Source organism: Lissotriton vulgaris, chromosome 1_1, assembly GCF_964263255.1.
Source record: "Lissotriton vulgaris chromosome 1_1, aLisVul1.2, whole genome shotgun sequence".
Lineage (NCBI taxonomy): Eukaryota > Metazoa > Chordata > Amphibia > Caudata > Salamandridae > Lissotriton > Lissotriton vulgaris.
The window spans coordinates 239,041,712-239,113,800 of record NC_141685.1 but is presented as its reverse complement, the minus strand read 5'-3'; the positions used below and the strand labels follow the sequence as shown (position 1 = coordinate 239,113,800).

General features: G+C 45.8%; 1 protein-coding gene across 1 annotated transcript; it reads right to left on the bottom strand.

Moving 5' to 3' along the window:
- Positions 1–32,382: 32,382 nt before the first annotated feature.
- Positions 32,383–71,868, bottom strand: LOC147745330 (uncharacterized). Its single transcript, XM_086952235.1, is given in 5 exon segments — positions 32,383–32,414; positions 32,417–35,815; positions 36,082–36,126; positions 36,960–37,019; positions 71,745–71,868. Coding segments are annotated over 2 exon segments (2,094 nt in total). The 5' UTR covers positions 34,479–35,815; positions 36,082–36,126; positions 36,960–37,019; positions 71,745–71,868.
- Positions 71,869–72,089: the final 221 nt, after the last annotated feature.

The window sequence follows — 72,089 nt, the reverse complement described above, 5'->3', positions numbered from 1 at the left end:
GCGCATCAAGGGTGGCGGAGCTGTGGCGCACAATTACTGGTGCATCCCTGCCGATATGCAGGGATGCGGACCCAATCCAAACCCAGGAGAATCACTATCAAGATTCATAGCACCAACATCAATTTCCATTTCCACCTTCCTGCTTTTACCTCCTCCAGCTATTTCCTCACTCGAGAGCTGGTCCGCTGTAAAGCCAATGATGTTGTTCTCATGTCAATCCACCCCCTCTAGCCCTGAGAATAACTCATAACGATTTGACAGGGTGGGGTAAGACTCAGGCCTGCCATAGGGGTTACAGCTGTGTGGTCCCTTTATGCAGCTTTTATGGGGGTAGTTGGTTGGGCATGGTGGAGCACGAGCATAGAAATAGTTAAGACCAAGCGATTGAATTTCTCCCATCCCTCCAGTCATTGCTTCGTAACATATATGCCCAACCACCCAAGGATCTCGAAGGTTTACAATTACGCAGTCACCCTCTATGTCCTTTTGTCTGCGTCCCACCCAGCTCACCCTTCTTACATTTAGGATTTCTGCGTTTGTAGAGGCTGGGAGCATTCTGTTTCTGTTGAGCCAATAAATTACCTTATTTTTCAGCTCTCTATGAGATTCCAGCTTTTTCTCACTGATCCCGGGAACTCCAGCCAATATTACCGTATACGATATGGACTCTGGGGGGAGGTCAATACAGGGAAACCGCTTATTTCTACCCTCTTTACCCTGTGCGATTTTCCCTTGTGTCGGCCTCTCTCCTACCCGGTCATGTGTTTCAAGCTGACTTCCTACCTCCTTACCCATCCCTTTTTCACTCTCCCTATTATAGTGTGGTGATTTGTTCTGTTCGGTGCACCGCCCGGCACAGGACAAAGTGTTCTGCTTTTTGGTATTACTAATTTCATCTTGATGAAAATCCTTAGTCTTGCTCCTGGACCCGGGGACATGTCTATGGGAGGGTGTAGGGATTAAGCCCTCAATACCTTCCACTACCTTTTCCAACATACTAGAATTCCCTGTTACTATTTTTTCTAGTTTCTCCAGGTTTGCGTTTATTAATTTAGTTCTCTCCTGGAGAGGTAACATCAAGGATTTCACTAGCTGTTCGATTTGAGCTAAAAAACCATCATTAATAAATTTTGCAGCACATTGGGCTGGCAGTTGATTTAAGTGTTGGGTGTAATAGGGAGTTGTTCAATGGATGTTCGAATGGGGTTTGGTCTAGTAATTTTAGATACTTTGGCTGATCTTCCCTTGTGAGGACCACCTCCTCTCTTTCTTTTACACTGTAACTGTTGAGCCTTGGTACCTTTACTAACCGGCAATTCAGGAATTAGGTTTGAGCTAGACAAACTATGTAAAGATGGCGATTTTGATTCCATCCGCCTAATTCCTGTAGGAGGCGAACTGCCATTAGTTATGTTCGATGGAGTACAAACCACAGATCCCTCAGATCCTACCAGCATTAAACTGGTTCTCGGACTTAGGTCTACAGTGACTTCATTTACCAGTAATTGTTCCGGTGTGACCGCAGACCTGATAGTGCCCAGTGATGAACGTTTTGCAGATAGAAGATCTAGAGAGAGTCGTTTATCAGTTAAGGCAATCTCTTTTTCCAATACTACAGCCGCCCTAGTAATAAACTGGTCGAGCGTTCCAGTTACTGTCCCCCCAATAGTAAAAGACGTAACCTTTCTTTCTTTCCCAGAGCGAAGCGCCGTTAGAATAGATGCTCTGGAAACACAAAATAAGTAAGAATATTATAAACAGAAGGAGGAGGGCTACATCACATTTCTATTTAACAAGATCAGGATTTAAAACATGTATATACTCAATGACTTAAAAAAATTAACACATAAAGTCTCACTTTGCAAATCTGGGGTTTGGGGGGTAGCCCAGCCCGGCCTCGGACGACCTCAGACGGTCCCGCCCTCGTCCCGGGCTTCTCCAGCGCGTTTCACGATACGCGGATATGGGCGTAACTAAATACAGGCAGGAGTGGGCGGGAAGAGTTCCCAGCTGCAGCCGATGGTTTCACGCTCCGGCTGCTGGTCCTCGCAGTCCCGCGCTCTGTCCAAGTTCAGGTTCCCCAAAGACTTGAGAATTCAGGTAGGAAAAGCAAAAGACGTATTATTTCAAGAGCCCACAAGAAACTGCTGCGAGCGGCGCCCGCGAAGCGGGGGATGCGAGCAGTTATAGAAGAAGCAGGCAGGAGTAGGCGGGAAGAGTCCCCAGCTGCGGCCGATGATGTCACGCTCCGGCTGCTGGTCCTCGCAGTCCCGGGCTCTGTCCAAGTTCAGGTTCCCCAAAGAATCTAGAATCCAGGTAGGAAAAGCAAAAGACGTATTATTTCAAGAGCCCACAAGAAACTGTTGGAAAACTATATAATTGCAGTGAATGTGGAAGTAGTTTTGTTGAATCTTCAACTTTCATCCGCAAACGCACAAAGGAGAAGAACCATATGAGTGCAGTGAATGTGTGAAGAGCTGTAGTCGATGATCAGAGAATACACACAGGGGAAAACCGCTCAAATGCAGTGAATGTGAGAAAAGCACAGCTAAAACATCATCAGAGTTCACACACTAGGGCAAAACCATATCACTGAAGTGAATGTGGAAGTACTTTTAGGGACTCGTCTACTAAATGTGAGAAGAGCTTTAGAGAATTATCAAACCTACAAACACATCAGAGAATAAACATAGCGGAAAAACATACAGGTGTAGTAAAAGTGGGAAGAACTTTAGTACATTTTAATGCCTACAACACCATAACTAAAAATACACCCTAATTTACCACACATAGAAATGATCTTAAAGATGCAGTGAATTTGGCAAGAACTTAAGTACAACACAATAATACACCTGTTGACATACAGAGGAGCAAAAAAATGACAATTATGTGGTACATTCAAATACCAGATGATAAAAAGTAGATGATGGAAGACCCGACTAGCAGGAAATAAGAACAAGACCAGATATTTACAGCATTATAAAAATGCCTGTTCCCAGTGATTGTTCATTTCTCTACAAATACAAACACATCAGATGCCTTGGAGTAAACTGGAAGGCAAGCACAATGCGAACTAAAATAAAAGAAAAGTTGATTTTTATTTAATGAAACAGACCATGAAGAAAACTGAGACTAATCAGGGTATAAACCGAACACACTCACCTAGATTCACTAAACTGCACCCCCAAACTCACCAACTCCACAAAATCAGCTTAGGATACCTATAGACAAAAACATGGGCCAAAACGCTCACAGAACCTCTACTGCAAAAAGTGCAATATGTAACCTCAAACTCCTCAAGAAAGATAAACCAATCAAACGAAAATAAGACTTCCAGAACGTTGTACAATCCGTTTTGTCAATATTAGACTGTGGCAAAGGAACTCTTACTTGCACCCTGAAAATCCACCAAGCATCCATAAGGGTTACATTGACCAGCCTTGTAGCAGGGGAACAAATGTAACAAACACTACACCCCCAGTCTGATTAATCTGGTATGGCTTCCAATTGAAGCAAGATGCATTTTGAATGATAGCCTGCATCACACACAAAGCCGTCCACCTTGTGAAATACACTGTCAAGTTCAGGAAAGACACGTGCCGAAAGGAGCACAGACACACTACTTCTGACACTGCCTAAACTCAAGAAGGATAGACCTCTGACTCAATCTTTCTCAAGGAACACACTCCGAATCTAAAACTTCTTGCTTACTGAGATAAACACTTACATGTGCTTGATGAGTTTCAAGAAAAATGCCAATGTACTACTCCTAGATACAAAATGGAGTTACCCGCTGGTAACCGGGCAAGCGATTTTTGAGATCAGCTGCTGTTCCCCTTGAACTGTTCTCTATCCTCCCCATCCTTCTTACTTAACACCACCCTAGCTTGCTGGCAGCAGACTAGTAAGCTCGCTAAGTCTTACTCCTTTTACGCACCAGCCGTACCTCGGTTCTGCCTCCCCACGCTTACCGACTGATTGCACCCTCAAGAAATTTGCTCCTGGTCAGATTCACTGCTTTCCCTGGTTGAAGATTTATTGGAAGGTTCCATTTTACTAGATTTCGTGGACCTGGTCACGAACTATTGCTCGCCTCTGGGCCAGTTTCTCACCTATGGACGCCTTAAGCGTGAGCTGAACATATTATTTGCCACCGGTCTCTTGAACCACAGGTGCATACCTTTCTACAGGCGCGATACACTTTGGGCAATACTACTCATTTAATAAAATGGCTCTATCAAGCCTATGTACAACTGCAGGATCTGTCCTAAACCAAACTGCGCTGTGCCTGCGAGATGATATAGCAAGGCCTTTACGGGATTCTGAGTAGCAAAGAGTCCTTTTATATTCACATAAAATTTCATGTAACACGCTATTCAAACACATTTGAGTTAACAGAGTTTACCTGATGCCCCAATAACCCAATACAGAGGCACAATGCCCAAGGAGTAGCGTGATAGATGTAGATCTGGCCCATGTGTTATGGTCATGTACCTCTCTTTACTTATACTGGTTGCTGGTACTCAATATTTTCTTTTGAGTTACTGGGCATGGCATTACAAGTTTCCTGCAATTTTCCACAAAGGGCCTCTTCCCTGAACTGCAACTTGAGAAAGTGGCTAGCAGATCATTGCTCCTGGCCCTCCTTTTGTGCCAACTGGAAAAATGTCTAGCTCCTTTGGCTTCTCTCTTAGAGTACACACTTACAGGTGGACGAAAGAGCAGGTTGTCGCAAACACCACATTTCACAACTATCGGACCTCTTTCTAGACGGGTTTAAATCCTTAATCAAGGGGGATGTTTTTTCCTGATCATCCTTCCCTCTATTTGTTCCATGCAACAATGCCTTCAGTTCATGAAATTCAGTATTGTCATATAAGGGCCGCTTTGTCTGATACCTACTAATACCTGAGCTCTTCTTACTTTTGAGCTATTCGTCCCCATTTGCAATGCCTCTCTGTACCGGTATTCAGCTCTTTGACGAGTTGTATGAGTAATGTGTACTTTGGCTTCTGATGAAAGGGAGTAGGATGGGTTTGTTTTGATCTTTACATTCGCTTTGTTATTGCTATTAAAATGCATAATATCCTGCTGACATACAATGGCCCACTCTGGAACTGTTATAGCTGAGTGTAATGGCTACTGTTCTTTGCTCCTGATATGGGCCAATAAAAGCATGTTTAAAGAAAAAAGTACTACGCCTCAATAGATAGATAGATAGGCACTGATCCACCTCCCACACTCACTCTATCTTCTACATAATTATATATTATATTCTGGTAAACTGATTAGAACAACAATCATCCAACTACTATCTATTTTTTCCTCATAATCTTGTAATGAGTTTCCTGCAAAACCTACTCTCAGAGCAGGAATCCTCCATAGCTTCGCATGCACTTATTATGGGACTGCAGCATAAAGGTTGCATATATATATACCCAACCAAAACTGCAAATAGGTAACCACAAATACCAACCTGCTTATGGAAAGATCTCTGTACTCAATTTGGCCTGTTAGAGGTACATAATGTGGTTATGTTCTCAGGCTGTGTAAATACCAACTCTGGTGAGAAAATACTGATGCCCTTTGACACCCTTGGGTCAAGTTTGCTCCATTGATAACTCTCAAAATAAACAAACACACAAGCATACACTGATAAACATTCACAGCTGAATGTGGTGTTTGGTAGAGTTATGCAACTTTGATTGTTCCGTGACAGCGGCCAGAGAACAGTGTATAAAAGTATTAGAAGTGAAAGTAGGAAAATATGAACCTCTGGCCTTAACTCTCTGGGTTAAGGCCAGAGGTGTACGACATTTACCTCCCAAGCCCTGATGCAGAAGTGATACTCATTTCCATAATCACATGCATCTGTAAATGCACCCACCTTAGTGGTACTTCCCAGAGGTGTCCAATGTTGAGCTAAGTTCTCGACAGATTTGCCGGTTCACCACAGATTATGTAAATGATTCGCAGTCAGATTCATTGTATATAAATACATTTTATGAGTTTATTATTTACAGAGCATAATTGAACTAGATCCTAACCAGTGAAAGGACAGAATCAGTGTATGATGGAAGAATTATTGGTTTGAGAAAGACCTGTTGAAATGTTTAATTGTTTATCGGTTTCGGTTTCTGAAAAGTTGATTGTTGGGTAGAGGTTGAAACTTAAGCAGCAAACTTTCCAGTTCTTGGGAGCCAGAATCCAGAATTAGCAACTCTTGGCATTACATTAATGGAACCATGGAACTGGAAAAGAAATTTAGATTCAGAAGTAAAGGAACACAAATGGTATTATGCTTGTGTTTACAAGCAAAAAGGAAGCCTCATTTTATATAAACTCAATTGCTGAATACATGTTGTGAGTCCCCACTCACCTGAAAACCATCTTCTACAGGAACAGAGATAGTCCATCCTCTCACCTTGTGGCTAACACTCCATGCGGACTGGAGAACAGCTGTTAGCGGTAAGCCACCAGGGGGAAGGGGAGAAAAATGGTAAAAAGAAGGAAGGATTTCTTATGGCGGAGAATAGTCGCCTTCTCAGGGTAGAGGCTCGAAACAAGGATCCCTTACTTCAGAAAAGGGTAGTCAACTGTATCGCCATTGAAAAAAAAGAAACAACACATGAATAGGGACTAGAAACATACTGTGCTCTCATACCATTTATGATGGTTGTCTGGAAACATCATGCTCACCCAATAATCGCTCTGAACATTCACAACACACAATAGGCCAATTAGGATTAGAAGTAGCTCTCAGGAATCTGTAGGAGGGGAACCCAACATGGTTCCTATTAACATCATAGGAAAGGCATCAGGCAGGGAAAAATAATGTATTTTCTGATTGTATGGAAGGGGTTGGTATATAGGTATGAATTGAAATTAAGGAAACCCCAGAACACAAAAAATAGGAAATATATGCAAGGAATCAGCATGAAGCCCAATTGTCAAAGTCACAGAGTTGGCAACGTCCAGGGAAGAAGGGATTTCACTAATAAGGCATGGTCAATGAGAGGGTACAGTGCACTGACTAAAGAACCTGTAGGAAGGAGTTAACCACAAAAAAAATATGGAGTGGGCTTACTTGTCCTAATTGTAGGAACCAGATGGTCGTACCAAAAAGCAACAGTTTGAGGCAGACCGCAAAGAGGCTCCATATTGTAGAGAGAGATGAAGCCTATGAATAATCCAGTAAAAACAGGCATCCAGAATAAAATACACAAAAACATCACAGTTACTTGCCAAAATCGGCACAGGAAATCCAGCATAGCAAGGTAAGGCTGTGAAAAAAACCGAAGGTCTGGCGAGCTCAACATCCTCCCCCAATCCAGGAACCGGAAAACAAAACCAAGCGTCAGGATGAAGGAGGACGTTCCTGAAGTAGTCCTTGCTTTCATGTGTGATGACATTTTCTAATCACGTGTCCACTCTTTGTAACCTCCAATGTGGCCATGACACTCCTGCCACTTTGGAACGAGTTGGAGAGGGAGTGAGGATTAACAAGGACCACTTAAACACCAACACTGAGTCCCCAATTTTAGAAGGTACTAAAGAGGCCACCATGACCCATTCATCCCCAAAAAACAACACATGTCAGAAACACTCTGTTAGACCTGGCATCTTTTAGCATGTTTCCCGTGACTGTCTAGAGTTAAGTGCAAGTGCGCCTATTGTGAATTGTATTATGGATTGGTGTTTCCATGATAGGCATATTTGATTTACTGATAACTTTCTTGTAAAGTGCAGATCTGCCAAAGCTGTGTCTGTGCACAGTTTTTACTACCATGTCAACTGGGCAAGTGCACCCACTTGCCAAGCCCTAACCATCTCTTTTTAATATATGTGAGTCACCCCTACGGATGGTCTAAGGAACCCCTATGGGCAGTGTGCAGTGTATTTGAAAGGTCGGACATGTACTGGTTTGTGTGCCCTGTCCTGATAGTGAACTACAATGTAATTCCTTTTTCACTGTTGATAGGCTATCTGTCCCAAAGGATAGAATCGGGAATACTCTGTAACATTTTACGAGTATATCTTCCCATTGGGAGAAGAATGAGAAATAGAGTACAATATGCCTTAACTCAGAATGTTAAAAAAAGCATCATTTAGTAAAGATCATTTTTATGTTCTGTGTTTGAAATTACCACTTTTAGAAAGTAGGTATTTTCTTGCTTAGCCATCCTATGTGCCTCTGCTAGGTTGTGTATTGACTGTCTGGCTTTGGAGTGACAGGGGCTGGGGATGTGCATTCACTTCAGACAGCCACTGGGGGTGTTCCTGCCTTTCCTGGATCAGTCAGGGCTGGGCTGAATAAACTTGGATCGCATTAAGAGTAGTGGGAGGATATTTCCTTGCACCTGAATGGGCCTGGTCTGCCTTGGACAACGCTGTCTCTACCTCCTGTCGAAAAGCTGTGCCAGAGAGGACCAAACCTGGTTGGATTGAGCACAGATACTCTCTGCCCAAGAGAACAAAAATAAATACAATATAAATATTGGGGCCCAGACCCCATAACTTTAGAACTTGCTTGGATCTAGGAACCTGCCAAGAAGAAGAGTTGGAAGAGCTACCAGTAGGAGTACTGCCCCTCTGCTGTGTTGTTGCTTTGCTGGGTTGGGCTTCAGTTGCTGCTTCTGTCTTGGGCAGTGAAAGGACTGGACTGAACTTTCTTTACTTGTCGCTGAGTATCTCCAAAGGCTTGAAATTGAGCTTGCCTCCTGTTCACGAAGTCTCAGGAACAGCAAAGACTTCACTTACCTTTAGGTACCTCAACTATAACCGTGGGTTTCAGTTGCCACAGAGGGGTAAAGCAGCCGTCACGTCACCAACACCCCTGCAGGCTCTGTGTCCTGAAGGCACCACAGAGAGCACTGCTGCCCTTGCTCATCGCAATCCTGGTTTCACCGACGACGGCGACCGCCGTTGCCACCAAGCCGCTGCTTGCACTGTGACCTGTGGGCGCCGCACTCCGCAGCGCCTCATTTCACTCTGTTGCACCGGTCTCACGGATGACGTTGCTACCCGCTGACAGCGACCGCACCGTGGCTTGGAGGCACCGCTCATAAGTTACATGACGCACTGCCCCATCCCACATTGCAGTCTGAGCCGATCGATGTCAGCTCCCATCAACCGGCACTGTCGCTTGTACCAGGACCTGTTAGCACCACCACGAGCACAGCCTCAGTTTGCATCACAGCCCTGGTCTCAGCGCTGCTGCTGGACGACCGTCACCGAGCCGCTGCTTGCACTGCAATTAGAGGGCACTGCATGTCGCACCACTACACTGCACATCGCAACCGCAGCAGTTGCCACGACCGTACCGCACCAATGCGGTCGGCCGGAACCAAAGGTACTGTCTATGAGTCTGCTGACACTAATTCCAGTCCTCACCGATGCGATCGGCCAGAACTATTGTTTTCAGCACCCCTGTAGCATGGGATGGAGTTGCCGACTTCAAGGAACTGCATTTTAAGTCATACTTGCAAGGTGCCAATTTTTGATTACTGTATGCTGGTATTTTATCGTTTTGGGCTTGTATTTACAGATAAATATTGGTTATTTTCCATGCAAATGCTTTACACACTGCATCTGAGATAAGCGTGACTGTCCGTGCCAAGTTACAAAGGGGAAGATAATGAGTTATTTCATTAGTGTATCCCCCTTATCCTGACTAGTTGGAAGGGTCCCTATGTGGACAAAGGTGCAAACCATTGCCAACTAGAGACCCCCATTTCTAACATTGGTTGTAAGTGGTGAAGATAGGACTTGCGTTTCTAACATACTCCTACCCAAAGCCTTTGAATACCTAACTTGGGGAGTGTGTCTGTCCCTTAGTCTGGGACGTAACAATGTACACACTTAAAAAGCATTCGCCCCTTTATATATCGTATTTTACTGTATGTTTCCTGCCTGTATTATATCTCATTTATACAGCCTATTATTTATACCCATTGCAATTTCTGTTTATGCATCCCCTGTAAGGTGCTCTGAGGCCCTTGGGCCAAGATCGTGTTATATAAAACGTAAAATATATATATTTTTTTAAATGATAGGCGGTGCTTTAGAATTGTACAAAATGAAGCAAGCAAAAGGAGAACCAGTAAGTGTGTGGGAAAAGAGCTTAGAAGCTATCGAATTTTGTTCCCAACAGGAGAAGATGGTTGTTATGATGAACTTCCAGTACAGATTACTGAATCAGTATATAGGTAAAGTAGATTATATTCTGAGAATCTCTGGTTTAGTCAAAGCATTCCATACATTTTCTATCTTTTGTTTGAAAGTGATGTCAGTGCTGTTGTAGGCCATGATATGATAACAGGAACACAGTTTAAGGATATCATGGTCAGTGATTGTTGGGAAAAAGTACACAGAACAGATGAGGTTCTAGAGAGTAATTTGATGAACATCATGCCTTACCAAAGTGATACCAATGAATATTGGTCCAGTTGTCATGGTGAGGTAAAGTGTATGTTACGCAATCTAGGTGCACCTACATGGTTTGTCACTTTGAGCTGTGCAGAGTGGATGATCTTTAGGAGTTTCTCTGACAAGCTAATGCAAACATTGGGGGCATTAATTTTAACACTTCTTGAAAATATGTTCCATTGATCCTGCAAATGTTGTAAGATTCTTTAAGCACCGATTTGAAGCTCCATTGTATCTGTAACAAGAATAATTCACCACTAGATTAGGTTGTAGATTTTTTCTGGAGAAAAGAACCTCAAGCTAGAGGTGCACCACATATACATATGTTATTGTGAGTGAAAGATGCACCAAACTGTGGACAAGATACTGATGCGTCAGTGTTATCATTCATTGAGCAGAATGTAACTTGTGAGATTCCAGAAGAGTCCCAAAGCAGAACTCTTAGCCAACAAGTCTTACGGTTCCAGTCCCATAAATGTGGGAAATATTGTCGTAGGAGATACAGAGCAAAACAGAATTGCTACACTAAATGTTGTTTGGATTCCTTAGGCCTGTAATCTCCAGCGGAAGAGGGAACAGTTAAAAGTCTGCAGTCAGACACTGTTGCTGGTAAATCACCTGAAACACACACAACCTGGAAAGAAATGAAGCACCAAAACTTATCAATAATTACAAACCAGTAATCCTATCTATAGGGAATGCCAACATGGATATTCAGGGGTGTATTTACAAGCCCCTTGCGCCGCCAGTGCGTCACTTTTTATGACGCGCCGGCAGCACAGTATGCTGGTCTATATATACAAGGCCACCAGAGCCACTCTGCAAGGCTTTTGATGGCCTTGTAAATACGGCCCATTTTCATGCATCACTTTGCCTGACAGGGGTGTGGCATGGGTGTTGCTGTCATTGTTTCCACGCAACACCCATGGATTCTGCCGCATTCGTAGATTTACAACATTTTGTAAACCTGGGAATGCATCAGAATACCACGCTTCCCAGGGTAGGCATAAGGAGGCGCAACAGTGAGAAATACCTTCATTTTTCCTCATTTTTACCTCTTTCTATGCATGCTGCAGCACCCATAGAAAGAGAAAAACACCATCAATGATTGTTTTTGGGCAGGAAGGTATCCATTCGTTCACAACAGTAATCGTCCCTGCAGCACAGGAACCATTGCTCTATGGTGCAAAGGTGCCTGTGTTGGTGCGTGGCAGGCAATTGTGCACTAGTGCAGGGGAAAGCATATGATGTGTCGTATTGCAAATATGACACATCACTGGGCTTTTAAAATGACACAGCTCAGCGCAGCAAAATTGCTTCCAGCGCCACGCTGGAAGCTATTTTGGAACTGAGAGCCTCATTTGCAACATTCTTGTTGCAAATGAGGCCCTCAGTTTGTAGCAGGCAATTCTATTACTGTAGCTCAATACGTCACTTCATATCTAACAAAGTCAGAAAAGACAGAGATCAAGGATGTATGGGAAGAGACAGCAGCAGAGAAGTCTGTAACTGAAAAGATTTACAGTTTTAGTTTAAAAATGCTGCTCTCAGACAGGAAAATTAGATCCAATGAAAGTTGTGATAGACTGGGGGTCCGATTCACAGAATAAACTTAAGACACAATCCTAAACTTACTACTATTTTGGTATTCACAGAATGCACTTACTACTTTTGTATTCACAGAATGAACATACTACTTTTGGTATTCACAGAAGTTAGGATTTTGTCTTTAGTCTGTCTTAAGTCTGTCTTAAGTTTGTCTTAAGTCTGTCTTAAGTCTGTCTTAAGTTTGTCTTAAGACAAACCTAAGACAAAATCCTAACTTCTGTGAATGCCAAAAGTAGTAAGTGCATTCTGTGAATACCAAAATAATAGTACATTTAGGATTGAGTCTTAAGTTCATTCTGTGAATCGGGCCCTTAGTTCTTCCAGCTTATATGGGAAGCCCAAAACAATAATATGGACTAGTTTAGGCCCGGCATCATCACAAAATAGTTTACGGAGACCTTTTCCTGAAATTGAGTATCTTTCTCAGTTTGATCCAGAAAGCAATGAGCGTCTTATAACAATTTTGATGGACACTTATTTTCCTAACCGAATTGTCAATAAATCAGGGTTGGTAAAGTGCAACTACTCACCCGTAAAGGTCTCATGGCGCTGGGGGGAGGTGTAGGGGGCAGATCTGTTGAGCGCTGGGGTCATCTGAAGAGTCCTGTCTTGAGGTCCTTGCTGAACTGGGGCATAGGGAGCTTGCCGGAGGTGTAGGGGGAGGTCGTTCCATGCCTTGGCTGCGAGGTAGGAGAAGGACTTTACTCCTGTTCTAGTCTTGTAGATGCATGGGACTGTAGCCAAAGAGAGATTGGCTGATCGGAGGTGTCTTTTGGGTTCATGGAAGGAGAGGTGTTTTTTTTTTGGGTATGTGGGTCTGGTGTTGTGAAGGGCCTTGTATGCATGAGTAAGGAGTTTGAAGGTTATTCTTCTTTCGATTGAGATACAGTGGAGATTGCAGAGGTGTTGGGTGATGTGACAGCAACAGGGGATGTCGAGGATTAGTCTGGCTGTGGTGTTCTGGACGGTCTGGAGTTTTCAAAGCAGTTGCTTGCTGATTCCGGCATACAGGGCATTGCTGTAGTCCTGTCTGCTGCTGATGAGAACGTGCATGACAACTTTTCTGCATTTGGATTGGGTCCACCTGAAAGTCTTTCGAAGCGAGCGGAGGATGTTGAAGCAGGTCGAGGATACTGCGTTGATCTGCCAGTTCATTATGAGCGATGAGTCACGTAGGATGCAGAGGTTTCATGTGTGGTCCGTCAGGGTGGGGGGATTTCCAAGGGCGGGGGATCACCAGGAGTCATCCCATGTGGAAAGTGTGGAGCCAAGGATGAGGACTTCTGTTTTCTCAGGGTTGAGTTTCAGGCAGCTAGTCTTCATCCAGGTGGTGACGGCTTTTATCCCTTCTTGGACGTTGTTTTGTGGTGTTGGGTTCGTTGGTGAGGGAGAGGATAAGCCGGGTGTCGACGGCGTAGAAGACGATGTTGAGCCCGTGGTTCCTGATGAAAGTTGCAAGGGGGGGGGCACGTAGTCGTTGAAGAGGGTGGGGCCAAATGAGGAACCCAAGAGTACTGAGTGTTAGGGAGAGAGTCTGACCTGCTGGGTTCTGCTGGTGAGAAAGGAGCATATCCAGTTGAGTGCCTTGCCGCTGATGCTGGCATCGTGGAGTCGGGTGGCTAGGGTGCAGTGGGAGACGATGCCGAAGGAAGCCGAGAGCTCTAGGAGGATGAGGGCTGCTGTTTTGTCCTGGTCGAGGAGGGAGAGGATATCATCAGGGACAGCGAATAGGGCAGTCTTGGTGCAGTGGTTGCTACAGAATCCGGATTGGGAGATATCCAGGATGTTGTTGGTTTCTATGATGTTTGCTAGCTGGGTGTTGATGGCCTTTTTAATGAAACTTGGCTGCGAATGGAAGCAGGGAGATGGACCTGAAGGTTCTGAGGTCCGTCTGGTCTACAGAGGGTTTCTTCAGGAGGAGGTTGACTTCGGCCTGTTTCCAGTCATTGGGGAAGGTGGTTGATCATCCGACGTTGTTCGGATACAATGGCCGAGGCAGCTCTGTGGAAGATGTGGTGTGGGCAGGGGTCAAAGGGTGCTCTGGAGTTGATGCTTTCCATGGTCTTCAGGGTTTCTTCTGTCGTGAATGGGGTCCATATGAGCAGGGTCTGTTGGGCGGCGCATGCAAGGGGAGCTGGAGCAGTGAGGGGGTCTTGGTTGTCGAAGTTGTCGTAGATCATCTTAATCTTAAAATGAGATGGTGGTGTGCGTTGGTGGCTGCTTTGTAGGCGGGGCATGTTTCCGGCGTTTTGTTGTTCCTACATGTCCATCTAGAAAACATGTGTTTGTATGAAGTATTGCAGTGCTAAACAGTGCTAAACATACAGAAATAATGTAGATGAGAACATTGAGCAAGGGCAGTTTGGGGTGACTGGCTGTAACAGATGTTTAGTGAGGCATTCAAAACCAAGTCTCATTAATCATTGTAAATTGACCTACCAAACAGGTGAGAAAAGAGAATTCTTTTACCTGGCTCTTTTGTAACTTTTGAAACCTTGACGTTCAGAGACTTATCTGCAAGTTGACAATGATTTGCTCCAAAGATGTTTTCAATGCAGTCAAAGATAGCATCCAAAGTGAAGTGTTTCCCACATATCAAAAAATGTTAAATGAGAAATCCAGCAGGAGGAAACAGTTGCTGTAGAAGTTCCAAAGTACAGTTCACAAGATAGCCAGAGCTCAGGGCCTAGTAGTCAAGATCCCCTTGGCTAGTCTATCATTGAAAATGAGGCGCCCCTCTTCATTGTTTCAGTTCTGTAAAAATCCTTTAACGTCATTCATGTGGAGAATGTGATGGTAATGCCATATGATGTACTATGTCAAAATCTCAATAAAAATATGTTTGAAAACAAATGAGGTGCCCATAGCTATGAATGAAGTAGAAAATGTGATGCGTCAAGTGCGGAGTGAGAGCATTGATTTAGAACGTTTGATCTCTCAACTAAATGATGAAAAGCAAAAGACTTTTCAGCAAATAACAAAATGGACTGCTACATGATAAGTCTGAATGTATACTTGCAAAGTATTCAAGCCTACACTTCTTTATGTTAGTGGTCAGGCAGGTACAGGGAAAAGTTTTCGGATTAAAGTGCTCACTGCATTTGTTCAGGGAAAACCTAGCTTTCGTCTTTCATGTATTATGACTGCTCCTACTGGACTAGCTGCTCACAACATTAAAGGAATAACACTGCACAGAATACTTATGTTGCATGTGGAACATGACACAAACAAGAATACCTAATGTTATTTGGTGGTGCTTGTCATGAGGTCTCCAGAGTTCTCTAGAAATTGAAAGTTTTGATTATTGATGAAGTTACCATGGTATCATACCTTAGGCTAGCTTTTTATTCATGTGGGAATGCAAGAGGTTCTCAGAACTGACTCTGATGTTTTGTTTGGAGTTAAACACGTCATAGATTTTGGGAACCTTTCACAGTTCACTCTGGTCAAAGATCAACTTGTTTAAAAAAAACTTGTCTTCTAAAAACTAAAAAGTAATTAGGCAGTATTGGAAATGTTAAGATCTGGTTACATTTCAGTATGCTGGGATAACACAAAATATGAAACAGGCAGCAGATCTAGAGTATGGGATAATATTAAAAGACATGAGAATAGTTATAATTAGCAAACAAGCCAATAAAGTTGTACTTTCTCTCATGGTTAGATCTCTAGTACCACAGAAGAAGTCACAGGCTTCTATTGTCAGGTCGGCCTGATCCTCAAACAAACGCTCTGCAGAATCGGAATGATACACAAAGGGGTCCACCTCCTGTTATCCCCAACTCAGAGCAGACGAGAGAAAAGGTATTGGGAGGAGGAACAGCAGGGAATGTGGCATCTGAAAAGAATAAGAAAATATACATTAACTCATTGCATCAATACTACTCTCATTACATTCTTGCTTGTACTGATAGATACCTTAAGAACCCCAGGCAGACCACATCTCCATGAATTCCACTGTCTTGTAAATCCTAATTCCCTGCAGAATGTTGAGACACACCCCCACGAGTACTGAAACAAATAAAGAACTAGCCTCTCCACTCTTTCTTCAAAGTGGAAGGTAACTGGGGGCATGAATGTTCCTTGAAGCACCAACGGAGAGATTGAGCACACCACTCTAATTGAGACCCTCGAATCAACAACCGCTTTCGTTTCCGCGATCCTTCGCAGGATACAAGGCACGAGCGGCTAGCAGATTTCCATGCAGCACAACAGGCTGCCTCAAGATATTTAAAAAAGAACACAGATTTGGTGTTCAACACAAACGGAGCGCTGTTCAAGAACCCAGGCTTCTATCCTTACCTCAGGAAAGGCGGAAGGCTTGGCTGAAGACCACGGTCAGGCTTTCTTCCAGATCGCCGACGAAGTTCAGGGCAACTTCTCCCCGCAGGACAGGGAGCCTCCGGAAAACAGAATTACGCACGTTATTTCCTGTGCGTCTTCCGCTTTTATCTCATGAGCCCCCAGTGTAGAGACTCATGGGATGTGTAGTTTTTGCTTGGCTTTTCGCTAGGAAGGCGCCAAAAGCTGCTGTTCCAGACACCTGCAACACATTATGAAAACTCAGAAACAGATTGTATGCCTAATGCCAACACTGAATGAGTGTGAATAATTTAACGTACAATTGCTTCATTTGGAGAAACAGGAAATAGAGACCTTTAATAGTAAAGACAAAATGGAACATCAAAGTTTAAATTTATCACTATGACAATCAGTGGTAAAGAAACTGGGATCTCTAGAGAAAACAGTTTCACATACTGCTGGTTTAGAGAATACTCTAAACAGCTGTAGAAATTGCAGAATAATTTTGCAAATAAATCTGAACGTCAAGGAGGGATTAGTGCAATGCAAAAATGCAAGAGGCTTCATTACGTATCCCAACAGAACAGAGTATGAAAATATTGTGATTACCTTTGATCTAATTCGGGAAGGAAAAAAAATAGGAATGTGCACTGCCAGATTTCTCCTGGTAAATGATCTGTATGTGAAAAGCCAACAGTTTCCCCAGTGTTTGGTTACAAATCTAAAGAATAAAGTTTGGTTGCAGCTGTGATAAATATAGGTCACACAGACTTTGAAGTACGTATATCTTATGTTGCTTTATCATGTGTGAGGACATTGTCAGGCTTGTACCTTCTTGATTTTTATGAAAGCATAGTAAATGCTGACTCATCATGTGAAATAGGGTATAATCTCTTGCAAGGATGCTATGCTCCTTATCTGAGTGTATACCCCAGCATCCAAATTACAGAAAGTGAAAAAGTTCTGAGATTGTCAATTTTTCAAAAGTTTCAAAACAAAGTGAAGAATCTACAAACACTTAATAAAAGCAAAGAACGAACACTTCTGGAGTCTCATGTTACTGTAATGTAATAGTTAATTTTCAAATCCGCCCACAGCTGGTGGTAGGAAACATTGTTCAAAATAAAGAGAAACCTTTTTGTCAAGCTTAGGCAACTCTTTTACATTTACAACACACAGAAAAACACATGTGTAAATTCGAGCGCATTTATACGTGATATGGTTTACCACCGTAATGGGGACACACAGTTCACTGTGAACCTACAACAAGATGCACAGGAGTTTTTGAATAGTAGTGCTAAATGTGTTAGAAAATGACGGAATTGCAATAAATGATATCTTTACAACAAACTATTCATAGAACCGGGAATGTGTAAATTGTTGCTATTAAGGCAGAACAGACATTCAATCAGTGCGATTTGTGTACCTCACAGTACCAGATTGCAAGTCAGTGTCTTTTGAAAAACTATTTGTGAAAATTGTTCAGAGCAACTCCTGTCCAGAATGCACATCAGAACTGCTGTCTGCATTGGTTATAAGGCACTGCTCAAAATATATCATTCTCATGCTACAAAGATGCAGAGCTGATTGCAGCAACATCTATACTGATATCACCAACTTTAAAGCTGGTCAGATATTGATTCATAAGAAAACATACACTACTGCTGGTATTGCTGTCCATCATTGACACTCAATCAACTCTAGTTTCTACACAGTCTACTTTAAAAATCTATCTGGCTGGACTGAATGTGATGATGCTTCTCTTACTGTAAAGCAGAGATTTCCCTGGAAACCTTCAAATTCCTCATACTTCTACAACCAAAGTTCTGGAACATGTATGTAGATATAAATAGGCACAAAAACATTAAAGTTCATTTTCATTGTTGTTATGTGGCCTTCCAAGGATAAAGGCAATATAATGATTGAACTGTTTCTAATAATAATAAATGGACTTGAAAAAAATAAATGAGTATCAATGTGCGCTATGTACAATTGTTGGTGTCAGGCACATAAAACGTGTTTTTTCATAAATCTAAGTGATTTATTTTTCCTCACAATTATATAATGGATTGCATTTTACCAAACTAAACACACTGTTAGCATTCTGGTGTTTATTCATTTTACATACTACATCAGGATATTTTCAGTGTAAATGTTAAGTCCATTACAACAAGCATTTACAATGCAATGGTCTCGTCTTTGTTAAAGTTAGAGCTATTGGCATTGCAAATGTAATTTTTTTTATTTATTGTTTATTTTTAAACCGATAACTATATGGTATTGTCATATACAATGGCAATAGGTAAGCATTAGAGAGTAGTAGGGAGTAATAGCTTAATCTCTTGCAAATGCTAGACCTATTGCATTTGTACTAAGCATGGGCGAATTTTGCGAATCTGGCGTTCGCGAATTTTGCGAATTTGCGAACTCGCAATCTGCGAATTCTCGCGAATTTGCGGATTTTTTTTGTGTTCGCAAGGATTTCTGCCAGTTCGCAAGGATTTTTGCCAGTTCGCAAGGGTTTTGTACCAGTTCGCAATTGCGAACTTACATGTTGGCTCGCAACGGTCACGATTATGTTGTTTCTACGTCTGGTTCATCATCACAGGTTCCCAGCACCCTCTGTTTCACCCCTTCCACCCTCTGTTTCACCCATGCCACCCTCTGGTACATCAATGCCACCCTCTGGTTCATCATCACTGTAGATTATGGGGGGAAAAAGCAAGCACACCTGCCTGCTTCAACTGACATGAATTAATTTGGGGTTGATTTATTAATGTGTCACTGTTTTAAAATTCCAGTCTGGCACCTGCTTCCTTATCTGTAATTTGCTTTCTGTTGCAGTGCAATTTTTTTTTCCAGGACCTTTGTGGCCTACTTGTAGCTATTCTATGAGCCTGCTGTGAGGGTCAGAGCAGGGTCATACAATTGTTGCAACTAGCAACTGAACTCTGGAGGGGCCCTTGTCAGGAAGCACTACAGGGAATGGTTACTAATGATGAGTTTGAACTTTTGAACCTGCTGAATGCTTTCACTATTGCAAAACTCGTTTTTATGCAAAACAGCATTACAGCAACTGTAATGTCCCAAACAAGCTTATATGAGAAAGATGATTTCTAATCCAAAAGTTATCCAAAGAAAATCAAAAGGCCTCAAATCCAAAAAAGTGCAGGCAAATGTCAACCTGAGGAGTTATTCTGATAAAAATCATCATTTTCAGAAGGTCTATGCTGCTTGCTAGTAGATTTCTTGTGCAGAATTGCAATTTTTGTAATTTCGCGAGTGCGAGATTGTTGCTGCCCACCGCACCTACATGTTCGCAATTGCGAACTTACACCGCACGCCGCAAAATTGTATCACCAAGAAAAAAAAATCCACTGCATGCGAATTTGCGGATTTTGGGTAAATTCGCGAGCGTTCGCGGATTGCGAATTTACCGAAAATCCGCAAAATCCGCGAGCGGAACGTATTTTCTGCCCATGCTTAATTTGTACCCACAGACACACACACAGCCACACACACAGAACCACACACAAAGAACCCCCACACACACAGAGTCCCGCACACACACAGAGCCCTGCACACACACTGAGCTCCGCACACACACAGAGCCCCCCACACACACACACACACACACACACACAGCCACACACACAGAGAGCTACACTCAGAGCCACACTCACACACGCAGAGACACACACAGAGCCACACACACAGAGCCCCCCACACACAGAGCCTCCCACACACTGAGCCCTCCACACACACACAGAGCCACCCCACACACACAGAGCCCCCCACACACACAGAGCCCCCCCCCCTCACACAGAGCCCCCCGCACACAATCAGAGCCCCCACACACACAGAACAATTGGCTTTGCTAATGCTTGCTCATTTAGTTGGCGACTGTTGTGTCGCCCACTGTGTGTTGTGAAGGGGTGGTGGGGTGGACCGGATGAATAAATCTCGGTTAATACTGCACGTTTCGGTAAGCGATCTCGGAGTCAGACTTCGATTTAAATGGCCTGGCCGTGCACGGAGGCTTGCATGCCGTCGTCACAGAAGAATAAACAGGGACACAATAAAATAAAATAATTAATGGCGCTAATTAAGGCGGCCAAGAAGGCCCAGCCATGTGCGTCTGCTGATCTCGTGCTGTTCTCTCCTGAATGCGGGAGGGGGGCACAGGGACAGCACCCGAGGAAGGGGTCTCGCTGACAGACTCGCTCGCCTCCGCGGTCCTGTGCTGTGGAACCACAACCAACTACACTACCGCATCACCTGGAGGCGCCGGGTATGTTAGAGCCACTGAGCACCCTCTCGCCCCTCATCCCCTCTCGAATGGGGAACGTTCCGAGTAGCGCAGAAGACAAAAATGTTGCACCCTCACACACACTCCCCACGGTGAGAATCACAAGTAGCAAGCGGGGGGTGCACTAGTATTCTATTCAGTTAACTTATGTGTCACCGACTTGCAATGCGCCAATATGTACTGCGACCTACACTTCAAGAGCTCGAATCCTGGCATGGCCTTATCAGCATGCCATCCTTCCGAAGTCGGTGTATAGAGTACCATTATATGTAGGAGTCAGAATTTACTCGGGGCTGCGTACATCGTTCAGGAATACCTTCCTCATGGTACAGAGGGGGAAAATGGGTTTGGATGAGTGTCAGGAATAATTGGCGCTCAGGGGGTACCTAAATGTGGGTATTCGTAGATAAAGTGGGTTCGGTGCAGACAGGTCCGGGGAACAAACCCAGCAAAAAAACAGCCCCTGCTAAGATAGAGAGACCTATCTCCTACCAAACAAGTGCAAAGAGTGTCCTGTGCACACGATTATCTTAAAATTGGTTCTCAAGTGAGAACCCAAGAAAACTTGGTAAGCGTTCACTATATGATTCCAGAGTCCATCATCATAGAGTATGTGTATTTAATGGTTCAAAGTTGATCAGTACATACAAGAGAAGATAGCCGACACATGTTTTGTCACATCGTGACTCTTCAGGGCTGGGAAGGACATAATGTATGCATGAATTAGAGTCGTTGAACTATGAATAGTGACTAAGTGTGCGGAATGGAACACCTAGAACTGGGTGGAGAACCTACATTAGTGGAAAGACAAACACAGAAGGTGACTGGGAGTCCAAGGTAAACAAAGGCCCGAATTGTGTTGTGACAAGGTGATTTAAAGTAAAAACATCGAAATTTTGGCAAAGTGAAATTAGCAATATCAAGTGTAAATATGGAAGTTTTTGCGCTGCTGTATCTAAGAGAAGACCAATAAGCATTTTTTAACACTACTATACAATGGCGCAACTGTGGTATCAGAGTTATTACACAATGTAGGCAAAAGAACATCAGAGTACATGGAGCGTCATAGGGATCAAGTATAGTAAATATGTATCTAAATGGAAATTTATCTGAAACCAGTTATGTCTTAACAGTGATGTTCATAAGGGAATGGTCTGGTGAGAGGCAGTATCTAAAAGAACACAAAGGATAAAGCCTAGATGCACGAAATGTAGCTAAAGTTCACTGAGGATTGTCCCGGTTGCTGGAGGCATCTAATCGAAGACAAAATAATGTAGCCTAGCTATACGGTAAAGACAAAAGTCGAAATAGCTGTGTGAATTTGTGTCGGTTATAAGTTGCATCTAGAAGAGGGCAATAAGGTACATTGACGTCTAGTCCTGATGACCACGGGAACACAATATAAAAGCGTAGTGTATAACGACATTAAAAATGATTTCATATTCCAGCTGATAATAGCGTTTATACTGTGAGTACACATAAATTAATATCGATCTAGGAAGCGTAAAGGTTTCATTGGATTGAATCATACATTCTGTAGTAAATGGAGTGAATATACACATGGGAAGAAAAGGATATGAAACAGACGGGAAAGAGCGAAAACAGAGAAACTTTAGCAGTTTGAGACAGCGTGACGAGAATCAAAAGGCCACAAATGGGAATTTAAATATAGGAAAAGAGAAAAGGGCACGGGTACGTGAAGCTAAAAATGGAAGTGAACGGCGGCGGGATCTAAATTATACCATTACATGGAGGAGGGAGTTTACCTGTGAATGGTAATGAGGCATCTAGTGTTGTACACGGCGCTGTGTCGGAAAAGAAAAGAAGATGCACATGAGTTAACTGGGCCAGTAAAAAACTTGGTGCCGGTGCAGTGACTAAAACAAGAAAAGGCAGAATCCCGGTTACTAGAAGGATTACCGCCAGTGATGAATGGGTCAGGGTCTGGCAGCGACAAAGGAAACTTCTGTTTGATGAGGTGCACGTTTCAGGACGGGTCTGTCCTAATCAGCGTGCTGTGAGGGAGAGGGGAAAGACGAAAGACCCGGTAGTAATGGCATAGGAAAGAGGGTAAAGGGAGGGAGGTATGTCTAACGGCCTCTTACGTGTAGGAGTGAGGTTTCTTGCACGGGTGTGTGCATACAGCAAAGTCATCATCCGGGTTGTGGATAATATCAGCTTGTCTCGTTAAACGTATATAAAAGGGGACAGGTGGACTGGGATTGGTATTTCGGAGGGGGCGGGGCAACGTACCCGGCGTGGTGCAGAGGAACACTAGAGCGTGAATCTGCAATCCCCAGGGGAACGGAAATAAACGAAAGTGCTCGTGCATAGAGGTTGGGTTGACCGGATGTGAGGGATGAAGTGTGTTGTATCTAAGACTAGAGCGTGATGCTGTACACATCATCGGGAATCGGAAGTGTGGTGAGATGTGGCCTAAAGAAACATTTACAAGGAGGCAGAGTCAGAGGATATAAAGGTATAACTTGTCGAGGTTAAGTAGTGATGGGAGAGTAGTCGTATGTATAAGGAAAAGGAATGGTGGCATATGCCAAAGAAAATATGGGTACAGGATAGGTAAGTTAGAAGTGAGTAGGTATCAGGTAGTATGGGTAGTATGTGCCAAAGATAATACAGGTTCATACCTAGACATGGTAGGTGGGTTGGAAGTGTGGGCATATATCAAAACAATATACATAAGCATCGGTTAAATGCACAATATTAATTGATCGGCTGTTTTACTGACATTGGTACAGTTGAATTGTATGAAGTCATCAAACTTGGTCTATGGAAATCGCAATTTACAGGAAGTAAAAATACACAATACATGTTCAAACACAAGTGGATTATCTAAGGTTACAGAAGTCGTGTTTCAGGAACACTACATATACGATATGAATATAGCAGAAAAAGCGTGATGGCTAGTTGGTGAGTCTCATGAGCCCAGGAAATATTGCAGCTCATGGTCGATGTTGAACCCCTCTTTGACAGAATGCAAGCGGATAATCCAGGTTGCTTCTAGTCTCCTCAGCCTCAGTTCACGGTTGCTCCCTCTTGTGTTAGGGTCTGTGACATCAATGCCGAAGAACGTGAGGATCTTCTTGGGTCCTTGTGAGGGGCATGTGTTGATGTGACAGGCCACATGAGATCTTGCATCGTTGTTAAGCATGGCCCTGATGTGTTCCATGAAGCGTTCTTTCAGGGCCCTTATAGTGCTACCCAGGTAGTGTCTCTTGCAGGTGCATTCAAGTATGTAGACAACATATTTTGTGTTGCAGTTTATGTTTCTCTTAATTCTGTAACTCTGGTTGCTCCAATCTTTGAATTCCTTGGTGCCACTGCGTGCCCAATTTACATGCTCCACAGCAGCCACATTTATGGAAACCACATGATAAGCTGTTCATCCAGTTAGACGTTGAGCTTTTGACGGGGACAGTCGGGTTCAGTCTGTTTCTAAGTGTCCGACCTTTTCTGAAAGTAATTTGAGGTCTGGTCGGCAAGAGTTCCTTAAGTATGTTATCCTTCTGAGGGGTCTTCCAATGTTTGTTAACACTTTGTCTCATCTTGTTGCTGATTTCATTGTAATCGGTTACGAGTCTTGATGTTTGTTTGGTGGCTTTAGGCTTTGTGATGTTAGCCAAAGTGGTTCTTCTCTCAAGGTTAAGTATTCTCATTGTGACTTTTTCGATGGTATTGGGTTTATATCCTCTCCTATGGAAACTTTGCCTCATGTTAGAGATTTCTTTGTCGAATTCTGACTGCTCACTGCAGTTTCGTCTGGACCTTGTGAATTCCCCATAGGGGATTGATTGTATCTGGTGTACAGGATGGGAACTCGATGCGTGGAGTATCGCATTGCAGGAAGTTTCTTTACGGTATAATCTACTGTGTAGAGTATTGTGCGTTATGTACAGTTCAATGTCAAGGAATGTGATGTTGGTAGTACTGGAGTGACAGGTGAATTGTATCTCCATGTCGTTCGAGTTGAGGTGAGTACAGAAGGAGTTAAGTTGTTCCTGCGAACTGGACCAAAGGAGGACACAGTTGTCAATATATCTCCTCCAGTAAATAATATACTCCGTCCAGGGTGCCCCTCTAGTGCCCCAGATTCATTCTTTTTCAAGTGCGCACATGAACAGGTTGGCGAGGGAAGGGGAAAATTTAGAGCCCATGGCTACCCCTTTGGTTTGCTTGTACCACCGTTGTTCGTAAATGAAGCAATTGTTGTTTAATATAATATCCATCATGGAGACAATCATGTTGGTATGGGCCCATAGTGTTGCTGGTCTGTTATGTAGTGCTCTGGTTACTGTTTCTAATCCTAAAATGGGGTTGATCAAGGTGTATAAGGACACCACATCCAGTGTGGCCATGATCATATTGGGTTGCCATTGGATGTCCCTTAAGATGCCTAGTATGTGTTTGGTGTCTTGGATGTGTGATGCTAGATTCCTGACCATTGGGTTCAAGAAGAGATCCACATATTCTGCTAGTCTCTCTGTAGGACCTCAAATTCCAGAGATGATGGGTCTCCCAGGTGGGAATGGCGCCTGTTTGTGTATTTTAGGAAGTATGTATAAACATGGATAGGTAGGTCTTTCAAGTACAGGGTTTTGTCCTCATCCAGCAGACCTTGGGTGTACCATTCCTGTAGGTTTCTATTGATGAGAATGGTGAGAGGACCAGTAGGGTTTCCATCAAGTGCGGTGTAACAGGAGTTGTCTCATAATCTCTAGGTTATAGTCAGACTTGTCCATGACCATCACGTTGCCTCCGTTGTCTGCTTCCTTAATGAGGATGTCGTCCTTTCTGCTCAGAGTATTGAGTGCTGTTCTCTCTCCTCTGGTCAAGTGTCTTTAATATGCTTGGAGTTGGTGCGGGTCTTCATTTCATATTTGTCTAGATCGTCCACCACGAGATTATGGAAAATGTCGATCTGGTTACCCCGTGTCAGGGTTGGAATCCATTTTGATTTGGTCTTCAAACCGCTGGGGACGGTGTGTGTGGGATCAATGTCTAGTTCTTGTAGAAGAAGGTCAATGCTTTGTGGTGGGTCATCTGTGTCGGTTATAGATAATAGGACATGGGTTGCTCTGATGTCATTGATGGTTTCAGTGCAAGACAAACGGGTGTAATATAGTTTGACTGGATTACTGGCTGGCACAGACATGAGAACGAGGGGGCGTAGGCTTCCTAGCTGATCTGCCCCCCCCCCAAAAAGAAAGGCTGCAACAGGCAGCGTCTGGCTTAAGTCTCAGTCGTGTTGCGCTGCTGCGGGACCACCAGTATGCAGTTGAAATGTGTGCCCTCTGCCTTGTGTGCATTGAAAGTTCTTAATTATGTTCCTGTGTTAAATTGTAAATGTGAGCAGTCACATCCTGTGTAAGCGGACCTTTGAAAAAACGCAGCTTTCGTACTAAAGAGTAATTATGCGGAGAGAAATGATTCAGAACTAACGTAAAGTGCTCTTGCCTCGTGCGAAGAGGAACACTACTCACATTCCCTTCTTTCTCCAACAGCTGGTGTGAGCGGCCTCATACACCTGTCTGCCATCCCAGCAGAACTAGCCAGACCCTCAGTGTCCTTCAGCGCGTGCGCGCCTCTCACAGCCCATACTAACAAACAACTTGTACATTTGGCATGTTGCTCATGCTTACTGCCCGGTTTACTAACTTCAGGAATGCAGAAGTAGCAGATGTCCGCTGTGTTGTAAATAACCTCCGACTGTGCTGAAAGACAAGCTTCTGAGCGAGTGCCGCTCCTTTCTTCAGGCCTTACTAGTCTCACGTCATTGTCTCGCGCAGTCACCTCCTCTTCACCTCGCCACAACCCGCGGCCGGAATCGTATTTACTCGGTGGGGGCTGACGTGGTTTCAGTGGCTGCTGAAAGTGAGATTTGGTTCGAGCCGCATCAGACATAACTGGCGAAACCGGTTCCTGCTCTTTTGTTTTGTTGCGCTATAGCACAACAGGGCATATTTATTCCTCTTCATGCTTGCAGGACGCGCACAAAGGCCCGGGAGGGGTGGGAGAGCGGGAAAAAGCTGGAACTGCGCTGATTGCAAGCTGATACCACCGGGCAGCTGTATTATTCAATACTAGCAGTGCCATGGTACAGAAAAACTTCGAACAAATATTTCATACTACAGGCATAGTTAGTCTATTAACATCCCATTAGCAGAAAAAAGCTCCGGCTGGAAAGTGGACCACGCCATGACACCATCATGTTTCTCTGAGGTCCAGCAGAAATGGCTCGGAGAAACGCCCCGTCATTTTCTGACTAGGGGCGTGTTTTTCTTTCTCTCCTCTTCCCATTGGCTGGAATGTAAAATTCCAGCCAATGGGAAGGGAGAAAGAACCTAAAAAACACAACCCCGAATCCAAAAAAGACGGGGCTTAAATGGACAGACGCCCCTCTTTTCCATGGCTGGCCTCCGTTTAGGAAGCCCGCGAATTGAGAAGAGGGGCGGGTTAAAGCCCCACACTAAGAAACATAAGATCTCGCCGGCGAGACTACGCAAGCTCAGCCTACGCAGGCGGAGGCCTAAAAAGTACATTCTTGTGAGAGGCTTGCAAACCAGGAAGCACTGCTTCCTCGGACATCATGCGAGGAATTGCCTCCCTGGCTCTCGCGTGTGCTCACAAACTCTCTCTCTCTCTCGGAAGAGAGAAGATGGTTATTTTAAGAACAAAAAAGGGGCACAGTACAAAGCTACACATATGATAAAAGGAGAGGCTAGTTCTCAAAAGACCTGTTTTAGTTAACTGTTTAGAGGCTCTCATGAGAGTAATACCACCTTAAAAATAAACTATTGATATCATGCATCCAAATGAGAGTTACAAGAACTCAGCAAATGCACATTCACTACTGAAATATTGAGTGTGTATCTCTTTAATACTCTCACATATTTTACAAACATTTTACAAACTATAAACCATACTCTTATATTCCAACCAAAAATTATTTTTACAAAATTATGTCTAAGCTTTATATGTATTACAATAATCGTTCTACCATACATTGAGACACATACATAATTAATTTACTTAAAACCTAGATATTCCTTGAAAAAACAAAGGTTAAAGTAACATTATAGTTTGGTGTAATAAAAATATGAACTTTCGATTTAAAAAAACCTTATTCACTGAAAAAAACAAAGTTTAAAGTAATGATATAGTGAGTGAATTTCCTAGTGACAACATTACAGTTTTGAAGTAATAAAACTACATTTAACATCACTCATGAAATGTTCTTGACATCGATTATGACATCACTGATGCCATCTCAAATTACATCATTGATGACATCTTCCAAGCTTTGTTTTCCTGCATATTGCTGTATAAATTGCTATGGCTTTATATGTCAGATACTTCACATTAACAATCAACTACTGACCTATGGGAAACTCTCACGGAGTACTGTGTTCAATCTGTATACAACTGTTCAGAGAAAGCCAAAATAGTGAATGCCAGTTCCCAAACAAATGCCCTACTACTGACAACTTTTATCTGTATCAAAACCCCTGAAAAACTACAAACCTACATTAAGAAATTAAGTTGATATCAGTAGAGAAAGGAATACTGTAAACAGTGTATACTCTATGGAGAGAGTTCATTCTATACCACACTGTTTGCAAACAGGGAAACTCTCATATGAAATACATCACAGAGTATTCAAAAGAATCTACTAGAAACTGCTTACATTCTATGCAACAGATGTCCAAAAAAACACTATTTGCTCAAAATAACCAAGATCTGAAGGTGCTAAAGATCATACTACCTGCACCCTTCCTACTGTAGTAAAAACTTTACGGATAGCCCTTTTTCTGAAGCAAAACAAACATGCGTACATAAGTTAGTACCTGGTGCATACTCTCTTTCATTTTAAGTATAAATGATGCTGACATGATTCTCTCTAATAACTCAAGGCTGCTTACAAAAGTTTATTTATATGACGAATAATCTTTCTCCTTTTTCTGTAGAACCAAAATGTTGTGTGCAGCATAATTAAAAGAACTAAACTGTCACTTTCACACAAGAATTCCTTGTGAATGCAAACGTTTATAAGATGTTCAATACCTCTACAAAGTTATGGTGCATTAGGAGCACATGCGTTTTGTAACTACTTACACACATTAGCTGGACCCAACCTGTACACAATTTTGTGGAAACGTAATATGGTAGTTACCTGCAACTATGTAAACTGTAAAACAAACTAGGACACTCATTGGATGATATCACGGGTGATGTCATCAATGATGTCATTTGAGACGTCATCAGTGAAGTCATAAGTGATGTTATAGAACATTTCTTGAATGATGACAATTGTGAGGTCATAAGTAGTGCATGGTGGGGGCGCAAGTTATAGTTAGTGCGGCTAACTAAATATAACGTTAACTTTAACCTTCGTTTTTTTCAGTGAATATATATGAACATATAGAACATTCTATTGAATTTATATGTATTTTCAAAAATAATTTTAATTTAACATTACTTCCTGTGAGGTTTTATTTTAAGTATCTACCACCATTTCCTTCTATGGGAAGGTGTTGCAGTAACAGTGGTTGACCATATGTGGTGTTGGACTTACTCCAGCTCTTAGCTGGAGTACATTTACAACAGTTTTGAGTTCTTTTGGCTGTACCAACTTTAGAAGTGCAGTTTATGAATAGCAAATGATTTACTCTTTCGTGAGTGTGTGCAGGTTCCTCCCTAAAACCCTTCCTAAACTCCTTTACCCATTTCCCTTTTCCCCTTATTCATGTAAATGTAAATGTAAATGTATTTGAGCTTATATAGAGCACAGCTACCCGCAGTGGATTTCCCGGCACTTGCTTAGGGAACCCGTCCTGGTATTCCCCTGTGAGATAACCCCGGCAGGGTATCCACAAGGTGAAAGCCAGGCATCCCGCCACGAGGGGCCGTTGTGGAGATTAAGCAAGCTATTGCCAAGAGTCGCAGAGTGTGAACCCGTGAGTCGAGAAGGCACCGGAGCGAGAATTATCGAGTCCGTGGAATTTTTTAGCCCAAGACCCGCTGAGGCGGGGAATTGAACCCTGGTCCAGGGCCGATCTCAGCTTCCGGGTCTGCCGCCTCTAACCCCTGAGCCACACTTCTCCACTATTCAATAAATATTTCACATTTCCAGCCACTCTCCCGTCCCTCCCACATTTGTTAGTATAACATATATTTCCATGTGTGATAATACTGCAGTAGGGCAAGAGATATTTGAGCTGAAAACAATAGGAGAGGCAGAACATCCGCATGTAGCTTTGGAGTAGCATTTTAATCAAGAATTACCGCCCCATCTCGCTCCTCCCGTTTCCAGCCAAAGTCATCGAGAAGACCGTCAACAAGCAGATGGCCGCCTTCCTCGAGACGAACGGATCCCTCGACCCCTCACAGTCCGGCTTCAGAGCCAACCACAGCACCGAGACCGCCCTCATCGCCGCCACCGATGACATCCGAGCCCTGATGGACAATGGAGAAACAGCGGCCCTCATCCTCCTAGACCTCTCCGCAGCATTCGACACGGTCTGCCACCGCACCCTAGTACGGCGCCTCAACAACATCGGCATCCAGGACAAGGCGCTGGAATGGATCATCTCCTTCCTCGACGGAAGAACACAGTGAGTCCGCCTACCACCGTACAAGTCAGAGGCCTCCGAAGTCATCTGCGGCGTCCCCCAAGGATCATCTCTGAGCCCCACCCTCTTCAACGTCTACATGAGCCCCCTCGCGGCCATCGTACGCAAACACAACCTCAGCATAATCTCCTACGCCGACGACACCCAGCTGATCCTCTCCCTGACCAACGACCCCGCAGCCGCCAGAGCCAACCTGCACGAAGGGATGAAAGAGGTAGCCGAATGGATGACGACCAGCCGCCTGAAACTGAACTCAGATAAGACGGAGGTCCTCATCCTGGGCTCCTCACCCTCCGCCTGGAACGACTCCTGGTGGCCCCCCGCCCTGGGCACCGCACCCAAACCAACTGACCATGCTCGAAACCTGGGCGTCATCCTGGACTCCTCCCTCTCCATGACCAGGCAAGTCAACAACGTCTCCTCGGCGTGCTTCAACATCCTACGCATGCTACGGAAGATCTTCTGGTGGATCCCCACCGAGACCAGGAAGACCGTCACCCAGGCCCTCGTCACCAGCCGACTGGACTACGGCAACGCCCTCTACGCCGGTACCACCGCCAAGCTCCAGAAGAGACTCCAGCGGATCCAGAACGCCTCAGCCAGACTCATCCTCGACATCCCACGAACCAGTCACACCTCCGGACATCTGAAAGACCTTCACTGGCTCCCCGTCAACAAAAGAATCACCTTCCGCCTCCTCACCCACGCACACAAAGCCCTACACGACCAAGGCCCGAGCTACCTCAACAGCCGAGTCAATTTCTACGCTCCCAAACGCCACCTCCGATCAGCCAACCACGCCCTCGCCGCCGTCCCCCGCATCCGAAGAGCGACTACAGGAGGAAGGTCCTTCTCCTACCTAGCCGCCAAGACCTGGAACTCCCTCCCGACCGACCTGCGCCTGACCCAAGACCACCTCTCCTTCAGGAAGAAGCTGAAGACCTGGCTGTTCGAGCAGTAGCGGCACCCCCCCCCCCCCAGCGCCTTGAGACCCTACGGGTATGTAGCGCGCTTTATAAGTGTCAATGATTGATTGATTGATTGATTTTATTAAACATTAGTAGTATTGTTGTAGTACCAGTAAGCGTAGAATAAAATGGAATTAGTGAATTGCATGATTATTTATGAAAGCTGAAGGAACTTTTATGAGCATGGGAAGCATTTGCAGCAATAAGAAAATAGAAAAAGGTTGTTCAAGTGAATCATTATAATACTATGCTGTGCACCCTCGGAATATGAGTGTTTAGGACTATTTAGGATGGGGCCAAGAATGGTTTGCATATGGTGGGCCATGTCTTCAGTGGCACAAAAACGAGATAATGATGTGTTGGAATGTTGCTGAGATGAACTATCAGTCCTTCCTTCACCTTTAGTTTTTCTCAATGATCAGCCCGAAGGAGCACAGGCATAAACAGACGTTGGGCCCATAGAGACTTACGACATACAAACTCCTGCCCCGCTCCCTGGTGAGGTACATTAAGGCTGGAAACAATTTGAGATTACTTGCATCATAGGGGAGTGGCCTGAAAGCTTAGGATCAACTCGAACTCGTGGTTCAGGGCCATGGCTTATTAACACACAGGGAGCAAAACACACTGAATGGAAAGAGGCCACAAATAGTTACCAAGGAATTAGATTAATTCAAGCATTTCCATCCTTTGATCTGTGCTTGTCTCAGTAGACAGTTAGTAGTACAATCAGTGGATTGATGTCTTTGTGGCTGCTTCATGTTAAGGTTTGCGATGCCAATACTTCCTCCCCAGGGTTGACAGTCAGCACCTTTTATTCTCCCACATTGTCTCTCTCATGTAGAGACACTGCATTTACAACTGAAGTGTTTGTCACATTGAGAACACTGATATTATTTTTTATGGTTGTGGCTTCTCTCCTGTTGAATCAAACTTAATCATTTACTGAAGTGATCCTGGCATGATAACTATTTGCCCTGTGTGCGTTCTCTCATGTTCAACAAGTTCACATTTCTGACTGAAGCTTGTCCAGAATTCAGATCACTGATTAGGTTTTTGCCCAGTATGAGTTCTCTCATGGTGAGTGAGACTGGCTTTAAGACTGAAACCTTTCTGGCATTCAGAGCACTGATAACGTTTTTCACCAGTGTGGACCATCTTGTGTCGAATGACACTGGCCTTACTACTGAAGCTTTTTGGGCACTCTGAGCATTGATAAGGTTTGAACCCAGTGTGTGTTCTCATATGTTGACTGAGATTGTCTTTCTGACTGAAGCTTTTCTGGCATTCAGTGCACTGATAAGGTTTTATCCCAGTGTGTGTTCTCTTATGTCGAGTGAGATTATCTCTCTGACTAACGCTTTTATGGCATTCAGTGCATTGATAGGGTTTTAGCCCGGTGTGTGTGTGCTCATGTTGAGTGAGACAGATTTTCCGTCTGAAGCTTTTCTGGCACTCAGAGCACTGAAAAGGTTTTTGACTTGTGTGTATAAGCTCATGTTGAGTAAGAAGGGTTTTCAGCCTGAACCTATTATGGCATTCAGAGCACTGATATGGTTTTAGCCCAGTGTGGATTCTCTCATGCAGTGTTAAAAGCCATTTGTGCTTGAAGGATTTTTGGCATTCAGAGCAGTGATAAGGTTTCTGGCCAGTGTGGGATCTTTCATGTACGGTGAGGCTGCCTTTATCGCTGAAACGTTTTTGGCATTCAGTGCACTGATATGGTTTTATCCCAGTGTGAGTTCTCTCATGATGAGTGAGACCAGATTTCTGACTGAAGCTTTTCCAGCATTCAGAGCACTGATAAGGTTTCAGCCCAGTGTGAGTTCTCTCATGTTTAGTGAGACTTTGTTTCAGTCTGAAATTTTTCTGGCATTCAGAGCACTGAAACGGTTTGTGCCCAGTATGGACTGTTTCATGCTGAGTTAAACTGGCTTTCTCGCGGAAGCTTTTTTGGCATTCAGAGCACTGATATGGTTTAAGCCCAGTGTGTGTTCTCTCATGATGAGCAAGACCAGACCTCTGCCTGAAGCTTTTCCAGCATTCAGAGCACTGATAAGGTTTCAGCCCAGTGTGAATGCTCTCATGTTTAGTGAGACTTAATTTTGAACTGAAGCTTTTATGGCATTCAGAGCACTGATAGGGTTTCTCCCCAGTATGAGTTCTCTCGTGTTGAATTAATTTGGCTCTCTCACTAAAGCTTTTCTGGCATTCATTGCATTGATAAGGTTTTTCTCCAGTGTGACTTTTCAAATGTAAAATGAGAGAAGTTTGGTGACGGAAGTCTTTCTGGCATTCAGAGCACTGATAAGGTTTCTGTCCAGAGTGGATTCTCCTGTGTCGAGTAAGACTGGCTTTATGACTGAAGTTGTTTTGACACTCAGGGCACTGATATGGTTTTTGTCCAGAGTGGGTTCTCACATGTCTAGTGAGAATAGATTTCTGGTTGAACTTTCTTTGGCACTCAAAGCACTGATATGGTTTTAGCCCAGTGTGAGTTCTCTCATGATGAGCAAGACCAGATCTCTGCCTGAAGCTTTTCCAGCATTCAGAGCACTGATAAGGTTTCAGCCCAGTGTGAGTGCTCTCATGTTTAGTGAGACTTAATTTTGAACTGAAGCTTTTATGGCATTCAGAGCACTGATAGGGTTTCTCCCCAGTATGAGTTCTCTCATGTTGAATTAATTTGGCTCTCTCACTAAAGCTTTTCTTGCATTCATTGCATTGATAAGGTTTTTCTCCAGTGTGACTTTTCAAGTGCAAAATGAGAGAAGTTTGGTGACGGAAGTCTTTCTGGCATTCCGAGCACTGATAAGGTTTTTGTCCAGTGTGGATTCTCTTGTGTCGAGTAAGACTGGCTTTATGACTGAAGTTTTTCTGACACTCAGAGCACTGATATGGTTTTTGTCCAGAGTGGGTTCTCACATGTCTAGTGAGACTAGATTTCTGATTGAACTTTTTTTGGCACTCAAAGCATTGATAAGGTTTGTGCCCAGTGTGGATTCTCACATGTTGAATGAGATAGCTATTGTGACTGAAGTATTTATGGCATTCAGGACACTGGAAAGATTTTTGCCTCATGTGGGTTCTCTCATGTTTGGTGAGGTGGGACTGATAACTACAGCTGTTCTCACATTTATTACAATTATTCAAGGTGTTTGTATCCCCAAGTTGGGCTCGTTCCTGAATACAGGTCATATTAAGACTGAATTTCATACAGGAGTCTTCACTCGTTTATGTTACACTCTGCATTAACTTCTAGAATACACTGCAGATGGTCATCTTAACATTTGTATTTAACTAATTATAGCTTTTATTTGGAGATCAATGTTCCTATCTTTAAGGACAGCCTGTTTAACTTGTCTTATAACTTTCACTGAGGAGCCCCTTATTTTTTATTAAGGTGCCCCTCATAGAGTCATTTCCTGCACGTTATGCCAACAGTAGTTACCTCAAATAAAATTAAGCTCATTATGACTGCAGTTTCATTTAGGAGTTTTAAAAGCACTGATATGGTCTTTGAGTTTATTACTTACGTGTTATGTATATTTGTGCATACAAGTAATGACAGAGGATTAAAACATGCCAGTGTGAGTTTATGAATTATCAATAGCAGAATACAGGCCTTTTTTAAGCTTCCTATTCCAGTGAGGCCCAAAAGGTACACAATAAACTTTGGAGGTCTGACACACTTGGAAATAACTTAGATCAACCCAAACGACAGAGATGCTAAAGAAAATATATTTAAATTGGAAATGATAATGCAGCATCTTTGCTGTAATGACATCTGAGAAAGAGCATTTACAATTACTTTCTCTAAACAATGCTTGTTATTTTAAATTCATGTACAAATTAGGTTTTCTTGGGCAGGGCTTTGGGTCTCCAAAGCATTCCTCATAAACCATCAGACAGAATTTGCAACACTTATTTTCTCGAGTACACAGTGTGGGTATCAATTGTCGCCAATGTTCTTCGTACCATCAATCTTGAAATGTTCCCTTCAAGTGAAAATATTCCTACAATTAGTAGTTGCGGTAGATTTTCAATTTACTTGTGTGTACAAAGAATATTTCAGAGGTTAATCAAAACCGAAAATTGACACTTGGTAAATGTTTCTGGTCCTTGTACTTTAAGGATTTGACAACAAATAATGAACGTAAGAAAGTTGTGAAACCACTTTCACATTCAGAGAGTTCTTCCGCTCCAAATTCCTCACCATTCCTGGCAAATAGAATGTGTTTCTTCTTTTGAGATCTAGAATGTTTATACTTTCTTCAAAATAATCCTTTTTGGCATTTTTCAATAAATTGCAACATTTCTTTATCTGTTCGTGCTTCAGTAACCTGTAGAAATTGAGTCAGAAATTGTAAATGGACCCAAAGAAATAACATTTGTGACCCAATTATCTGCAGAAAGAAAGCATTTACAGAAACAAGATAGAAAATCGGTTTGAGTTGCATTTCTGATAGAGGTGAAACAGCTCTTGGACACTGTGTAGATCGGGAGCTTGAGACCACTGGAACTCCAGGTTGTGAGAGCAAAAGTAGTGAATACTGAAGAAAGAAACACAAGTTTAACATACATTGATTTACAGAATCTCAGAAGCAGCCAACACCATCAATTTACTCTTTCTGTGACAAAGGTCAGAATAACTGTAAAGTATTAGTAACACCTTTAATGAATTGTCAGATGTTGTCTACTCCCCTTCCCACTTAGAGGTATTGTAAACGCTGCTTTAAATGCCACAGTGATTGAGGCTGTGTCAACTTAGCTTAGTTGAAGTCACCATTTCAAAATGTGGGTGAAGATAAGGACTTACCTGGTGGCACAGAACTCAGCACCCTCCTCCGACAGGATCCGGACACTGCAACACCAGAAAGAGAAAGAAAAAGACATCACAATGGTAAAGGAAACCAAAAAGGGATAACAAAAGACAAATGCTAAAGAAAAAGAGGAATCAGACAAGAGAGGCTATCCTCCAGACTTCTTCAAAGAGACCCAGTATGGCCCTGGAAGTGGCAACCAGGAGAGGATAGGGCAGGATGGGAAGAGACAGAGAGGTGGAAATCAGACCCAGAGAGGAAGGACGTGAAGGAACAAACTGAGGGGAGGATAGTATCATGTGGTGTAGAGGAGGAGACAAATGCGCCAACAGTCAAGGGGCTGCTGGTGAACTCGTGCACATGGCCCAGTGCCTCCCGACACGAGAAGGGACCATACCTGCGCTGGGACCCCACTATATTCACATTCCTATAGGAATGTGGCTGCATCAGATGGGTGCCAGGGTTAGCAGGAACTAAAAGAAATCGAAGGGCGAGGTTTGCAGGAACATGGGGTGGCAGGACGCTGCTAAGCCAGATAAATCTTAGTATTCGTCAGAGCCCTAAAGTAAGAGTCAGAAAGAAGAAAACATCACACTATTTATGAAACTTGAGATAATTAGCCTGACCCTGAAGTATACTTGAATTTGTAAGGAAACTCCCTCAAAGCAAATAAGGAAGAGGACTACATAAATATCACCTATTTGTTATATTCTATTTCATTTTTTTTTATTATCACAAGCTACATAGTTAGAGAATAGTCTGTAAAGGAAGTCAAATTCCGTAAGCTGAAGAGATTTTTTTTAAAAAACTGAGCGAGAGAGAAAGAGAGAGACGAAATGGTACAAAAGGACTGAGGATTTTTAGTAAACTTTACCTGACTTTTTTTTGTTGCTACAAGGGTGGCGGCCGCATTGTGTGGTCTGTCCCAGAGTACCTTGAAAGGGAGTAAAGGGATGCTTGAATCAAGAGCTTATTTGCATCAAACGTGAATCATAGTTCATCACATCTTCCAAACAAACGTTTTTCACATACAAAACAAGTTCTCTGCACAACCATTGTAAAGTATCTTTCGTTTATGAATAAATAGATTTTCTTAAAAGTATTTTATTCTCCTGGGATCTACGACCAAACTCACAACACACAACTTCCTGCAAATCCAAACCTTGCACTACAAGTCCACAAAAAGAGCCATGATTCCTTGCTGAAAAAAGGGGCGAGCGAACAGACAGCGCACCTACAGGCTAAACAAGGACAGAGTGAACACACAGCGCACGCGTAGGCTGAAAAACAGACAGCGCAGTCACAGGCTGAACAAGGACAGAGTGAACACACAGCGCACACTCAGGCTGAAAAACAGACAGCGCAGACACAGGCTGAACGAGGTTTGAGTGAACATACAGTACATCCACAGGCTGAACAAGTTGAGAGAACATATCACACACCCACAGGCTGAACAAGATCTGAAAGAACATACTGCACAACCAAAGGCTGAACAAGGTACGGGAGAACATACAGTGCAACCACAGGATCAGGGGGCAGACCATAACAGCCCAGCCCACTTCTTTATAAACCCCATATTTCCAATTACAGCCGATGAAACATGCAAATTAAATCAATCTGGTTGATAAACAGCACGCTGACTTGTACATAGTTCTGCCCACCCTCCATAAATCTGTCAACAACTCCTGTATTTACAGAAACCATGCTCTGTGAGCAACAGCAATTCAAGTTCAAGCTGATGCAGTGTGCGAATGATGGCTGAGAAATGGGAGCAACAAGACATCAATGTAAATCTTTTTTCAATTCTTAAATGGAACCAGGAGCAGAAAGGAGGCAACACACCATAAAGGGCACTGAAGGCAGGTGGAGGCAGCACAGGACACATCAGCTATAACAAGTCTGTCAAATGGCTGGTTGGTAATGTTGGGGTCAGCAAGTCAGATGAAGGACATTCGAAATGGCAGGACCTGAAGGCACTCCATTGGGATGGGAACCAGGGGGCCCGTGAGCAAGTTAAAAAGACGCAGATTGAATGAAGATGTGCAATTAATGACCATTGCTTTGGAAGGGCAAGGAGTGAATTAATGCCTTGTATAATGGTGGTCACCCATTCCATGGCCGGCACCAGTGAATGGAGGGCATCACTGCTTCCCAGCACAGGGCCAGGCAGCTATATAAGGGGACGGGGAGGCTGTATAAGGGCACACTTTTCATGCCAATATGGATGAATGTTTATATATATGGTATTACTATAGCACAAACCCAGCCAAAAGGCAATGGAGCACTGTACATGGTCAAAGACTTGCATAAAGTGAACGAGTGATAGGAGAGGTAGCTGGTTTGTGGACGGTTAATGCACTTGTGATATTGTTTTTTTTCAAGAGGTGCATCTTGACCTCTGTCACAAATTGGAGCAGCTTTGGGGCGCTAGTCCTAATGGATACGGGGATGTTGTTCAAATGTGGATTGCTCACCTCTCACCCTTTGGAGCCTCTGATGAGGGGGCATAGATGAACCCATTGAAACCAATGGAGATGAAACATATTTTTTAAAGGAGAGAAGTTTGTTTGGTGGGTGATCCTATTGATGTGGGAGCTGTGTGTTGAGGTCCTGAGAGGCTCATGGTGTAGATAAGAGCACTCTAGGGCAGTCATATGGGATCAGAGATCAGGGGTCTCGTGGCATTTCAACAACTGAAATAAAGGAATGTACCTGAGTGCATTGCTTCTCTGCAGCCGCAGCACTGGTGGATTGCATGGAGTTAATAACAGGAAGAGTTTAGTATTCCACCGCCAGGTGTTATATTCACAAGTTAAACCCATGTAATAAATCAGCTTATTTCTTACATTTTCCTCACAAATAAGCAAGACAATAACGTATTCACCAAAGCGACCCGTTGTGCACCAGATACATGTCGTTGAAAGGGAACACAGCACACAGCTTCTCGAAGAAGCAGAGACGGAGACAGGCGGACTCCCAGCGACCACATTTCTTGGGGGCTGAGGTCAGCAGCGTGCACCCACAATGATTGGGGCTCTCGTGGCCAGGCGGGCGTTCAGCAGCAGCAGCACGCGGCTGTGGTGGCCTGGGCTGGTGGTGGCGATGACTCTCGTCGTGCAGTGTTGTGGTGGGCGCACATCGGCAGCAGCTCTCGCTCTAGCTACAGCGGCCCACAGGACAAATCCCAAATCCCAAGGATAAAAGTTGCCAAAGGTGGGGGCGCTCAGTGACCACAGCTCTCTCTTAGCTGCGGCGGCCCACAGGACAATTCATGATGATGCAAAGTAGCAAAGGGTGTGGGCACTCAGCGGCGACTGCTCTCTCTTGGCTGCGGCGGCCCACGGGGGAAATAACGATGATGCAAAGTAGCAAAGGGTGCGGGCACTCAGCGGCTACAGCTCTCACTTGGCTGTGGCAGCCCACTGGGCAAATCACGATGAGGCAAAGTAGCAAAGGGTGTGGGCACTCAGCGGCTACAGCCCACTCTTGGCTGCCGTGGCCCACACGACAGAGGACGGTCTCGGCCCAGCTAGCTTAATGGTGGACGCTTAGCGGCTGCAGCTCTCTCTTAGTTGCAGCGGCCCACACAGGTTCAACGAAGGGCTCGAAGGTGCAGATTCCGGTGGGCTTTCAGCGGAGGCAGCTCTCTCTCAGCGGTAGCGACCCACACGGATCCAGTGGAAGAGTTGAAGGTGCAGATTTAGGCGGGCTCTCAGCGGGAGCAGCTCTCTGTTAGCTGCAGCAGCCCACACAGGTTTAGCAAAAGGTTCAAAGGTTCAGAGTTAGATGGGCTCTCAGCGGGGGTAACTCTCTCTTAGCTGCAGCGGCCCACACAGGTTTAGCAAAAGGTACAAAGATTCAGAGTTAGGCGTGCTCTCACTGGCGGCAGCTCTCTCTTAGCTGCAGCGGCCCACACCGGTTTAGCAAAAGGTTTCAAGGTTCATAGTCCGCGGTCCTCACAGTAGATCTAGAGGCTCTGGATTACTCGACGGAGGCTTCACCTGCAAGTAGAATTCCTCGCACAGGAATTCCGAAGGCTGAAGGGGTGATGTCTAATGTCCCAGAGACTTCTGCAGGAGACGCTCTCGATTTTAGGCCCTCGGGTAGTTTCTTAGGCAAGCTTGGTGAAAGTTTCAAAGACATTTCCTCTGTTCGCTCAGAGTTTTGTCTTGACATCCAGAAGGAACACACCTGGACAAAGTTCCAGCGCAGCATTTTAAACCTAAAAAGTCTTTGGTCTCTAAGGACGCAAAGCACTGACTCCAGTCAGAACCAGTTCGGTGGAGTCGAGTACACTTGGTTTACAAGGTGACATCCGGCCCTTTTAGAATGAGGGGGTCTACTATCAGACACCCAGTGGGAGGTGGAGCCATCATTCACCTTGCCAGGCACGGCCATGCTCGGATCAAAGAGTCACCCCTCCCCATGCTCTGAATACCAATCTCTCTCTCCAGGCAGGTCTGACCCAGCTGGCCCTGTTGCTCCAAAACCAGACGGCCAATTCACATACTCGCAACAGCCCGCAGTAAAGCTTTAGGCCAGAAACTACAGCGTTTTCAGGAAAGGCATTTCAAAACATGTGATATAAATGGTTCTTACTAAAAGGTGGCCCTCAATGTCCTAAGCATAAACACATCAAACTCTAAGTTCCTATCGGGTTCCTAGGGCTGGATAGGGTGATAGAAAGTCATCCTTAACAAACAGGCTACACAGATGTAGGCATTAGGGTTATCCTTATTCCCACAGTCATTTATATACAGGGAGCAAACAGTCATTTATATACAGGGAGCATTCGCGCTGTGGCACTGATTAGCAGTGGCACGGCGCCCAGAACATCTACATCCAGCCAACATACAAGACAGGAAGAGTAGGGGGGAAGGGAGACCCACGCCAATGATGCCAGGTCTAACAGATATGATATGAGAGCCATTTTATCTAGTGCTGCACAGCTACTTCGGGAATGAAGTGTCCTGGACCTAGTATGACAACATAAATAGCAAAAAATCACACCCTTCTGAACACTAATGCAGAGACCAAGAGGATATTTAAAAACAGAAAACTTTTGAGTTATTTCCTGAAAGAACTCAAGTTTTCTGGGGTGCAAAGGGCGGGTGGGATTTTATTCCAGGTATCTACCTTCACCACAGGCAGAGAGAAACCACCTATTCTGGTTTTCCTGAATTTAGGGACAAGCATGACAGGTTCTCCTATCTCGAGCTGGCTGATACTGAGCAAAAAGAGAGGAGATATAAAAATTCTGGACCTGATTTTAGAGCGTTTATAACATAAATAAAGTGTTACAAATTGACATCTTTTAAGGACAGGAATCCAGTGCAATTTGACCAGTTTGTTGGAGATCGACTTTGATTTCATTAAGCCCAGAACCAGCCTAGCTGCTGTATTTTGCAGCGGCTGCAACCTGTATAGGAGATATTTAGATATGCCTACGTATAAAGAGATGCAGGAATCCATTATCAATAGGATCAGGGTCAGAGCCAGGTCCCTGCTAAATGAAGCAGGGATGAATAGAAGTATTTTTTCTGCTAACTTTCAGTAGTCGGAAGCCTGTACAGCAGGTGATGTTAATGTGCCCCTTTAAGGACAGATGAGAGTCCACCTAAACTCATAGGTTGCTGACCTGATGGAATGGGTTGACAGAGCTCTGAACGACACTGGCCACCACTCTTCTGCCCATGAGGCTCTGGTCCCAAAATACCACTTTTTCTGTTTTTTCACTGTTGAGCACCAGAGAGTTTGAACTCATCCAATCAGGGACTTCCTGGAGGCAGCTCATGAAGTTACTGTTCTTCTAACCTGTACAATCTTCTGATCTAATGATCTGTGTATCATTGAGTATCGAACGACTCAATCAGGATGGACAAGAGAGCCTGGTAAAGACTGAAAAGATTGTGGCTCCAAATCAGTTCCTGGAGGGCCCCTGTAGTGATCATCTTATGGGCTGATCTGAAGTTAGCTAATGCCACAGCTTGGGTCAGACCTTTCAGAAAGGATTAGAACCAAACAAGCACTTCCCCTAAGGCCCCCCCCCCCCATCTCCAATCTCTTTAGTAAAGTGAAGTGGGAGATGATGTCAAAGGGTGCTGACAGATCTATTAAAATAAAAGTCCCCACCACCACCCCCACACACATAATGTCGCTAATATCCAGCTTGGCTTTAGCCGGCATCGTCTCTGTAGGGAGACCCTTACGGAGCCTTGATTTTTCTTTCATCAGAAGGTAGTTGTACTCAAGGTAGTTGGTTAGCCGCTTGTTCACTGTGGCCTCAGTTAGTATGGTGAACATAAGGAGCAGTGAGACAGGCCCATTCTTAGAGTTAGAACTGCAGTGACTACTGGAGCAGACATCTGGAGCTGTCTTTAAGGAGACACTGCCGCACCAGTGAGCTGCCCATGGAGAGGAGAAGGAGGAGTTGCCTGAATAGGTTCCTATGTGCACAAACCATGAAAAGCATGGACTATAGAAGTGCAAACCTCAAACCTACAACATAGGAGACTCAGCAGAGCAACTCTGCCTTACAAAACATGTGCAGACTAGGAGGCAACTACCCAGACATTCAGTGATGGTGTAGGTGTGCACCTCTGCCAAGAAGCCCATGGGAATGTTGAAAACTTTAACCAATCTTTGATCTTTATCCAACATGCTTTGCAAGGCAGAATTTTTAATCCCTTGCTCATATGGTAAATAAGCATTTGCAATGCAATAGATCTCGCATTAATTAAGTTTGAGCTATTGGCATTGCTAAAAATTGCAACAATAATTTCAACAAAAGTCTATAAATTGTAGGCCAAAACATGTGTATTTATTTTTGTAGCAATGATCGCATGCAGCGCTTTAGATGAATATGTTTAAAAGTAAAGTGTGCGATACTGCGATTGCTACAATAGTTAATTGTGGATGCATGAACAATTGATGTGTGCACTGATGGCTGGTGGTGTGTGTACCTGTAGAGATTGTGCACTGATGGCTGGTGGTGTGTGTGCCTGGTGGAAGTGTGCACTGCCGGCTGGTGGTGTGTGTGCCTGGTGAAAGCGTGCACTGACGGTGGTGATGTGTATGCCTGGTGAAAGGGTGCACTGACGGTGGTGGCGTTTTTGCCCGGTGGAAGCGTGCACTGATGACTGATGGTGTCTGTGTCTGGTGAAAGTGTGCACTGACTGTGTGGTTGTGTGTGTGTGGTTGTGTGTGTGGTTTTATGTGTGGTTGTGTGTGTGGTTGTGTGTGTGGTTGTTTGGTTGTGTGTGGTTGTGTGTGTGTGTGTGGTTGGGTGTGGTTGGTTGTGTGTGTTTATGTGTGTGTGTGGTTGTGTGTGTGGTTGTGTGTGTGTGTATGGTTGTGTGTGTACAAGCCACATCATTCACACTGAGCTCTGTATCTAAAGGTCATGCAATTTGTACATGCGATTTTGAAAGTATTGTATCTCAGAGAGCAGCACCCACTTTTTATTTAGATACCTGCTTACAAGACGACACATATATTCTTTACAAAGTAAAGGAGGCCCTCCCTTTGTAGGGAAAACAATATCATTCTGTTTTTAAATGCGTGAAGGAAATGCACGATTGGTTAACAACAAACAGGGCGCCCAAAGGAACGTGCAATAATTAAGGCCAATAGACTGTCTCTAAGTTAACACCCACAATAACCTCCCGAGAAAGGGACTTGTCTAGAAGAAGCATTGTGGACACACCCTAGGAAAATAAATGTGATTACCTTAATATTGTCTCACTTTAATATGTGTTGGGGGAAACTGATGGTCTGGAGCTTTGCTTCACAGCAACAAACTACAACCGTAAGTGCAAATCCAATATGAAAGTAAGATTTGGAGAAACTGTTTGTTTCATCATTCATGCCAACTTTTGTTTACAACCCAGTGTTCTCAAAGCACCAGTTATTTTCTCATGGCACTCAAGTTAGGAAGATTGAGTCCCAAACATGTTGTATTCCTTTTTAAAGTCCTATAGTTTTAATCAGTAAGAACTCTGTTGTGTAGGTCTTTTTCTATGCTTATAGAGGCCCTACATAGTGAGCGCACAGTTAATCAGAAACTTCGGACACGTTTTTCAGTGGGGTCAAGAGAATTCAAAAGAAACCCCTTTCATAAAAAACAAGCATTTACAATGCAATGGTCTCGGCATTATTAAAGGGAGAGCTATTGGCATTGCTCATAATTTTTTTTTTTTTTAATCATAAATAAATGGCATTGTCATTTACATTGCCAATAGCTTAATCGTTAAATAAATGGCATTCTCATTTACAATGCCAATAGCGTAATCGCTCGCAAATGCAGGACCTATTGCATTTACACCCACACAGAGCCACACACACAAAGCCACCCACACACACATACAGGCGCATGAGAGAGACAGATGGAAAATGCATGCACGGTTATGGAGCGCTTAAACAGGGAGAAAAAAGTACCTTAAAAAATGTCAGCAGTGGAAGGACACAAGTACTTTGGGCATGCTGCAGGGGAGGGACAGACACAAGAAGAGGAGGTAAAGGCTACAGAACCTTGAATAATAAACAAGCAAATGAGAGTGACAGTACAGCCAAATAATTGTAAACAATAGGCTGGTTCTAAGTCTATTGTAAGCTAACTAAACGTCTTGCAACAAACAGCGAAGGCACTGATTTAGGCAAGACCTAAAAAGCAGGAAGCATACAGCGATCTTAATCTTAGGACAGAAATTGTTTGTGGTGAGAACTTGTGATAATTCTGTGCAAGCAGCTTGTAAAACCATAGTAACTACTGCGGGTAGTGTGTTTTTCACTTGCTGAGGTTTCCCTGGGTCCCTAGATGGTTATCTGTGTATGGTATAAACACAAGAGAGAGTACCCCACTATCCCCAGGGAACAGGGTACAATGACAATGTAGTCAAAGAGAAATCCCTGGGTGTACACTAAAGTAGGTGCATGTTATGTTACTGTATGGGTTCTAACCAATCATACAAACATTCCTTATAGGGACATTAAGGGGAAAATTCATGTAAAAATAAAAAATTAGATAAGGAGTTCCACACTAAAAGTGAACGTTCACAATCTCTTTAATATTTTCTAAAAATAAAACCTCTTGTCACAGAGAAATTAATTAAAAATTCAAAGAACACCTCTTTGAATAAGTACAATAAAATTTCAATAAACAATTAATAACAGTTCATTACACATAAAAGAACATAATATCACAATCATCAAAATTATATAGCAAAGGAGAAAAAATTAATCAATACAGTACGCAAAAAACAATTGGATCCTTTTCGCAAACCCCTTCTCACTGTGGCCTTGATATTTTTCGCCACTACTAATATAGATCCACTGGTCTTTTCTTTAATGCTGGTGGTACAGTAGACAGTATCTATAATGTATGAATATCTGCTACCTCCTTGACCTTGTTAGGATTCTAGCAACAAATGCGTCGACGCGTTTCGGTGTTATAGTACTTGATGTTGTAACACCTTCATTAGAACATGCCGTCTCTTTGGGGTCACTGGCTTCTACACTTATATTAAAGAATTTCCTTTAAATCTTGTAAGATTCCCCTGGGAACACAGCCGTCAGGGAGCCTTCTATAGACGATCACTGTAAATTTTTGTTGTACCTCCGGGGTGATGGACCTTCTCAGAGTAGAAGAGTCTTTCTCCTGTTATATGATCAGGTGGGCTAGGATCCCCTCTTTTTGTCGATTTTCTTTGTTAACAATTGGTAAATATCTTTATGTAATTTAAAACGCTCTCATGAACGGGCATATATCGATTTTCTTAGCTTTGGAACTGGATATGTTCTGAAAAGGAGAAGAACGCGGCAGAGGCGCTTACAATTTCACGAGCAGAACATATCCAGTTCCAAAGCTAAGAAAAATCGATATATGCCCATTCATGAGAGCGTTTTAAATTACATAAAGATATTTACCAATTGTTGACAAAGAAAATCGACAAAAAGAGGGGATCCTAGCCCACCTGATCATATAACAGGAGAAAGACTCTTCTACTCCGAGAAGGTCCATCACCCCGGTGGTACAACAAAAATTTACAGTGATCGTCTATAGAAGGCTCCCTGACGGCTGTGTTCCCAGGGGAATCTTACAAGATTTAAAGGAAATTCTTTAATATAAGTGTAGAAGCCGGTGACCCCAAAGAGATGGCATGTTCTGATGAAGGTGTTACAACATCAAGTACTATAACACCGAAACGCGTCGACGCATTTGTTGCTAGAATCCTAACAAGGTCAAGGAGGTAGCAGATATTCATACATTATAGATACTGTCTACTGTACCACCAGCATTAAAGAAAAGACCAGTGGATCTATATTAGTAGTGGCGAAAAATATCAAGGCCACAGTGAGAAGGGGTTTGCGAAAAGGATCCAATTGTTTTTTGTGTACTGTATTGATTAATTTTTTCTCCTTTGCTATATAATTTTGATGATTGTGATATTATGTTCTTTTATGTGTAATGAACTGTTATTAATTGTTTATTGAAATTTTATTGTACTTATTCAAAGAGGTGTTCTTTGAATTTTTAATTAATTTCTGTGACAAGAGGTTTTATTTTTTTTAAATATTAAAGAGATTGTGAACGTTCACTTTTAGTGTGGAACTCCTTATCTAATGTTTTATTTTTACATGAATTTTGCCCTTAATTTCCCTATAAGGAATGTTTGTATGATTGGTTAGAACCCATACAGTAACATAACACGCACCTACTTTAGTGTAAACCCAGGGATTTCTCTTTGACTACTCTATCTGTGTATGGTGAACTGTACTGTGCTATTCCAACAATGTAGGACTGGAGAGAAAATTACCATTGTATTGGATGATTGTGAAATCTGATGTTAAATTGCTTAGACAGTCCGCGGTTTACAATACTAATTAAAAAGGAGGGACAAAGAAGAAGAAAGTCTGTGGCAGCTGACCAATAATAAGCAAGCACACGAGTGGCAAAGAAGCTAACCAATGGTAAACAATGCGCAACGTAAAATGAAACCAAAAAAATAAAATGTTTCGACCTAAAAAAAAAGCAGAGCACAGATTGAAGATACAGCAGAAAGACCATCCTACAGCACAGATTACACACAACATGAACTGAACTCGACAGCTAGGACCAACGCCATTAACACGGGACACAACATGCGAAGAGAATGGCTATATGTCTCACAATGGCTCGGCTCGTCAGTTTTGAATATTGAAATCAATGTTTCCTACTGTTAAATAACGCTTCACTGTCCAGTGGGTTAGTCACAGTGGCATGGAAAGCGTGCTTATACTTTTAACGATACAAAAACACATTTCTGTTAGGGTCTTGCTCCTACGAAAGGTTCCTCCATCACTTCCACAGATCTTAATAGTTTTAGCTTCAAGCCAAAACAGCATTGCACGTGGTTTAAAGAGCCAAACTGGTTATTTTTCGCCTGTAAAAAAGAGGACGGAGTGAGTTGGATGGGCTATGATGGGCTATGATGGGCAATAGATTTACGTTAAGAAATCTTTCTACAGTTTTTTGCACTGCCTACCAACCATGAGCATCTCTAACCTAGAGTTTAAAGCTCCTCCTTCTAGAGTTTCAAAAATGAACGCTGAACATTACCGAGGAATCGCCTTCCCTTGGGTTCATCGCCTCACTGCCTCTGCCCCCCCGCCGTGCCCCCAAGCACTGTTCCTTGTGCTGCATCCATGCATCAATGCTACTGTAATACATACAAATACATCTCTGGTACACCTTGTGCCATCTCACTACACTGGCAGTGTAGGATTCAGCCTAAAAAGCTCAAGTTACCTTTTAGACAAGTTACAATTTCGAAAAGCACGATTTCCATGGTCACATTGTGGAAATTTGAGAAATTGATATACATAAACAGTGTTCATTATTCCATTTTTCCCGCTCCTCTCCCTGTAAGCACCATGAATATCGTGAAATATTGACCGCATCACTCTGTCAGTAAAAGCCCGCACCCATATGTACATGACAGCCATTTTAGGCACCCTGGCCCTTTTTCCTGCTCATTAGAATCACCGGCTTCCCTTCTGCGCGTATCTGGACCCCCCCCCTCTCTCTCTCTCTCACATGCAGGGATTATGAAACCCTCTCCCTCTGCGCGACCCCGCCCTGAAAGGCAACCCTCCTGCTTGACCCACGCAGACCCCCCATTCCCTCTTGAAGAGGCATCCTTCGCCTTAACTGACATAGCCCTCCCGAGCTGCACCCGACTGCCCCCGCTCTCTCATGTACGGGTCATAAGATCTCTCTCTCTCTCTCTATCTCTATGCAACTCTGTCCCTGTGTCCACCCTGGCTCCCCCTCCCTTCTCCTCACACGGGCAAGTCATAAACCTTCTTCTTCTGCAAGACCCTGTCCTTGGGAGTCACGGCCGCGCCTGACCAGCACCTCCTCTCCTTTCATGAATAACCCCTCTGTTAGTAAACCCTCCCTCCGCGATTGACTGTCCACACATGTCTGAGGTCATCTCCTAAGCCAGGAGATACTGTTTACTGCTTATTGTATGGAATCACCCCTCTTCAAAGGACCCACTATTGATCCTGGCCACCCCACCCCCTGGGCTATGATCAGGCGCACACATCCTAAAAGTTGGCGGAACACTCAGCTGCATGATTACCCTCCCCTCTTATCAGCAGGTCAAGGGTCCCTATTGTGAACATATGTGGGGTAGGATTGACACGAGGATTATGGGGATGTCTTTTCCGTGTTGCACAATGTCATGATTGTAATGCTAAAGTGTTCTGTAAAGTATAAAAGACGATCTCTCAGCTCACTTGTTAGAGCACCTCCCGATGACACCTTGTTTCGTGTCTGAAATGACAGGCTCTCCTCATGAGAAATAAACCCTGTTCTTGTGTCCCTACCTCCAGCGCCCGTCTCTTTATTTGGTAACTATTCAGAATGGAAACTAAGAGGCGTCTTGCGCCGGCCATCCGGGCATCGATACTGGTATGGAAACCCACATTTTTACAATTGGCGTCCCAACGAGGGGTCCATCAGTGACATAAGGTCCAGTGAGAGAGATCCAGACGATGAGGTGAACATCTAAATGATCGGAGTATACCTGCCTTGAGAGGGCCCTCGTCCGGCTGCCGATTGAATGAACTTCACCAATTCTGAACGGACCTCTCTCGAGTGACCCACTGTCCTGACTGGAATCCCACAGGACTGCTGCGGTAAAATCATGGAGTAAGAGAACGATCGGGCGCTGGAAGGAGGAAGGCGAAGAACTGCCCACACGGTCCGGTCCGGGTAAGGTCGCGTAAATGCGACAAATTGTGAAATAATTGTTTGGTTTGGATAATACTAGTATTACTCTTTTGTTGGTACCTCTGGAGATTCACCGTCTGCAAACGGAGAAACAACAGGCTCTCCCTTTGCAAGCAGTGAAGGATAGGTAACGCAGACTTTTGTCCCCGTTGTAATCCGTCGTGCCTATCTTCCTCCCCCACTGTTTCCCGAACTATTGTTCGTGGATTATTGTCTGGAGATTCTCTGTCTACAAACAGGGAAGAACAAGGTCTCTCTTTGTAGGTAGCGAAAAGGTAGGTAACGCAAACCTTTAACACATCGTACCTACTCATTCTCCCCACTGATTGTTTGATTGACCGAACATTGATTGTTCGAGATTGGTTCTTTTTGAGGTATTCACCGCCTGCAAACAACGGAGAATAGAAATATTCTGTCTAGTCTTTGCCCGCCGTGATAAGATAGGTAGTGCAGACTTTTGTCCCCGTTGTAATCCGTCATACCTATCTTCTCCCCACTGATTGGTAGCCTGTTTAGCCCGGACCGCTTATTAGAGATGAACCATCCAGCTCCACTGGAGGGCACACCTAATAAGGACATGTTCATTAAGTGTGGACTAGTCGCTATAGCTTATAATAGGTTATGGCATAAAAATACAAGAAAAAGAGTTGAGCGAAATCAGTTGGCCACTGATGAGTTATCAACTTCGCTAAAAATAAAATAAGAAACGTTAGAAATAACCCGCAATAAGAAACATAAAAATGGCGAGGGAAGACAAGCTTGACACCAAGGCAGCCACGAGGTAGCTAGGTTCCGTTGCCTATTCCTGCCCTATACATGTCTGCCTCATTGCCCACCACGCCCAAATAACGGTCACATGAAATAGATACAAATCAATAGGTACCTACCCCCATTCCGGAAACTCCCGAAGTGCAACAGGTCCACGGTTACGCCCATCCGGTAGGCGAGGCCTCGAGGCATGCGGGGCTCGCCTGGCCGCAGTCGGAAGGGGAGGCTGTGGGGCGGACGGCCCAGAAAACCGTGATGGCCTCTCCTTCTCTCCTCTTCTGCTGCCCTGCAGGCCACGGGGGGGGGGCTGTCTTGCCTCAGCCACCGACCACCCCCCCCCCCTCTGTCTCTCGCCTGGTCCGGCCCGCAAAGAAAGGCCGAAGCCAAAGCGAGGACGGCGGCGCTTACAGGTAGTCCCGCCACATGTCAAACTCCTGGAGAGTTTCAGGTAGTCCCGCCACATGCCGACGCCTGGACAAGCGCAAGTAGTCCCGCCACATGTCAACCCCTGGAGAGTTGCAGGTAGTCCTGCCACATGTCAAAAGGGGGGGAGGGGCTGTCTTGCCTCAGCCACCGACCCCCCCCCCCATCTTCAATAGCCGGCACGGCCAATATCGAAACGGCGGAGCCGAGGATCGGCGAGGGGTCGCTGGAAGGGGGAGGTGGCGCGAACGAGCCTCCCCCACCTCCCTCCAGGTGGAGGCTTCCAGCGACACCCCAACGCTCTTACTTAAAGAGGGTCCACATCGAAAAGCGGTCTTTTGCCCGGGACGGGCACACGCCCCATGCCTTCTCTCCTCAACTTTGAAGATTCTATGAGAGCCGGGGGGGCCCCCCGACCCCTCACCATGGGTGCCCCCGTCCCCCTCACTGGGACCCGCGACGTCGACACACTCCTGCCGGCGCCAGCCTCAGTTTGGAAATGGCTAAAACACAGCCAAGGTACAGACTTGTTCAGTTCCGGTGGAACACCAGAATGACCCGGTAGGAAAATTGTTGTTGCCCTCCCCACTCTTTGACTGATGGTCCATTTGTTAGACTGTTACCACATTGCGAAAAACTTTTTGAACTGCCAACGGAAGGTTCTGGTCCAACCATGAGTCATTGGAGACATTCTGACTATACCGGAACCTGCCTGACCTCGCCCAAAATGGCGCCGATACACGAAACGAAAACTTTCGAACTCCCTGTTCACCTGGATTGCTCGAATATTGATGCTCTGAGATATGTATGCATTTTTGGACAATGAAAGTCGATAAGATGGATAGTGATTATGTGCTTAGAGAAGAAAGCAATACAGATATTGATCATGTGTTTGGACAATGAACTGATTTAGGGTGGGTACTAATTATGAATGGGAACAATGAATTGGTGTAATTTGGACAGTGAACGAGCATCTGGATAATGAATTAATGAATTAATTGAAAACTGAATCCTTGACATGCATCATGCTTGCTCTGTAGTAAAGTTCTATACGATTTTATTGCACTGTCGCACTTTATGCAATGAACTGCCACCAACTTCATTCTTCTTATGTACAGTTCCAATCTGCTCCGTGGCCGGTCCACTGGATTGTGGGCCTGTATTTATACACCAGCACTTTTTTTATTAAAAGTATTTTTGAAAAAGAAAGCATAGTTGTAGCGGTTGCATTAATGAGTTTTGAATGTATTACTACTGTGAGCAACGAGAAAGTATGATGAAGGCTGAAGGTTAAAAAGGACCCGATATTTAGCAGCTACATTACGTGTCACAGGCAGCCGAAAAAGTGTTTTAGACGCCCTTAAAACGACACCACAGAAATACGGCCTGACTGCCACCCTTGCACATAACCAAAAGGGGTCGCGACCAAGTAACTCTTGTAGATACGCAGGTTGTCAATGATTATCTATCTGACATTACTGGTCCCTCTGGGCTTAAAACGCCGAGATGGTAAAGAAATGCACTACGTGGGGATAGGTCGAGTATGTGGTAGGTAAAAACATTTTTCGGATTACTGCATGCTGATGTGGTTTGAATGCTGCCCCCCACCCCCTTCTTTCTCCGCCCTTCTGCAGGTCGCGTTGGAACCTCGGCTGAAGTATGGGAGGACGATGATCGAACCACCGACGAGAAAGGGAAGAAGGGAATATGAGCATGGTCCTTATGACGATAAGTTTTTTTAAAGACGTAGACTTAACATGACTGTTCCTCCTTAGAACATAGTGACTGGGAGGATGGACTGACATAGAGACTTGACGGGTACTGTATGACGAAAATTGGCTCGAAATAACACGTTAGAGAATGTAACTAGATGTTTGACTAGGTAGGTAAAGGACAAAAGAAAAGTGCACGGGTAAGGGTTACCAAGACTGCACCCATCTGGGAAGTTAGAAATGTTGCTGATGTTCAAAATGTACTGCCCCCCCCCCCCCCTTCTCACACTCTTATAGATCTAGCCAAGCTGTCCGACTGTTCTCCCGATCAATACTTGCCGTTGCCTCAGCCTGAAGAACTTCCCACCAAAGGAAGAAACTGGAGAATGGTTTAAAATCCAACCATGGGTAAATAGCGCGACCAGGTTCATTTCTGATCGACTAACCGAGGTGTAAGTATTGGCCATTGAGAGCGCTCGAAGAGATAACAAGCGAGAGGGAAAAGGAGGGAAAAAGAGGGAAAGGTAGAAAGAGCTAAGCACGTAGGTCAATAGGATAGTAAAAGATAAATAGGATATAAAAAAATATATAGATATTGTTGGCCAACTGTTGTTTTCTGTTTTGTTGTGAATGTATTATATATGTAATACATGTACTGTCTTCCTTCGTCTGAGTTTGTGTGTGTGTGTACTGTAGGGGTTTATGTTCTTTCTTTGTTTACGTCTCTCCGTTACCTGACCCCCTACTGTTCTGTGTTATGAACGCACTAAATTACCTATTTTTGTACACGTCTCTCCCTTTCTCTATCTCTCTCCCTCACTCTATATCTCTCCCTCACTCTGTCTCTCTCTCTCTCTCTCTCTACATGTCATACGTGTACCAAATGGCTCGTTTAGATTACGGACGCCTCTCACTCTCTATGAGAGTCTCCTTATTTCCTCTTCCTTTTTATGGTAAAATCGTGCCTCGCAGGCACCAGTCTGATTGGATAATTATTGAACGCGAAGGCGTTCAGCGAAATTGACCGAAAACTAAAATGATTGTATCTCGCCATATTACTACCTCTCCTTTCTGCAAAATGAATGAACTCGAATTGGCTGAGAAGGAAAGGACAGGTAAGACGACTAAGGTCCCCCAATCTGGCCTTTATAGGGGAACTGTATGTCAATGGCACCTTATTTTTCTGTTCATCAGAGACGAACGCCAACGTCCAGATTGACCCCCAATGCCCAGATTACCCCACCCCCCCCTTCTTTTTGCACCCAAGCGCGAACGCCCGAAGCATCCCCACCCCATTTGATAGACCCCAGCTGCTGTCCCGGATATAAACATGATGACCATGAGTAACTGTCGTCCCTCGAGAAAAACCTGTTTTACGTGACTCTCGATGATAGCGCCCCCGGCCTGTTTGAAAAGGTTAGCCAGCCTTGAAGGGAAACGTTAGACTGTTAAAGGCTTGGGTTTGAAAGGCAAGTCTACACTGGAAGCTCCAAAATGTTGAAATTGATGAAATGCGCAGTTGATGGGAATATTATTTCTATACATTTATGTCATGAATAGACGATGAATTCACTTGGCATGAACACAGTAGGAATGTTGACATATGCACTGCTTGGTAATAGACCTCTGACTGTGACCGATGAGCGTATCTCCCAAGTGCGCAGGATTGAGGGAGGAATTCACCTGCATAAATGACTTCTTCTGTCAGTTCTCTAAAAGCTTGTTTTGTACCTATTCAAAGATTTGCGATCACCAGAGGAGAAGGGTCGGACGAGCCTGGCTGCAGATCTTGAGATACATGCGACCTCGACCAAAGGTGGAGCTGCAGAGCAACAAGATACGGGACGAGACAGCAATTTCAAACGTGGAAAATAAAAAATGACGGGCTGCCCTGAAGCCCTCCGTCTGCTAACCCACGTGTGCCTGGAGTCTCCGTCCCCCTTCTTTGGGCCCGATTGATGGGCCTGCCTGCTTGTTATCCTTTGCTCCCCTGGTCTCTTTTGTGTGTCCCAGGAACTCTGACCCAACTCCGCTCTCTCTCCTATCGACTATTTGAACCACACCCACCCTCTTTTCCATGTGACTTCACGCCAAAAGGAACGGCATTTAAGTGGAAATAGGGTGGTGCTACGGAAACATAGGTGCCGAGCATAAGGCGCCACTAAAAGGACTGGTTAGGGAACAGGACTGTGGTCTAACAGCAGAGGACAGACCGCACCTTGCAACGCGAAAGGTTGAATACGAGCTGGACCTATAGCTCCACCGCCGGTGCTCAACAGCGCCAACGAGAGGACACGGACTAGAGCCTACCAGTGATGGCTCACCGTTAAAAAGACACTGTGACGAAGAGATCTTGTGTATTGAATTGAATTCCGCCCTCGGCTACTTGGTCAAAATGTTCATTGGTCGCATTTTTTTTTAAAGTCAGATACATTTATGCTATGCAGTGCGTCTGAATGTTGGGAACTCGACAAATGCAATTTTCTATGTGCTGCATTCTGCCCATCACGTCAACTGTTCATGATTACATACCAAATGTTAATATTGACAAATGCTAATTCTTCAACTACGCCTGTGTATTTCTGTACCCCCATCAATTACCATAATGAACTCTGTCATGTAAAAAGGGGCGACTGTGGAAATTTGAGAAATTGATATACATAAACAGTGTTCATTATTCCATTTTTCCCGCTCCTCTCCCTGTAAGCACCATGAATATCGTGAAATATTGACCGCATCACTCTGTCAGTAAAAGCCCGCACCCATATGTACATGACAGCCATTTTAGGCACCCTGGCCCTTTTTCCTGCTCATTAGAATCACCGGCTTCCCTTATGCGCGTATCTGGACCCCCCTCTCTCTCTCTCACATGCAGGGATTATGAAACCCTCTCCCTCTGTGCGACCCCGCCCTGAAAGGCAACCCTCCTGCTTGACCCACGCAGACCCCCCATTCCCTCTTGAAGAGGCATCCTTCGCCTTAACTGACCTAGCCCTCCCCAGCTGCACCTGACTGCCCCCGCTCTCTCATGTACGGGTCATAAGATCTCTCTCTCTCTCTCTCTCTGTGCGACTCTGTCCCTGTGTCCACCCTGGCTCCCCCTCCCTTCTCCTCACACGGGCAAGTCATAAACCTTCTTCTTCTGCAAGACCCTGTCCTTGGGAGTCACGGCCGCGCCTGACCAGCACCTCCTCTCCTTTCATGAATAACCCCTCTGTTAGTAAACCCTCCCTCCGCGATTGACTGTCCACACATGTCTGAGGTCATCTCCTAAGCCAGGAGATACTGTTTACTGCTTATTGTATGGAATCACCCCTCTTCAAAGGACCCACTATTGATCCTGGCCACCCCACCCCCTGGGCTATGATCAGGCGCACACATCCTAAAAGTTGGCGGAACACTCAGCTGCATGATTACCCTCCCCTCTTATCAGCAGGTCAAGGGTCCCTATTGTGAACATATGTGGGGTAGGATTGACACAAGGATTATGGGGATGTCTTTTCCGTGTTGCACAATGTCATGATTGTAATGCTAAAGTGTTCTGTAAAGTATAAAAGACGATCTCTCAGCTCACTTGTCAGAGCACCTCCCGATGACACCTTGTTTCGTGTCTGAAATGACAGGCTCTCCTCATGAGAAATAAACCCTGTTCTTGTGTCCCTACCCCCAGCGCCCGTCTCTTTATTTGGTAACTATTCAGAATGGAAACTAAGAGGCGTTTTGCGCCGGCCATCCGGGCATCGATACTGGTATGGAAACCCACATTTTTACAACATTTCTTATGAACCCATTTGTCACTTTCTCTCCTCACTTTCCGTTTAGTACGTATTTTTCCTCTTTCCCCCTCCATCGGATAGACCGACTGTAGTCAGCATGGGTTCTGGACTGCCCTAGTGCAGCGTACTACCTTGCAGTAGAGGTCTCAGTGCCACACCATGGTACTTCCGGCCGAGGAGTAATGGCTGCCAGGGCCAGTGCCAATCTTGGGGAGGTGGGGGAGGAGGGGGGGGGGGGGGTTTGGTTGAATTGGAGGACTCGAATGCAAACACCCATGAGCGGGCTGTACATTCAGAAGAGACAGGATGAAAGTGGCCTGCATGTGTTTCTGGGACGAATCAACGCATTAAGAAAGGAGCGCGTACAGTATTTGGTGAACGAACGTTCATCTCTGCTTATGAATGGGAGGAATGGATACCAAGCTGGCTGCCGAGGATTTGCGGTAACCGAAGGCCTAGCCATCGTCGTGCACTGAAATGCATGCGCGGATAAATGAGAGAGGCGCGATAAGCAGTCCCACGCATCTAGCATCAACTAAACCAGTGACTGCGTGACCCATTTTCAGAGGAGTCACAGACGCACCGCGAGAAGGCAGATGGTGGGCGCTATTTTGCCCCACGATGGGAAGGACCACAAACAGCCTCCAGCTCCTCTAAGCTGAGAAGTCTGCAGACCTGTCTGTGCCGGAGCTGCCCTAAGCTTTCCTAAGCAGCTGAAGAAGCTGAGACGCTGATGCCCGACATCTGCTCATGCCCACCAACAAACACCCCCCCCAACAACCAGATGACCAATCAACGGCGCGGCCCTGTTACCCTCTAATCAGCCACAGACCTGCCCAGCTTTGCTCTTTATCTGCGCCAGCTAATGCGTGAACTTGTGTATTTACCATCTGTTTCGGCATTAGTAGAGTTAAGGGACAATGGTCCAACACCACAGCCCCTCCAGCTTCTTAACGTTCTACAGTCTGCATTAGAGTGGGCTGGAGAGCACAAGGCCCACGTTCGCCCTCACACGTAGTAATGCACTGAGACATCTTGCATACTGCGTCTGTCTCTTGGACACACTGCAGTCTCTCGCGTCCCCTGCCCTCACTCACCTGGGACAGCCGGAGGCTGGAGCACAAGCCCGTCCTCTGGAACAGAGACTGCCACTTCTTCATGGTGGGACGGCGAACCCCGGAGATGGGGACAACTATCTTTTAAAGATATATGTGTTATATCTAAATAAAGATAATTGATTTGATTTAAACTATCTGGCACGGAGGGGGGCGCGTGAAGCCACGTCCTGTCGCTGACATGGAGGACGGACTCGCAGCCTCGCAGGCGAAAGAGAAAGCTGACTGTCCAAAATGAAAGAAACAGCGGCAGTAAATAATGAAAACCAAAGCGCCTGGAGAGCCAGGCCACGAGGCACCTTCTCACGAGCGGCAAACATCTGTCGAAATCGTCAGTTTTTCAATTTGTGACACAACCACGGAGGAGAGCTGCGGCAGAGGGAGGGGGGGGAGGCTAGAGATAGTAACCTCATGTCCGCGACGCACAAAAGCAAGACGATCCTCCCGGGCAGACGAGACCAAAACAAATGGCGGATGCAAGCTTCCAAACATTTTCGGATTCGGGGGCGTGTTCGTGCTGTTCTAAAAAGGGGTGTGGCTAAAAAGTGGAAAGAACAGCACAAACACGCCCCCGAATCCAAAATAGACGGGGATTGTTTGGAGTGACTCCCTTCTCCTCCAATGGCTGGCCTCCGTTTAGGAAGCCAGCCAATGGAAGAGAATGGAGGAGAGAGGCGGGTTATACCTTGCTTACTCAAAAACATAAAATCTCCGACTTCCGGCTGGCAAGCCCGACGTCGGTCCGAGACCTAAAAAAAGACGGCTTGAACATGAGAGAGTATAACGAGAGACGTGTGGTGAGTAGCAGAGATGGTCAGGAGAGGGGTCACTTCACTTGTGTGATAGACACAGGGCAACAGCGCTAGGAAAGGGGCGGAGTGACGTGATGCTGGACGGCCAGGGAGCAGGTATGGAGGTATAAAGACCGAGCGCACAGGAAGGGCTGCTGTGACAAGATGTAGATGCCGCATGGGAAGTGTAGGAAGGTGGATATCTGACTATGGTTACCCCCAAACTTTTTGCCTGGTGTTTAGCTGGTTTTTGACTTAGTTGGCCTGGGATCCTGCTATTCAGGGCCCCAGGCTGATTGCTCTCTCCTTAAAATGGACTCCATGTACCTTAGGTGCATAACACAATTGGAATTGGTTCACCTTATAGGCCCCTGTAACAGTGTACCATAGGTACCCAGGGCATAGGTGTAGCCAAGGCCTACCAGGGGCTGCAGCATGTATTGTGCCACCCCTGGCCTGGCCTCCATATTTGACACAACTGGCTGATCACTCAGCTGGGGTAAGTTGGTGTAATCACCTCTTACTTAGGTACAGTATGCCTGTGCCTAACCCTAAACTGGACACATATGTTCCTATCAGCCACTCCTATGGAAGGCCTCATCAATCCTGGAGGCAGAGTGCTTGGAAATATGTGAGATGGTGCTCTAGCATGAGCTGAGCCTGTCTGCAGCTGTCGGGAACCACTCCCTAAGCTGTTCCGGGATATTGCCATACCATATACTCTTAAGTGCATTATAATCCTCGCGGTTAAATGCTATCTTTGGTTTGGCTTTATCAAAACATGTCGAGTAAGGTGTCATACGAATTGGAATACTATCCCCTCGCCAGTTCTGGCGACGGGGATAGCATTCCACCCTTCTAGAGGGACACGACATGTGTGTAGCCTTAACCCCGGTTAAAGTTAAACAGAGCCTCAGCTCCACAAAATGGACGCTGCCACCACAGACACAAGTCTGGCCTCCTGCTGCTGACCGAAACTCGGCAGATGGTGGCCTGGACAAAGGGTTTCCTGCCTTGGGAGGTGCGAGCACCACCCCAGACAGGATTTTGTGTATTAGGTAGGACAGGGCTGAAAAGAATCAGACATGCCCGGGGCACACAAGGTGTCCCCGTGCATAGGCCAGCCCAAACCGGTTCTGGGGCCTTCCAGCCCCAGTCCTGGCGCGGAGCTGGACAAAGGAAAGGGGGTGTAACCGCCCCCCTTCCTGGTTCCTCCCAGAGGAGGGACCTAGTAGGTGATCCACCCCCTAGATTGGAATAAGAGGGGGAGCAGTGCCATTGCACAGCAGATCATCCCGAAATCAACTTAAACTAAGAAGAAGACTGGACTTCGACATTCTGCTGCACAGAAGACTGAAGAAGAATCTCCCTTGTGGCCAAGGAGTGACCACCCTGTGAACACAGGTACCAACCAGCAACTCGACGTCTGCTTTGCCGCCGCCTCCCGCCGGAGCCCGAGCCCAGAGCCCGACAAGAACCAGATTCCCAGACCTCTCAGAGCCCGATCCACAGTCCCTGCAAAGAAGGGACCCGTGGAGGCACCGAGTGACGTGGGACCGGACCTCTTGAAAGACACCCGAAAAGCTGACTGCGCAGCTTCTGAGGCATCCTCGACGTTGTGCTTTGGGGATTGAGAACCCCCACCACCGAGCAGCCCTTGCACCGAAGATCAGCCCCCCAGCATCTCCACGATCTGCGTGGGGCCCTTTTGCACTGTGCCACTCGACGCGCCATCCCGGCCACTAGCCACGCGGCCAGCGGCCATCTTGGCGACGAACCCGAAGATTTAAACAGCAGGTCTGGTTGCTCCAGACCTACCCAAGCTCCTGTGAAAAGGAGCACCCGCTCTGACCTTGCTGGTCCGAGTGAACAGCATCTTTCAACTCCTGCGTGGCTTGCATTTGCCAAGGCCTGTTTGCTCCGATCAGGTCGCCGACACCGCCAACAGCGAGAGGCCTACGTGGGACAGCTCGTGACCGACTCCTGGACGTCCTCGACCCCGGGTATCCACGTGGCTGCAGAAAGAAGCTACCCGACAACGCCTGTTTGCACCCGACATCACCTGGTTCCACTCTGGTTCCACGGCAGTCACTGGCTAGTGACTTTGAACACTGTCCCCTCTGCTTTCAGGTCTTCACATCTTCAGATCCACCCTTGGATCCACCGGAACTCTTCTCATCGAGCCGCCTGCAGCATCTCCTGCTCCAAGCACCATCGACCAGCGTGACGAAACCCGACACATCTTCGACCCTGTGCACCCGCTTCCTGTGGGTGAGGTAACTCAGCTCCGCCGGTGCTCCTGCACTGGTACACATCCCAAGGGCCTGTGTTTTAAGTTTCAGCTCCGTAGGTCACTCGGAAGGTTCCTAACTTTCTAACTTTGTGCTTTTTACGCACCATAGACTTTGTATTGAGAAGTGCGTGCACTTTGAACACTGCACCCGAGTCCCGTGGGCCTTTCCCGACTTAGTTAACTCCAGTCTCGAATAGCTCCAGCGATTCCCAAGGCCCTAGGCCTCTTCACTTTCCTCCTGGTATCTCTTATACCACTTATTTAGTATATGGTTTAGGTGGCCCCTAGGGCTCATCCATATTGTGCAACTTTTGTGTATTTTAAACTGTCTTGTGATTTTACGCTTGTGCTTCTGTGCTCATAAAGAGTCCAGGGGATTTTATAGTTAATAAATCAATATATATTTTCAATATATATCTGTGTGGTGTCCCTTTCATTTGGTATTCAAGGGGGTTGTGTATGGTATAACAGCTGGCTTCACATGCCTTTCAGAGTTTAGCCTAAGACTGCTTTGTCCACGTTACCACTAGGATAACTGGTCTACAAGGTTGAATTACAACCATCATCATAAGGGTTGCTTGGCATGGTACAAAGTGATCACTAGAACTAGTGAGCATTATATACCAGGCCAACTTCTCACATTGGTGAGCAGCGGATTGGGATCTGAGCTTGCTGTTGTTTTACCATTACAATCTTTGAGATTATCATTTGAAAGATCATACAGGTACCTGCTAGGTACATATAAAACAAGACTAGTATACTTAAGTTCTACTGAACTTAGTTGTTGTAGAGCAAAGGGAGTAGCACACCCTAGCTACAACTACTAGATAGGTTTAGTAGGAAAACACCAGTGTAGGTAGATTGCAACACATCCACCCACACTAGAGCAATGTCTGGAACAGAGGGGTCCAGTGGACTTACTCCTGTTGAGAGTGACCCTCCAAGGGCACCATCCCAGTTTGCTATTTTTCCCTTTAAGGAATTAAGACAGCTTTGTGTCTTAAGGGGTCTGAAGACAGGGCCTACCCCTACTACAGACCACCTAAGAGAGCTCTTGGATCAGTCTGAGGCTCTAAAGACCTCTAAAGCAAACCCCACAGGGAATGCTGAAGGAGGCCATCCTTCAGAGGATGACACTGTAGACACCCCTACCCCTATCATCCTAGTAGATGAGGAAGCCTCCACCACTGGAGCTCCTCAGGTAGATGAAGAGGAAGAAGAAGAAGAGGAGGAGGAGGTGGAAAGCAGTGAGTCAGATGATGACAGAGATAGTCAGGTGCTGGTCAGTAGACTGAACCAGGCTAACTTAAGTCAACTTGGGAATGAATCAGGTAACAACCCATTCAGACCCCCAGGTGGACTTAACCAGGGCCATAGGAGGAGAAGGCATCACTCAGGTGAATCCAATACCTCCCATGTCTCTAGAGGCTCTCATGGTCACTCCAGAAAGGAGATGACTAGCCCTCAGAGAAGGGAACATGAGGCCAAAATGAGAGAGGCTGAGCTTAGGATCCAGAGGCAAGAGTTAGAGGTTGCCCTGGCTAAGGAGAAACTTGCTAGAGCAAGACAGCCTAGAGAGAGTGGATTAGGATCCACTGGTGGCAGCACTATCCAGAAGGATAAAGACAGGTCCTTTGATACAAGAAACCTGAGTAAGATTGTGCCCCCCTACAAAGCTGGGGATGACATCCACAAATGGATGACTGCACTTGAGAGAGCCTGCATGGTACAGCAGATCCCTCAGGAGCAGTGGGCAGCAATCCTGTGGCTCTCCTTTGAAGGTAGAGGCAGAGACAGACTCCTCACAGTTAGTGATGAGGATTCTAGAAACTACATGGTCCTGAAGAGTGCTCTGATTGATGGGTTAGGCTTAACCACTGAACAGTACAGGTTAATGTTCAGAGATACCCAGAAGACACAGACTCAGGACTGGTCTGAATTTGTTGAATGTGCCACTAAGGCTCTGGAGGGCTGGTTGCTCGGAAGTAAGGTTACTGACTATACAGGATTGTATAATTTAATTATGAGAGAGCAAATCTTAAGTAATTGTCAAAATCAGCTTCTACATCAGCACCTGGTTGACTCTGATCTGACCTCCCCACAAGAATTGGGTAGGAGGGCAGACAAATGGGTCAGAACCAGGATCAGGCCTAAGAACCAGGGTGGTGACCAAAAGAAAGAGACTACCAAGCCTCAAGAGAAGGGTGGGGATAAAAGTAAAGAAAAGACTTCCCCAGGGCCCCAAAACTCCAAGAATGGGGGTGGGTCCCAAGACACTTCTACATCCCAGAAAAAGCCTTATTGTCATACCTGTAAACAGGTGGGGCATTACAAAACAGATAGCTGTTGTCCCAAGAATGGCAATAAGGAGAATATACCTCCAGGTAAGGCTCCAACACCTCCTGTCACTGTTAGCAGTGGTCCCCCAGGTGGTGGGAGCACCCCCAAGAATTTGGGTGGGTTTACTTTTGGAGGACAGGTGGACTCTGGCCTATCCAGGTCCCCTAACTCAGATACTCTTGTCTATGAGACTGGCATGGGGTTTGCCAATTTCACTGCTTGCCCAAACACTTTGAGCAAGTATAGACAGGAGCCCCTCATCAATGGCTTGAAAGTTGAGGCCTTCAGAGACACAGGGGCTAGCATCACCATGGTGGCTGAATGTCTAGTCCCCTCAAGGCAACTTTTACCTGATGCCAAATATCAGGTGACAAACATTGATGGCATAGAATCCAATCATCCCATGGCAGTAGTCAATCTTAGCTGGGGAGGTGTCACTGGCCCAAAGAGAGTGGCAGTGTCAGCAAACTTGCCTGTAGATTGCCTACTGGGTAATGATTTGGAAATCTCAGCCTGGGCTGAGGTTGAACAGCAAACCCATTCTAGAATGGTAAATCTCCATGGAAAGGTTAGTGGGGCTGTAATGGCTACAGCCCCAATTCAAGATGTCCTTCCTGAAAAGGTTGGGAGGGCTGAGCAAACCTCAGCCCCATCTTTAGATAACTTCCCTCCTGGAAAGAGTAGCAGGGCTGCACTAGTAACAGCCCATACCCAAACTAAGTCTCCTCCTGAAAAGGTTGGTGGGGCTGTGATGGCCACAGCCCAAACTCAAACTGATACATGGGTAGTGAAGCCTGAAATGATGGATCACTCCACCCAAACAGAGAGCATTGAGGAGGAAGAGAAATCTCCCTCCCACCAGACTTTAGGAAAGGATCAGCCTCCTCAGGGAACTGATCTTACTCCTGATGAAGGAACTGTCCCAGAGGTTGTTAGGCCTGGCCTAACAGAGCCTCTGATGGCAGTGGACCCTTCTCAGGTGGGACCCAGTCTGGAGCAGGTGACCTGCCCCTCTCTACCTTGCCTTACTCAGCCCAGGGCTGCAGAGGACAAGAAGGACAGTGAGACCCAAAGGGCCCCCTGTCAAATAAAGCACCCCCATCAGCAGATTAGGGGCACCGAAACTAGTAGCCCTAGTGAGGTGAAAACTTTAAAAACTCCTGAGGGATCCCCCTTAAAAGTAGTTAGGGACCTCCCCCAGATGGATATTGTTGGGCACAGCCAAACCTGGGACCCTAAGGGCCCCAACCTGAACTGTCCCTCCAGTAAGCCAAACAGAGGGACTCAGCCTCCAGCTTTAGGTAGCCAGAGGTTGACCCTGAGAGCACAGTGCAACTCAGTCAGAGAAAGAAAGGCACACATGGTGGAGAGTGATTGGAGGAAGCTGAGCCCTACAGAGGAAACTCACTTCAGTACTCCATCTCAACACCAGCCTTTGACTTTGCAAAGACACACCACAGGTAGAGATTCCCTATGGTGGAGACCCTCAGATACCCTTAGGGTGAGGGATTGCTTAGTGGACCATGAGACAGGGGGTTACCAAGCCAGAGCTGGTACTTCCTTATATGGCCACTTAGGCAATATAGGCTTACCTGGTCAAGGATAGCCTTATCTCCTTTCGTTTGGGGGGGGGTTATGTAGGAAGGTGGATATCTGACTATGGTTACCCCCAAACTTTTTGCCTGGTGTTTAGCTGGTTTTTGACTTAGTTGGCCTGGGATCCTGCTATTCAGGGCCCCAGGCTGATTGCTCTCTCCTTAAAATGGACTCCATGTACCTTAGGTGCATAACACAATTGGAATTGGTTCACCTTATAGGCCCCTGTAACAGTGTACCATAGGTACCCAGGGCATAGGTGTAGCCAAGGCCTACCAGGGGCTGCAGCATGTATTGTGCCACCCCTGGCCTGGCCTCCATATTTGACACAACTGGCTGATCACTCAGCTGGGGTAAGTTGGTGTAATCACCTCTTACTTAGGTACAGTATGCCTGTGCCTAACCCTAAACTGGACACATATGTTCCTATCAGCCACTCCTATGGAAGGCCTCATCAATCCTGGAGGCAGAGTGCTTGGAAATATGTGAGATGGTGCTCTAGCATGAGCTGAGCCTGTCTGCAGCTGTCGGGAACCACTCCCTAAGCTGTTCCGGGATATTGCCATACCATATACTCTTAAGTGCATTATAATCCTCGCGGTTAAATGCTATCTTTGGTTTGGCTTTATCAAAACATGTCGAGTAAGGTGTCATACGAATTGGAATACTATCCCCTCGCCAGTTCTGGCGACGGGGATAGCATTCCACCCTTCTAGAGGGACACGACATGTGTGTAGCCTTAACCCCGGTTAAAGTTAAACAGAGCCTCAGCTCCACAAAATGGACGCTGCCACCACAGACACAAGTCTGGCCTCCTGCTGCTGACCGAAACTCGGCAGATGGTGGCCTGGACAAAGGGTTTCCTGCCTTGGGAGGTGCGAGCACCACCCCAGACAGGATTTTGTGTATTAGGTAGGACAGGGCTGAAAAGAATCAGACATGCCCGGGGCACACAAGGTGTCCCCGTGCATAGGCCAGCCCAAACCGGTTCTGGGGCCTTCCAGCCCCAGTCCTGGCGCGGAGCTGGACAAAGGAAAGGGGGTGTAACCGCCCCCCTTCCTGGTTCCTCCCAGAGGAGGGACCTAGTAGGTGATCCACCCCCTAGATTGGAATAAGAGGGGGAGCAGTGCCATTGCACAGCAGATCATCCCGAAATCAACTTAAACTAAGAAGAAGACTGGACTTCGACATTCTGCTGCACAGAAGACTGAAGAAGAATCTCCCTTGTGGCCAAGGAGTGACCACCCTGTGAACACAGGTACCAACCAGCAACTCGACGTCTGCTTTGCCGCCGCCTCCCGCCGGAGCCCGAGCCCAGAGCCCGACAAGAACCAGATTCCCAGACCTCTCAGAGCCCGATCCACAGTCCCTGCAAAGAAGGGACCCGTGGAGGCACCGAGTGACGTGGGACCGGACCTCTTGAAAGACACCCGAAAAGCTGACTGCGCAGCTTCTGAGGCATCCTCGACGTTGTGCTTTGGGGATTGAGAACCCCCACCACCGAGCAGCCCTTGCACCGAAGATCAGCCCCCCAGCATCTCCACGATCTGCGTGGGGCCCTTTTGCACTGTGCCACTCGACGCGCCATCCCGGCCACTAGCCACGCGGCCAGCGGCCATCTTGGCGACGAACCCGAAGATTTAAACAGCAGGTCTGGTTGCTCCAGACCTACCCAAGCTCCTGTGAAAAGGAGCACCCGCTCTGACCTTGCTGGTCCGAGTGAACAGCATCTTTCAACTCCTGCGTGGCTTGCATTTGCCAAGGCCTGTTTGCTCCGATCAGGTCGCCGACACCGCCAACAGCGAGAGGCCTACGTGGGACAGCTCGTGACCGACTCCTGGACGTCCTCGACCCCGGGTATCCACGTGGCTGCAGAAAGAAGCTACCCGACAACGCCTGTTTGCACCCGACATCACCTGGTTCCACTCTGGTTCCACGGCAGTCACTGGCTAGTGACTTTGAACACTGTCCCCTCTGCTTTCAGGTCTTCACATCTTCAGATCCACCCTTGGATCCACCGGAACTCTTCTCATCGAGCCGCCTGCAGCATCTCCTGCTCCAAGCACCATCGACCAGCGTGACGAAACCCGACACATCTTCGACCCTGTGCACCCGCTTCCTGTGGGTGAGGTAACTCAGCTCCGCCGGTGCTCCTGCACTGGTACACATCCCAAGGGCCTGTGTTTTAAGTTTCAGCTCCGTAGGTCACTCGGAAGGTTCCTAACTTTCTAACTTTGTGCTTTTTACGCACCATAGACTTTGTATTGAGAAGTGCGTGCACTTTGAACACTGCACCCGAGTCCCGTGGGCCTTTCCCGACTTAGTTAACTCCAGTCTCGAATAGCTCCAGCGATTCCCAAGGCCCTAGGCCTCTTCACTTTCCTCCTGGTATCTCTTATACCACTTATTTAGTATATGGTTTAGGTGGCCCCTAGGGCTCATCCATATTGTGCAACTTTTGTGTATTTTAAACTGTCTTGTGATTTTACGCTTGTGCTTCTGTGCTCATAAAGAGTCCAGGGGATTTTATAGTTAATAAATCAATATATATTTTCAATATATATCTGTGTGGTGTCCCTTTCATTTGGTATTCAAGGGGGTTGTGTATGGTATAACAGCTGGCTTCACATGCCTTTCAGAGTTTAGCCTAAGACTGCTTTGTCCACGTTACCACTAGGATAACTGGTCTACAAGGTTGAATTACAACCATCATCATAAGGGTTGCTTGGCATGGTACAAAGTGATCACTAGAACTAGTGAGCATTATATACCAGGCCAACTTCTCACAGGAAGGGAACAGGTATGATGTATACAGCCAGCTGGAGCACAAGGGATGTGGCAGAAGGCTTGAGGGGGCTGGTATAAGTAGAGAGAACCAAATCACATCCTTCGCGCCATCAAAGACCGCGTGAGCCTTTAACCCATAGTGCGCTTGATTTGTAAACAAGCAATGCGGTGATAAACACACAGGTAAATGCTTAGGGTCGGATTGCTTTACGTGAAGCAAGTGTTTTTTATTTTTTTTAACCTATGCCACCAGTGAAACTAGATCTTACGTAGGTTTTAAAAGAACTTCGTCTCTGTGGCTACAAAATACCAAACAAGATCAACCAGGAGGGAGAGAGGGTCGAAATCAAGTGGGGCATATGGCTTTAGAAAACATACAACCCACAGTGTTTACAGATGACCGCATTTAGCAGTAAGGCCCCTTATTTTGTGTAACTCACTGCACTTCTTCACGATCACAGCATTACAACATAGCCATTAAGTGAGCCAGTAAAATTTTGGTGCTTACACTTGTGAAAAATTACACTTTCGAATTATCAGAAGGCACCCTGCTCATCTCCTTAACTCGTGAAAATGTAACTTAATTAAGGGACCTCAACCCAAGATGATCCTGAATTAAATTGATAGTCCAAGCGATTGGCACCCGTTTTAGTTGCCCCTGTGCCAGACATACACCCTTCGGTTATAAGCACAACAGCTGCCTGTGTGCTGGGCTCGCTCTGGAACACATGAGGAATTGCGATTGAATGAGCAGCCCTCGGCCGATCTGCCTCAGTGTAAAAGGGGCTAAACTTGAAAACAGATGTACTTCAATGTTTCACTCATTACGTCACTGTGCTGAGTTTCAGCTTTTGTAAAATACAAGCCAGCATGAACCAGTCATCACATCGGCCGTGGACGATGTAAGCTACTAAAGAGGTGGGGCCACTCGGAGGAGGCACTGGTGGTTACAGCCTGCTGGGCCACGCCCCCCTTCCCCTTACTCGCCGGTTAAAGGCATGGGCTGGAGAGGGCACTTATCAAGTGAGTGTCTGAAGAACGAGGCTGAAAGAGAGAGAGAGATAGAGAAAAGAGCGAGAGAGAGAGAAGAGCGAGAATGAAAGAAAGAAAAGCGAGAATGAAAAAGAGAAAATCGAGAATGAAAGAGAAAAGCAAGAATGAAATATAGAAAATCGAGAATGAAAGAGAGAGAGAAGAGCGAGAATGAGAGAGAAGAGCGAAAATGAAAGAGAGAAAAGAGCGAGAATGAAAGAGAGAGAAGAGCAAGAGAGAGAGAGAGAGAACAGCGAGAGAGAGAGAGAACAGCAAGACTGCAAGACAGACAGAAAGAAGCGAAAAAGCGAGGGGGGAGCAAGACTTAAGGAGACGGATAGTAAACAGAACCACGAGAGAGAGAGAGCAGGAAAGAGACAAGAGAGTGAAGGCGACCCGCTTGTGCAACTAATTAAATAAATAAACAAGCGTGGCCAAAGCGGACCGCGCTTGTGCAGGCTGGCTCAATATCCTGTGTCTCAAATGTGACCATTGTGTGCTTACACAAGATGAATGCGTCCTTCTGTAAACCGTTTAAATATCTTCCACCTGCAACCATACTCGAGTAGACCGTCAGTACGTGTGCACACATGGAGTGTGCCAAAGAAACCAAAGAAGACCAAAACAAAAAGATGGCGACTGTTCCAGTGAGGCGAGGCGATGTGGCAACATCTAGAGCACCGATCTTGGAACTGTGGAAGGGGACCTGGCATCGGCTCTCCCACACCCACCAAAATGGAAAAACACGCCATCCGAAATGCAAAACAAAACCACGGCAGAAAGCATTCAACGCCTACAGGAAACACCAAAATGGAAAGACACGCCATCCGAAATGCAAAACAAAACCATGGCAGAAAGCATTCAACGCCTATAGGAAACAAGCTCTCGGCATTGCTGTGGCGGGGGGCTGGGGAGCTGGAGCGCATTCCTTTGAAGTCTGATGGGGGGTGCGGGGGAGCGGCTTGGGAGCAGATTCCTTTGAAGTCTGATGCCCAGGCTCAGACAAATTGTGATGTGGGAGTGGCTTCCTTTGAAGTCTGATGCCGAGGCCGATGGTGTTTGATGTGCACGCACCTGCCTCACACGCCTGCCTCACATAAACTGTACGCGATCCACAGTAGTTTGGTAGACTTTTTAAACCGCTTACTAGAATCTCGCCTATTTATCCCTAACAGGATAAAATAGACGAGACCTAAAAACAACACTACGAGTTCCAGAATGCAAAGTAATGGCATGAATATTAGATAGGTTGCATGCCGAGGTGCAGCGGGGAGCAAAAATAAAAAAAGGTGGACTAGGATGCGTCCCAGTGTAATTATCATGTTATGTTATGTTATGTTATCAGTTTTGTTGAGCGCGACAGCTGCCCCAGCAACGGGGCGTCCCGGCGCTAGGAACCAAAGCATAACCAACTGAGGAAAAAAAGGGGGGGGGTAGGGGGAGGGGACTACAGAGGAGGAAAGAGGTGCGTTTTTACTGCTTTGCGGAAAGCAGACAGATTGGTGAGGTGACGAATGTGGAGGGGCAAGGAGTTCCATAATTTAGCTCCCTTTACTCTGAAGGAGCGATCTCCGATACGGCAGACCTTCGTTCGAGGGACCACCACTAGATGTTGACCCATGGAACGAAGATTGCGTTGGGGGTTATAAGGAGTAAGCAGCGATCGGAGTAGTTCAGGGCCATCCGTTCTAAGGATTTTAAAGGCGATGATAAGAGCCTTGAACTGGATGCGAGCTTCTATGGGCAGCCAATCAGTGCCTGCGATGAACCCAAACAATACATCCATCCTTTTCATTATCCCTAAAAGCAACAAGACTCCAGACGTAGGTCCCATGCTTGCTGCAACTCTAGAATTAAGCTGCATCCTACAGTCAAGGCCCAGAGAGGCTGAAACCAGTCTTGCACTGCTTGTGTTCCGGTTCAGAAAAGATCAGGCCCGGCACTTCAGGCTGGTCTGCTCCTATTAGAAGGATTCTAAGTCTGATTTGCATATTCCTGCTTCCTGTCTGACGTGGCATGGTGGGCGCACGATGATGGAGTGGGATGCAGCCGCAGGTAAATACCAGTGCTTCAGATTTAGGCCTCAACATCCCTGGAAATGGCATCACATCCCTTTAAGCCTAATGATGTCCATGACATCACAGGAAATGACATCACATCGGATCCAGTGTGGCTACAGAAGAAATTAATTTGCACTTGTAAAGCACACTTATACCCCAACCGGGGTTTCCTGGCGCTGTACGCATACCGCTGTGGAACCCTTCCTGGCTTTTCCCTGTGAAATGTCCACTCCTAGGCACCCCCAAGGTGAAGCCAGGCATCCCAACGCTGTTGGGGCCGTTGTGGAGATTAAGCAAGCTATTGCCCAGAGTTGCAGAGTGGGACCCATGATTAGAATAGGCACCGAGGCGAGAATTATCAGGTTCAAGGAAATTGAGCCCAAGACCCGCCGAGGCAGGAATTGAACCCTGGTCCCGGGCCAGACATCTGCATCAGGGTCTGCCACTCTAACCATTAAGCCACACTTCTCCATAGATGGATATGACATCAGGAAAACGACATAACAAGACATAGATAAAATACTTGTTAAGGGTATGAAGGTACTGAAGTGTTGGGAGCTCCAGTAGCAGCGGCGAGGCAGGCAAGGTAGGGTATGTCTCTTCCCTCTCCATTGCAGAGCCAGGCAAGGACCAGGCTGCACAGCCCCCTCTTCCTTCAATGACATGGAAGAGATGACATTACAGCCCGCTCCAGCTGTGCAGACATCTCTTCCACTCCCTTGAAAGGCCTGGTATGGACCAGGGTGCTTAGCCTGTTCGTTCTCTCTTGCATGGCCTGCGGAGGACCTCTGGGTGGTGAGGCCAGCGGCTGAGGCACTCCAGACACCTCGCACCCAGAGGACAGGGCAGGCCTGGACAGGCCTCTCCTCCAACTCCCACAGGACAGGTGTTGTCTTCAGCACAGGACAGTCCTCTCTTCCAATGCCCACAGGACAGGACCCCCCAGGACAGGCCTCACCTCCTCCACATGACAGGCTTCCCCTCCTACCCCTACAGGACAGGTTTTATCCTCAGCACAGGGCAGGCCTCGCCTCTTCTTCGTCCCCTGGACAGGCCTCACCTCCCCTGCAACCCCCTGGACATGTTGCATATCCTCTGCACCCCCTGGACAGGCCTCACCTCCCCTGCACCCCCCCCCCCCTGGAAAGGCCTCACCTTCTCTGCAACCCACTGGACAGGCCTTACCACCTCAGCCTCTTCCTGGCCAGGCATCACCTCCACTCTGCACCCCCCTCCCCGCCCCCGGACAAGCCTCACCTCCTCTGCCACCCCTGGGCAGGTCTCACCTCCTCTGCACCCCCCTGGACAAGTCTCACATCTTGTGCATCCCTCAAGCCTGGGACAAGGCTCACCTCCTCTATACCCCTCCTGGATAGGCCTAATCTCATCTGCCCCCACGCATAGGACAGGCCTGTCCTCCTCTTCACCACCTGGACAGGCCATACCCCACCTCCTCAAAACCCTGCTGGACAAGCCTTGCCTCCTCTGTACCCCCCAACATAGGACAGGCCTCCCTTACTCTGCACTCCCTGGACAGGCCTCTGCACCTCCTGGAAATGTCACATCTACTCTGTACCCCCTAAACAGATCCCACCTCCTCTGCACCCCGCTGGACAAGCTTCACCTCCTCTGCACCGCCCAGCACAGGACAGGCCTGACCCCCGTATTTACCCCCCTGGACAGGCCTCACCTTCTCTGCACTCTCCCTGAACAGGTCCCTGCAGCGACTTCTCAGTGGAGGATTCTGAATTAAGGACACAGGAGCCCAGAGTTCATCACAGCCAAACAGCGCCTCTCCGGCTCCGCACACGCACCGTGCCTCGGTGCGCTATGCACAGGCCCCGAAAAGAGACACTGCTCCCCGGGACCTGCCCAGAGGCGTCAGAGGCAGGACAGTGGCTCGTCTGGAGGGCGCTTTCATGCCACACACCAGATACGAGGCGCTACACACGAGGCACGAAATCACTCCGAATATAGAAAATGACAGAAATGCCCTGCTCCATTTTGCATCTTTCAGCCCTGGTACCCGGCTCTG